Here is a 62,500-nt window from a genome sequence, read left to right as displayed (position 1 = left end):
AGATTCCTTAGTTCGGACCGACGAAGTAATGTCACTCGACTATTATCAACCTGACTGCAATCTTTTTCTGTCGGTAAGGATTGCACCAGAGCACCTTCTACTTCTAATAGGCCATGAACTATAGATAGAGAAGAATCATTCTGAGCGAGTACATAAGAAGCGATCCACTTTTTTTCATCGGTTCCAGGGGAAGACCAAAGATCTTGCGCGGCAGGTCCGCCAGAAAAACTCAAAAGAGAAAGAAGTCTCGTTAATCTCTTCATGCTCGTTCCAAGTTCGAAGTACCTTTTGGCCAAAGAAAAACCCGCTTCCTGACACGATTGCCTCTTTATCTTTATATAGATAGATTCTATGGGGTTATTACTTAGTAAGTCTATTTTGTACAAGAGCCCCTCCTATCTGATAGAAAAGGGTCCCATGATCCCGAGCCGATCTTACCTTGGCTCGCAAACCCCAAGTTTGTCTATGAAGAGCTAATCTAATTGTATTTTTTTCTAGAATGGATTTCTTATGTGGAATACTAATGGATAGGGCTTCGTTGCTAAGTGCTACAAGATCTAGTGCACTGGAACTCGTGGTTATGGACCCGAATCCTTTAGTATGGAACATTGTCTTTTCCAAGTAAAAACCCCTAGTATATGAAAGAATGAAAAGGTGCTTTCGTTCTTGTGGAATAAGAAGCCCTCGTACCTTAATGAAAGGAAAATCGTAATTTTTCGTTAGGTATTTGACCAAATAGGATCGTCCAGTTCCTACAGAACCTATCACTAAAATACCCGATAGGGCTAAGCGGAACGAAAAGGGTTTTCCATGAGATGGTAAATGAAAACGATTAGTCCCACACGAGGTTTGGGAATAAGTGATTGTCTGATAATGAGCAAGGAATATACGTCTTTCTGCTAAAGAGGATCTATTAAACTCATAATTCATTAGATCCTTGTTATCAATGCCAACTAGGTATCATAAGTAAATGGATCCCGGTTGTTCAATCCTTTGATAACCAAGGTCATTCTTTGCTAAAGAGAAATGATCACTATGAGTCAGACTCAATAGAATTGGATCCATTCCAAATAGCGAGAATTAGGATTCTTGATCCCTCTCAATCTCTCTTTCAATTCGAGGATCCAGAGAGGTGTTTTCATAGTCATCTCCGAATATTTGCCATCTCGGAATATTTTCGATTTCATTTTTCTATGATATGTCTTTCTATATGAAAATTGGTTATTTACGATGTACGATGATCCCTGTTAAGCATCCATGGCTGAATGGTTAAAGCGCCCAACTCATAATTGGTAAATTTGCGGGTTCAATTCCTGCTGGATGCACACGAACGGGAACATTCCATAAGTCTATTGGAACTGGCTCTCTATCCATGGAATCTCATCCATCATCCATACATAACGAATTGGTATGGTATATTCATACCATAACATAAGAACAATAAGAACTCGAATTCTTATCGATACTGGAACTCAGAGCATAGGAGGAAAGTCGATTTATGGATGGAATCAAATACGCAGTATTTACAGAAAAAAGTCTTCGTTTATTGGGAAAGAATCAATATACTTTTAATGTCGAATCGGGATTCACTAAGACAGAAATAAAGCATTGGGTCGAACTCTTCTTTGGTGTTAAGGTGGTAGCTGTGAATAGCCATCGACTACCTGGAAAAGGTAGAAGAATAGGACCTATTCTGGGCCATACAATGCATTACAGACGTATGATCATTACCCTTCAACCGGGTTATTCTATTCCACTTCTAGATAGAGAAAAAAACTAAAGGAGAATACTTAATAATACGGCGAAACATTTATACAAAACACCTATCCCGAGCACACGCAAGGGAACCGTAGACAGGCAAGTGAAATCCAATCCACGAAATAATTTGATCCATGGACGGCACCGTTGTGGTAAAGGTCGTAATTCCAGAGGAATCATTACCGCAAGGCATAGAGGGGGAGGTCATAAGCGCCTATACCGTAAAATAGATTTTCGACGGAATCAAAAAGACATATCTGGTAGAATCGTAACCATAGAATACGACCCTAATCGAAATGCATACATTTGTCTCATACACTATGGGGATGGTGAGAAGAGATATATTTTACATCCCAGAGGGGCTATAATTGGAGATACTATTGTTTCTGGTACAAAAGTTCCTATATCAATGGGAAATGCCCTACCTTTGAGTGCGGTTTGAACTATTGATTTACGTAATTGGAAGTAACCAATTAGGTTTACGACGAAACCTAGAAATCGATCACTGATCCAATTTGACTACCTCTACGGGATAGACCTCAACAGAAAACTGTTGAGTAACGGCAGCAAGTGATTGAGTTCAGTAGTTCCTCATAGAAAATTATTGGCTCTAGAGATATGGTAATATGGAGAAGACAAAATTGTTTGAAGCACGCACAGAACCGGAAGCGCCCCTTGTTTCAAAGAGAGGAGGACGGGTTATTCACATTTAATTTGATGGTCAGAGGCAAATTGAAAGCTAAGCAGTGGTAATTAAGACCCCCGGGGGAAAATAGGGATGTCTCCTACGTTACCCATAATATGTGGAAGTATCGACGTAATTTCATAGAGTCATTCGATCTGAATGCTACATGAAGAACATAAGCCAGATGACGGAACGCAGAGACCTAGGATGTAGAAGATCATAACATGAGCGATTCGGCAGATTTGGATTCCTTTCCTATATATCCACTCATGTGGTACTTCATCATATGATTCATATAAGATCCATCTGTCTAGAGATCGTCATATACATCTAGAAAGCCGTATGCTTTGGAAGAAGCTTGTACAGTTTGGGAAGGGGTTTTTTGAGAGAAAAGAAGAATCTACTTCAACCGATATGCCCTTAGGCACGGCCATGCATAACATAGAAATCACACGTGGAAGGGGTGGGCAATTAGCTAGAGCAGCAGGTGCTGTAGCGAAACTCATTGCAAAAGAGGGTAAATCGGCCACTTTAAGATTACCATCTGGGGAGGTCCGTTTAGTATCCCAAAACTGCTTAGCAACAGTCGGACAAGTGGGTAATGTTGGGGTGAACCAAAAAAGTTTGGGTAGAGCCGGATCTAAGTGTTGGCTAGGTAAACGCCCCGTAGTAAGAGGGGTAGTTATGAACCCTGTGGACCACCCCCATGGGGGCGGTGAAGGGAAAGCTCCCATTGGTAGAAAAAAACCCACAACCCCTTGGGGTTATCCTGCGCTTGGAAGAAGAACTAGGAAAAGGAAAAAATATAGCGATAGTTTTATTCTTCGTCGCCGTAAGTAAATACGTAACTAGGAATATGGAAAATTGCATTTTTGGAATTTGCAATAATGCGATGGGCGAACGACGGGAATTGAACCCGCGCATGGTGGATTCACAATCCACTGCCTTGATCCACTTGGCTACATCCGCCCCTTATCCAGCTAAAGGATTTTTTTCTTTTTTCCATTGATCATTATTCTATTTATTCTGACCTCCGTACTTCGATCGAGATATTGGACATAGAATGCCACTCTTTAAAAAGGAAAAAAGGAGTAATCAGCTGTGACACGAAAAAAAACGAATCCTTTTGTAGCTCATCATTTATTGGCAAAGATAGAAAAGGTCAATATGAAGGAGGAGAAAGAAACAATAGTAACGTGGTCCCGGGCATCTAGCATTCTACCCACAATGGTTGGCCATACAATCGCGATTCATAATGGAAAGGAACATATACCTATTTACATAACAAATCCTATGGTAGGTCGCAAATTGGGGGAATTCGTGCCTACTCGGCATTTCACGAGTTATGAAAATGCAAGAAAGGATACTAAATCTCGTCGTTAACTGAATTCTGAATAGAAAGATTAAGAAGAAAAAAAGATTCAAAATAAAGACAGAAATACCCAATATCTTGCTAGAACAAGATATTGGGTATTTCTGTCTTCAAAAATTCTTATATGTTAGCAGAAAAACCTTATCCATTAATAGATGGAACTTCAACAGCAGCTAAGTCTAGAGGGAAGTTGTGAGCATTACGTTCGTGCATTACTTCCATACCAAGGTTAGCACGGTTGATGATATCAGCCCAAGTATTAATAACGCGACCTTGACTATCAACTACAGATTGGTTGAAATTGAAACCATTTAGGTTGAAAGCCATAGTACTAATACCTAAAGCAGTGAACCAGATTCCTACTACAGGCCAAGCAGCCAAGAAGAAGTGTAAAGAACGAGAGTTGTTGAAACTAGCATATTGGAAGATTAATCGGCCAAAATAACCATGAGCAGCCACAATATTATAAGTTTCTTCCTCTTGACCAAATTTGTAACCCTCATTAGCGGATTCATTTTCAGTAGTTTCCCTGATCAAACTAGAGGTTACCAAGGAACCATGCATAGCACTGAATAGGGAACCGCCGAATACACCAGCTACACCTAACATGTGGAATGGATGCATAAGGATGTTGTGCTCTGCCTGGAATACAATCATAAAGTTGAAAGTACCAGAGATTCCTAAAGGCATACCATCAGAAAAGCTTCCTTGACCAATAGGGTAAATCAAGAAAACAGCAGTAGCAGCTGCAACAGGAGCTGAATATGCAACAGCAATCCAAGGACGCATACCCAGACGGAAACTAAGTTCCCACTCACGACCCATATAACAAGCTACACCAAGTAAGAAGTGTAGAACAATTAGCTCATAAGGACCACCATTGTATAACCACTCATCAACAGATGCAGCTTCCCAAATTGGGTAAAAGTGCAATCCGATCGCCGCAGAAGTAGGGATAATAGCACCAGAGATAATATTGTTTCCATAAAGTAAAGAACCAGAAACAGGCTCACGAATACCATCAATATCTACTGGAGGGGCAGCGATGAAGGCGATAATAAATACAGAAGTTGCGGTCAATAAGGTAGGGATCATCAAAACACCGAACCATCCGATGTAAAGACGATTTTCAGTGCTAGTTATCCAGTTGCAGAAGCGACCCCACAGGCTTGTACTTTCGCGTCTCTCTAAAATTGCAGTCATGGTAAGATCTTGGTTTATTCAAATTGCAAGGACTCCCAAGCACACGTATTAACTAGAATATAGATAATAGAAGGCTTGTTATTTAACAGTATAACATAGACTATATACCAATGTCAACCAAGTCAGCCCAAAGATTAGCTATCCATATAACTAAATTAACCAAACCAATAATTTTGTATTTGTAAATGAAGTGAGTCAAAGTGAAAAACTTTGATGGGTCTTTTCTATATGGGTTGCCCGGGACTCGAACCCGGAACTAGTCGGATGGAGTAGATAATTCTTCCTTGTTACAATAGAGAAAAATCCCTCCCCAAATCGTGCTTGCATTTTTCATTGCACACGACTTTCCCTATGTAGAAATAGCCAATTTCTATTCCAAAGAGGAAGTTCTACTAATTTTTTTAATTAGTAAGTTGATTCACCTACTCTTTATTATAATAAAAAGAACATTTCAGAATGAAAAATAGAAAAGTTTTTTCTTGATCATTTATCAACCCTTTCCTGTTTCTTAATTTCGTCTAATGATTAATTAAGAGGGTTGACCAGGTCATTGATACGTATAATATCCAAATACCAAATACGCTCAGTGTGTGATCCACAGAAAGAAAAAAGAGTTGTTTTGGTGAACATCAAAGAAAAAACTTGCTCTTCTTCCATAAAAAATTCTTCTAAAAATGCCGAACCCAATCGTTGCATAAAAGTTCGTACCGTGCTTTTATGTTTACGAGCTAAAGTTCTAGCACATGAAAGTCGAAGTATATACTTTAGTCGATACAAAGTCCGTTTTTTCGAAGATCCACTATGATAATGAAAAAGATTTCTACATATCCGACCAAATCGATCAAGAATATCCCAATCTGATAAATCTGTCCAAATGGGTTTACTAATAGGATGCCCCGATCCAGTACAAAATTGAGCTTTTGATAAGTATCCTATGAGGAGAGTAGCGGGGACTATGGTATCGAATTTTTTCATTCGAGTATCTATTAGAAATGAATTCTCCAGCATTTGATTCCTTACTAACAAAGAACTTTTTTGTACACTTGAAAGGTACCCCATAAAATCGAAGCAAGAGTTTGCTAATTGGTTTATATGGATTCTTCGCGGCTGAGTCCAAAAACAGAAATAATATTGCCAGAAATTGATAAGGTAGCATTTCCATTTCTTCTTCAAAAAAAAAGTGCCTTTTGATGCAAGAATTGCCTTTCCTTGATATCGAACATAATGCATAAGAGGATCCATAAAGAACCATAGGGTTTTCCGAGAAAAACCAGGGTACATTATCCCAAAATGTTCCATCTTCCTAGAAAAGTGGATTCGTTCCAGAAAAGTTCCAGAAGATGCTAATGGTAAGCAAGAAGATTGTTTACGAAGAAACAACAAAAAAAATTCATATTCTGATACATAAGAGTTATATAGGAATTGAAATAGTCTTTTATTTTCTTTTTGAAAAAAAAAAATGGATTTCATTGAAGTAATAAAACTATTCCAATTCGAATAATAGTTGAGAAAGAATCGCAATAAATGCAAAGATGGAACATCTTGGATACGGTATTGAAGGAGTTGAACCAGGATTTCCAAATGGATAGGATAGGGTATTTCTATATGTGATAGATAATCCAAATGCAAAAATTTGTCTTCTAAAAAGGGAAATATTGAATGAATAGAGCGTAAATTCTGAAACTTTGGTATTTCTTTTTCTTTCAGACAAAAAAATTCCCGTAGCGAGAATGGGATTTCCACAACGATCGCAAACCCTTCAGATAGAATCTGAGAATAAAACTCAGAATAAAAATAATTTTTGTAATCCAATAATCGATCTTGGTTAGGATGATTAACCGAGTTATCCAAAAAATTCTGCTGATACATTCGAATAATTAAACGTTTCACAAGTAGTGAACTAAATTTCTTGTTATTACAACTAACAACTATTTCCACAGGTTCAGAACCATTTAATCCATAATGGTGGGCAAATGCATAAATATATTCCTGAAAGAGAAGTGGGTAGACAAAGTATTGTTGACGAGATTTATGTTTTTCTGAATACCCTTCGAATTTTTCCATTTGTATTTCTACTTGAATCAGAGAGAAGAAGCATTTCTCGGTTTATCGAATGATGATACATAGTGCAATATGGTCAGAACAGGGTGTTGCATTTTTAATACAAACCCTGGAAAGAAAGGGAGTCTAATCCACAGATCTTTTTCTGCTCCTTTTCTACCCAATTAGTTTATGTTTGTTCTAATTAAAAAAAAAGAACAGAACAAGTTTTTTATTTTTGCAGGCCAATCGCTCTTTTGACTTTGGAATACAGCCTCTTTATCAATATACTGCTTCTTTTACACATTCAATCCATAACATCCCTTATTCAATCCATAATCAAGAATAATTAGGATTTCTAAAAAAAAAAAGAAAAAATAAAGGGTCCACTCATAGGAAAACCCAACCTTTCCCCGCATCCGGCACTAATCTATTTTTAACGTCTAATTAGAGCGGGGAATCATTCCAATTAGGAAGTTCAGCTCGTTGCTTTTTATTTTACCAGAATTGGAGCCAGGCTCTATCCATTTATTCATTAGACCCAGAAAATCGTAATTTTGGATTCCATTCAAAAAAGATTGATTTTATTACGACATGCTATTTTTTCCATTCATTACCTTTGAGGATCAGTCGTGGTCTTCTAGACTCTACCAAGAGTCTGGACGAATTTGTTGTTTCATCCAAATGTGTAAAAGATCATAGTCGCACTTAAAAGCCGAGTACTCTACCATTGAGTTAGCAACCCAGATAAAAAAAGGATCCTTAGATACGATCGAAATCCAAAAATCAATGGAATTACACCGCGCGCTTCTGTCAAAACATTGAACTAGCAAGACATCAAAAGATTTTTTTTATCGACCATGAAAAACACTCAAATGCCAAAACGAACAGGTCCGGTGAAATTCCACTAAAGTAAAGTTAAAAAAAGAGCGACCCTAATCACGATGGCCAAATTCTCCTTATTTTTAGCGATTTTTATTAACAAAAAATATATATTATAAAAAATATATATTATATTGTATGAGAATACATGCAAGAGGAACACCCTTATCATTTGAGCGAAGTGTAGGCGGAAAAATTGAATATGGAGTGAGGATAAAGAGACCCATCTATCTACAAATTCTATTTGTTCAATAGACCTTTGTCAATGGAAATACAATGGTAAGAAAACAAATTAGATAGAAAAAGTAAATAAAATAGGGGCTTATGTTGGATTGGCACGATATAATATAAATCCAAATAGGATTAAAAAAGAGGTAAATTGTGTCTAAATAATTAGACAACTAGGAATACTAATAATCTTCTCCTATCCTATTTTTTGATTCATTTAGTTCTTCAATTAACTCAAAGTTCTTTCTTTTTCTTTAAAGAATTCTGCCTTCCTTAAAATATCATAAACAGTTCTTGTTGGTTGAGCACCCTTTTCAAGGAAATAGAGAATAGCTGGAACATTTAAACAAGTTTGATTCTTTATCGGATCATAAAAACCTACTTTTTGAAGATCTCTTCCTTCTCTTCGAGATCGAACATCAATTGCAACGATTCGATAGACAGCTTATTGGGATAGATGTAGATAAACAACGCCCCCCCCTAGAAACGTATATGAGGTTTTCTCCTCATACGGCTCGAGAAAATGATTCGAATTTCTGTCGATAATAATAGAAATTAGACTATGACGTGCATTAATTTCCTTACAGAAAAAACAAATTTCATTTATACTCATGACTCAAGTGGGCTAATTTTGCCTGACAAACTTCGAAGGCAAAATCCTTCCAAAATTTTTGAGTCGTCTTTAAACTCTTTTCTTTGTCTCATTTCGAACGAATTGACTTTTATTCCTTATTCTAATCCAACTCTGTTGTTGAGACAATTGAAAATTGTGTTTACTTGTTCTGGAATCCTTTATCTTTGATTTGTGAAATCCTTGGGTTTAGACATTACTTCGGGAATTCCTATTTTTTTCTTTCAAAAGAGTAGCAACATACCCTTTTTTCTTATTTCCTTCGATAAAGCATTTATCTCTTCTATAGAAATCTAATAAGAGGGATTGATTCTGATATACTTTTATTGGACTTTCTTCTTATTTTAACCTTTCGATTTATTTCTATATTAAGGATAGACTGACAAAGTTGGCCTAATTTATTAGTTTTCACTAACCCTAGATTCTTTCCCTTGATAAAAAAAATTCTGTCCTCTCGAGCTCCATCGTGTACTATGTTACTTAAACCCAGCGCAAATTTGGTTCGGAACGAATAGAACAGGCTATGTCGAGCCAAGAGCATTTTCATTACTATGGAAAATGATGGATAGCAAAATCCACAATCGATCATGTCCTTCAAGTCGCACGTTGCTTTCTACCACATCGTTTTAAACGAAGTTTTACCATAACAAACATTCCTCTTTTCATTGCAAAGTGGTATAGAGAATTGATCCAATATGGATGGAATCATGAATAGTCATTGGTTTAGTTTTTTTATACTAATTAAAACTTGCTATCTATGGAGCAATATGGATAAAAGAAAGTAAGTATTTATCCGGGAAGCCTCCGCCAAGATCCAATTTATTTAAACCCATATTAAAATTCTATCATATGAATGAAACATAGTTTGAAAAAGACGACTAAACAAGTTTGCTTAAAACTTATTTATTCTTAAATTTCCACCCTCAACGGATGGCTCGAGATGATCAATCTTGAAGTGAGAAAAGAAGGATTGACTCTTCCTCAATAAATAAACTATCAACCTCCAAAAAAGTTTAATTAATTTAATTACTAGAATTAGAATTCTAGTAGTAATATATTTTTTCAGTACCAAAAACAATTAACTATAATAACTAAATAAACTATTCCAATGAAAAGATTGAAAGTTTTTGGTAGTTATAGAATTCTCGTACTTCTTCAACTCGAATACCAAAAGGAAGAAAAAAATATGACTAAGTGATTTTATAGTAGAGGCATATCCTGAATGTGCTTGATAGATCCCATTTTTTCATGAAAATAAAGATAGTCAATTTGACTGGACTTAAGACTTTATTATGTTTTCTGAGAAAGAATAAGATATCATTATTCTCTTTAATAAACTTTTGTCTCGTACGGAATACTATATGATTTCACCGTTTGTTTCATCAGAAACAATCTGGGACGGAAGGATTCGAACCTCCGAGTAACGGGACCAAAACCCGCTGCCTTACCACTTGGCCACGCCCCATTTCGGGTTTTATGCGACACTAATAAACACTAGTATGTTTATTTGTTATTCGTCAATACCATTTCAATTACATAAAAAAGGAGGGATATTCTCTTGCTAGTATTCTACACATGCGGATAATATAGAATCAAAAAAATGCATTGATCATTACATGGAATTCTATTAAGATATTATATGAAAGTCGAATTTATTCCACTCTCATTTGAGAGTGCGAATACAAGGAGGTATTTTGTGTTTGGGAAAGTCCGAAGAAAAAAGATTTTGAATCTGCCTTTTCCTTCTTTCCCTTAAAAAAATAACTCAAGAAAAATCCAATTATTTACTCTACAAGAATGAAATGCTTGTTATGCCTAATATACTTAGTTTAACCTGTATCTGTTTTAATTCTGTTCTTTATCCTACTAGTTTTTTCTTTGCCAAATTACCCGAAGCTTATGCTATTTTCAATCCAATCGTGGATATTATGCCTGTTATACCTCTATTCTTTTTTCTATTAGCCTTTGTTTGGCAAGCTGCTGTAAGTTTTCGATGAAATCTTTAGTACTCTGTATGCCAAATTGAATGATGTGTTCATTCCAAAAAATTTTAAAATGGGTAAAAGCCGAGAAGTTTTATATTTTTATATTATGAACCTTCGATTCTAAAATTTAAATTCTTCTACATTGAATGGGTAGCTACAGCAATAAATTTGGATCAGCCTTTCTACTCCCCTGCACCTAGGTTGAGCAGGTACCTAAAGGTACCTACACAATACCTAACCACCTAACCCTATTTTTGCTATTGATAAGAGTGCTTATTATAAAAGAATTCTTGCAATTTTTTTCAAGAATTCTTTTTTGCATTTTTAGGTATAAAAAAAAACCATCCTAGTGGATCCGTGTGGTAAGGAAAAACTGGTAATCTATTCCTTAAAAAAAAATCTTGGAGATTATGTAATGCTTACTCTCAAACTTTTTGTTTATACAGTAGTGATATTCTTTGTTTCACTCTTTATCTTTGGATTCTTATCTAATGACCCAGGACGGAATCCTGGACGCGAGGAGTAAAAATTCAGTTTTTTTTTTTCTTATTGGATTTGTTTCGTACATTTATCTATGAGAAAATCCGGGGGTCAGAATTCTTTCCAATTCGAAAGTCCCAAATGATCCAAGGGAGCGGAAAGAGAGGGATTCGAACCCTCGGTACAAAAAAATTGTACAACGGATTAGCAATCCGCCGCTTTAGTCCACTCAGCCATCTCTCCACGTTCCAAAGCGAAAGGTTTCCGTGATATGATATAGGCAAGAAATAAGAAATAACGGTTGCAAAAAACCCCTTTTTTTTCTTTCAAAAGTCTATAAAAATTATATTGCCAATTCCATTTTAATTATATTCTTTTTTCTTAATGTTAATAAAAAAAGAAGAAAATTCTTGTTTTTTCTTTCTAAAAATCGATATTGGCCGAGAGACAATCAAATAGATTTTCTCTTTAGCGGGCATTTCCATATAGGACTTGTTATAATTATAATAAAACAAGCAGGTTATATAAAAAAAACGCTTTTTTTGTCGATTATTTATCAAGAAAGCAAAAAGGGTTCTTATCAAATCCACCATAAAATTGGAAAGAAGCATAAAGTAAGTAGACCTGACTCCTTTAATGATGCCTCTATCCGCTATTCTGATATATAAATTCGATGTAGATGAAATTGTATAAGCGAATTTTTTTTATTTCCTTAGACTTAGACCGCGCAAGACAAGAATTTTTCGCTATTTACGATTTCATATTCTTGTTACTAGATGTTCTATAGGAATAAGAAGAAATCGCAACTCCTTTGCGCTACACATAAAATTGGATTTCGAAGGTCCATTTTTTTTTTTCAGAATCCTCTATTATTTTAGTTCTTCCACCCATGCAATAGAGAGGGAATGGGAAAAGAAGGGTTACTTTTATTTGCATTTTTCCCTTAAAAGATAGACTTTGAAATAGGAGTCTTGGAATAATGCTGAATTCAAAGGTTTATTTCTTTCTATAGTATAAGAAAAACAATTTATTTCTATTTCTATAGTATAAGAAAAACAAATAAATAGTATAAGAAAAACAAATCGAATCAAATTCATGGATTTACCACGACCTCGGTTGTGACTGTGACTCCATAGATAAAAATGGGAAATTTCTCTCTTCGAGACCATTGAAAAAGGGCATTGAACGAGAAAGAAATCGTCCACAGATAATAAAACTATCATATGCCTTGGAAAGTGATATGAGGTGCTCGGAAATGGTTGAAGTAATTGAATAGGAGGATCACTATGACTATAGCCCTTGGTAGAATTCCTAAAGAAGAAAATGATCTATTTGATACTATGGATGACTGGTTACGAAGGGACCGTTTCGTTTTTGTAGGATGGTCTGGCCTATTGCTCTTTCCTTGTGCTTATTTCGCTTTAGGGGTTGGTTTACAGGGACAACTTTTGTAACTTCTTGGTATACCCATGGATTGGCTAGTTCCTATTTGGAAGGTTGTAATTTCTTAACCGCAGCAGTTTCTACCCCTGCCAATAGTTTAGCACACTCTTTGTTGCTACTATGGGGGCCCGAAGCACAAGGAGATTTTACTCGTTGGTGTCAATTAGGCGGTCTATGGACTTTTGTAGCTCTCCACGGGGCTTTTGCACTAATAGGTTTCATGTTACGCCAATTTGAACTTGCTCGGTCTGTTCAATTGCGGCCTTATAATGCAATCTCATTCTCTGGTCCAATTGCTGTTTTTGTTTCTGTATTCCTTATTTATCCACTGGGGCAATCTGGTTGGTTCTTTGCGCCGAGTTTTGGCGTAGCAGCGATATTTCGATTCATCCTTTTCTTCCAAGGATTTCATAATTGGACGTTGAACCCATTTCATATGATGGGAGTTGCCGGAGTATTAGGTGCGGCTCTGCTATGCGCTATTCATGGAGCGACCGTAGAAAACACTCTATTTGAGGACGGTGATGGTGCAAATACCTTCCGTGCTTTTAACCCAACTCAAGCTGAAGAAACTTATTCAATGGTCACTGCTAACCGCTTTTGGTCCCAAATCTTTGGTGTTGCTTTTTCCAATAAACGTTGGTTACATTTCTTTATGCTATTTGTACCCGTCACCGGTTTATGGATGAGTGCTATTGGCGTAGTTGGCTTGGCTCTGAACTTACGTGCCTATGACTTTGTTTCCCAGGAAATCCGTGCAGCGGAAGATCCTGAATTTGAGACTTTCTACACCAAAAATATTCTTTTAAACGAGGGTATTCGTGCGTGGATGGCAGCTCAGGATCAGCCTCATGAAAATCTTATATTCCCTGAGGAGGTTCTACCACGTGGAAACGCTCTTTAATGGAACTTTCGTTTTAGCTGGTCGTGACCAAGAAACCACCGGCTTTGCTTGGTGGGCTGGGAATGCCAGACTTATCAATTTGTCCGGTAAACTGCTTGGAGCTCATGTAGCTCATGCCGGATTAATCGTATTCTGGGCCGGAGCAATGAACCTATTTGAAGTGGCCCATTTCGTACCAGAAAAGCCCATGTATGAACAAGGGTTGATTTTACTTCCACACTTAGCTACTCTAGGTTGGGGAGTAGGGCCAGGGGGGGAAGTTCTAGATACTTTTCCGTACTTTGTATCTGGCGTACTTCACCTAATTTCCTCCGCAGTCTTAGGCTTCGGTGGCATTTATCACGCGCTTCTGGGACCCGAGACTCTTGAGGAATCTTTTCCATTCTTTGGTTATGTCTGGAAAGATAGAAATAAAATGACTACAATTTTGGGTATTCACTTAATTTTGTTAGGTCTAGGTGCTTTTCTTCTAGTACTCAAGGCTCTTTATTTTGGCGGTGTATATGATACCTGGGCCCCTGGGGGGGGAGATGTAAGAAAAATTACCAATTTGACCCTTAGTCCCAGTGTTATATTTGGTTATTTACTAAAATCTCCTTTTGGTGGAGAAGGGTGGATTGTTAGTGTAGATGATTTAGAAGATATAATTGGTGGGCATGTATGGTTGGGTTTTATTTGTGTATTTGGCGGAATTTGGCATATTTTAACCAAACCCTTCGCATGGGCTCGCCGTGCATTTGTATGGTCTGGAGAAGCTTACTTGTCTTATAGTTTAGCTGCTTTATCTGTCTTTGGTTTTATCGCTTGTTGTTTTGTATGGTTCAATAATACAGCTTATCCGAGTGAGTTTTATGGACCCACCGGGCCAGAAGCTTCTCAAGCTCAAGCATTTACTTTTCTAGTTAGAGACCAGCGTCTTGGAGCTAATGTGGGATCCGCTCAAGGACCCACAGGTTTAGGTAAATATCTAATGCGTTCCCCAACTGGGGAGGTTATCTTTGGAGGGGAAACTATGCGTTTTTGGGACCTTCGTGCTCCATGGTTAGAACCTCTAAGGGGCCCCAACGGTTTGGACTTGAGTAGGTTGAAAAAAGACATACAACCTTGGCAAGAACGACGCTCAGCAGAATATATGACCCACGCTCCTTTAGGCTCTTTAAATTCCGTGGGTGGCGTAGCTACCGAGATCAATGCAGTTAATTATGTCTCTCCTAGAAGTTGGTTATCAACTTCTCATTTTGTTCTAGGATTCTTCTTTTTTGTGGGCCATTTATGGCATGCAGGAAGAGCCCGAGCTGCTGCAGCAGGTTTTGAAAAGGGAATCGATCGTGATTTGGAACCTGTTCTTTACATGAACCCTCTTAACTAAGATTTTCTTATTTATACCTGTTCTACTTTTTTTCTGTTCTGGCTCGGTTATTCCATCTAGCCGAGCCATTCATTCCTTTTTATGAAAGAAAGATAAGGGACAGAAAAAAAAAATAAATAAAAATGAAAGAAACAAACGTATTCAATAAGCAAAAGGAGAGAGAGGGATTCGAACCCTCGATAGTTCCTAGAACTATACCGGTTTTCAAGACCGGAGCTATCAACCACTCAGCCATCTCTCCACAGCCTAATCCTTATTTTACTCCTACAAATAGAACATAGCCATATAAAAAATAAAAAGATTTATTAGCCTCTAGAAAGATATCAGATACAAGTTCCTTTTCGATATATCTCTGTATACTGTATACACGGATACAGGATCCGCTATACCCGCTTGTGAAATAAAGAGTAAATAATCTCTTCTCACCCCCATATCCAAATAAAAAAGCGGTTTAAGTAATAAATTTGAATTAAAGAGAAGAATCAATGGATTCATGATTAAACCCCTCCTACTTCTTGTATTTTTTTACAATTTTGGTTTAAGTGAGGGATCAAATATGTAGTCAACTTTATTTGATGGTAGCTTGGAGGATTAGAAATATGACTATTGCTTTCCAATTAGCTGTTTTTGCATTAATTGCGACTTCCTCAGTCTTAGTAATTAGTGTACCCCTTGTATTTGCTTCTCCTGATGGTTGGTCAAATAATAAAAATGTTGTATTTTCCGGTACATCATTATGGATTGGACTAGTCTTTCTCGTAGCTATTCTGAATTCTCTCATTTCTTAAATGAAATTTGGTTAATATTTATTAACCCCATAAAAAAGAAATAATAAAGGCCATTTCTTCTAAAAAATTAGAATAGTGAGACGTATTAAAACGCAATTTGCGTTCCGAATTGCTAGCTCTTCTCTTTCAGTATTATGAAATTCCATTCCCATTAGAATATTCATTGACAGATAATAAAAAAAGGAAAACTCTAATATAATAGAAAATGAAATGAAACGGTCGACCCAGACATAGAAGGTCGACCCAGGCGGATATACGCTATAAAATATATACCGTAGCGAGCGTAGTTCAATGGTAAAATATCTCCTTGCCAAGGAGAAGATACGGGTTCGATTCCCGCCGCTCGCCCGCTTAATTTATCAAAGTACTATGATAAAAAGTTTAGTCTAGTTAACTGTTTAACTACTTATATTAAATTAAGTATTAATTAGGTGTTAGTCTAGTGCCGTATCCCTTACTATCTTACCCTTCCTTTGCATCCCACTCAAAAAAAGAGGGCGCTCCAGAGGCAGAAATAGAACTCGCCAACAGAGCTCCAAAAATTGGGTATTAACTGAGACAAACAACGGGCAAACTTTTTTTAAAGGGAAGGGAGAGGTAGACTGTCCCTTTCGTTTCATTTTTATTTTCTGCAGGGTAGGGAGAGGCCTTGCGCCTTCTTTTTTTGAAGGCAAGTGACTTCGCAAACTGCTCAATTTTGCCCTCTAGGGCCGGGAACTAATGAATAAAAAAGGGTTGGATACGCCCCTCTACCATACATATCTAGAGAAATAGAATAGTCCTTTTATACAGACTGCTAAGTGCGGAGACGGGAATCGAACCCGTGACCTCAAGGTTATGAGCCTCGTGAGCTACCAAACTGCTCTACTCCGCTCTGGAGTACCAGAAACTGGTGGACAAAAAAGGCTTGAATACAAGCCTCTAACATGTCTAGACAAATAGAATACTCCTTTTATACAGAATGGAGCGGGTAGCGGGAATCGAACCCGCATCGTTAGCTTGGAAGGCTAGGGGTTATAGTCGACGTTGGTTGATTATTTTTAACGTCTCTAATTCAAAACCGAACATGAAATTTTGATTTCATTCGGCTCCTTTATGGATATTCTCACCACTTAACATCTATGTCAGCTTTTCTATTTGAATGGAACCAAAGCTCTCCGCTTTCTAGATGATCCTTATAGAGTAGGAGATAGAAATTCTATCTAAATTCATCTAATCTACTTACTTCGTTCCCTAATTTCATTCAAGAGATCCTGAGGAAAAGAATTGGGTTTCCACCGAGCTGAAACAATATGCGGATGGTTCTAGTAAACCAAAACTATCGTTTTTTAGCTATTTGGCTTCCTTATTCCTTATTTTAAGAAGATTTAGTTACGATTGGAAATCAACTTTTTTGTATCTTCATCCATAGATCCTTTACTCATATTTTCAAAATTGGAATACTTAATCCAATGCAAAATTATGCTTCGCGACTCTGTACTCATAATCCTATTTTTATTTTGGATGCAATTTAAATTAGTCTTTGGATACAAATCGCCAGAATGTATATTCTTCCTCAATATGCTATTGAGAGGAAAAGGATTTAATCCTTTATAAGAACTAAAGTTTTCATCGGAATATAAAAATAAAAAACTTAAGGATGCCTTAAGTATATCATTTCAAATTCAGTTATTAATAGAACGAATCACACTTTTACCACTAAACTATACCCGCTACATTGTAGATTATGGTATAAATGGTACCCTTTGTCAAGGATAGCCATTTGACAAGAAGGCTAATTCCCCCTTATTGAATCAGATGGAGAAGGTTCATGACACTGAGCCGTTGGTACTTCTACTTCGATCGCTCGCCTTTACTTTAGGATTTAGATAGCCCCTCTGGTCTGTAAAAAAAATCTTTTCTTACCATGCTAATAGCGCCTGAACCAAATGTATTTATTTTGATTAGGATCCTATTCTACGGTTACGACTACAATAATAATTATTTACTTTGCAAGGACGTAAGTGTGTCAGACTGCTAAATTGTTTTATTATTCCTACAATATAAACTAGGGGATATAGGGGGTAACACTGTCCCTATAAATTCCTTTTTTCCTTTTCTTTTTTGTCCAGAATTGAACAAAAAAGAAATTATGGAAGATGTTTTCTTCCCCCATTAAGTCCGAGCCATAGAGTAAGAGTGAGATGAGTTTTCCAAATTCATCATAGACTTTCCCTATGGCTTGATAGAAGTAAGCAGCAAAGAGTCGTAACTTAAAGAAAAAAACGGACAGGGCCGACAGATTTACCTGATGTAAAGAAGATCCTAAAAGTCTCTGATTAGTCGACTCTCTCCATTTAACACTTTCCTCTCTCTCCTTTTTTCCACTGACTCAATTCTAGTTTATTAGATTCTTGTTTAAAAGAATGCAAAAAGTTCAATAGAACTAAGAACACATAAAAAATAGCATAGAGGATCAAGGCCATTACCAAAAGTTCCTCCCAAGGATCCTATATCCTATTGGGTATCTGTTCCCCGCCTTTTCCCGCTAGGATCGGAAATCTTATATTTTCCATATCCATATACCGTTGAATCCTTGGGGTTCCAGAATCCGCCTATTTTACTAGTCTTCGGAAACGGAAAACCCTGAACCAAGAAGAGTTGGATATGTTATGTAGGGTATGTTTTTTTTTATTAATTTTATTTTGAGCTCTCAAGATATCGATATATACATATACAATCTCTACATAATGTCTCTCTCTCTATCTCTATATATTATATATATAATATGTACATTATGCAGTAGACCCATAATGGGAAATCCAAGTGGCTAATTTTTGAATTAAATAAAAAGCCCTTTTAACTCAGTGGTAGAGTAATGCCATGGTAAGGCATAAGTCATCGGTTCAAATCCGATAAAGGGCTTTTTAAATTAGTGGTAGAGTAATCTCGTGCTAAGACGTAAGTCGTTGGTTCGAATCTGATAGAGTACTTTTCTACTAAATTGATTCACTTTTTTTCTTTGTTTTTGAAACTTTCTCTATATTTTTAGAGAATTTTATGACTTAGTGCGGGATGGATGCATTTTTGGTATGAACACTAAATGAAGCACGGAGAATTAATCTATAACGATCAACTAAAAAAAATCCTAGATGAAAACATAACAGAAAAGTTGGAAAAACTCTTTGCTTTGGATCTATTTATACTTTTCGAGTATATTGACAATTCCAAAAAACTGCTCATACTATGATTATAGTATAATCACGAGCGGTTGTATATGGCCCTATCGTCTAGTGATGCCCCTATCGTCTAGTGGTTCAGGACATCTCTCTTTCAAGGAGGCAGCGGGGATTCGACTTCCCCTGGGGGTAGGGAGTATTATGAAAGGAGGTTAATCATAGATTAGCAAAAACCCTAGAATAAATTCTTCCTGGGTCGATGCCCGAGTGGTTAATGGGGACGGACTGTAAATTCGTTGACAATGTCTACGCTGGTTCAAATCCAGCTCGGCCCAAACCAAAAATCTAGGGCTTCGTGAGTATGAACTAAATCCTTTTGTTTTTCTTCCATAAAATAAAATGTCTGATCTATAGAAATAAAAGATAAAGAAAAAAGGGAAATTTTTTTTTCTAATCCATATCTCTCTCATTCCTTTCTTACAAACAAAAGAGTTTTTCTTATTGAAGGCTGGATTATTATCCATTTTTAGTGATAAAAAATCACGACATACTAGTTATGTCACTCTCACTATACCCACGTATAATATAATATGTGGGTATGTAGTATATGATTCGTCTATTTCTTAGAGTACGAAAGACGAATCGAATCTTCTTATGGTTCTATTTAAGAATGGGTATGCCATACACCCCGCGGGGATTGTAGTTCAATTGGTCAGAGCACCGCCCTGTCAAGGCGGAAGCTGCGGGTTCGAGCCCCGTCAGTCCCGAACTAGGGTTCAATGAATGGAGAAATTGATATTTCCTTTTTCCATGAAAAAAAGGGGCAGGGAGCAAGATCAAATACCCACAGGGCACCCTTACTTCACTTTTTTATTTTGCATCTCTCATTAAAGAGGGAGGGAGGGCATATAGGAATTTTTTTTTCACTACTCCCAATCGATAAAGAAAGACACACATACGATATGTGGATTAGTAGAATTTAGGATATTATATTACTCTATCTTTCTTTATGATGATACCATCCTCATCTTAATTTCCTATTCCACTCTTATGGAATAGAGTACCGGTATTTTACCGGAATCCATACATAAATCGTATTCCCTTTTTATTTCAGACCTCTTTTCCCCATCTCACTTCTACTGCTTATTTGGATGTCTATGTGACCCATAGAAAGTGAAAGTTGGTCATATAATACATACATAATTGTATGTATAACTATAAGAAAAAGGAAGGGAAATTGTATAAGATTAAGAAAGTATAAGATTAAGAAAGCTCGTGGGTTAGAGATATAGAAAAGAAAAAGTAGAAAAGGATTAAAAAAGAGGGAATTCCTAATCCAATCAAAAAACCCATTTTGGTCTTAGTGTGGATAGAGGATCTTCCTATGTTATACTATATAACTCTCATCCGTGAAATATAACTCTCATCCATGAATTGATTTGATAGATCCGATATTCATAATATTGAATTGATTCAGTATTATCAGAATGCAAGCCCTACCCTTGAATTTACAAGATACCCCTTTTTCCTCTCCATGGGATTACATCCCGAGTTATTGTGAAAATAAAAAATAAAGAGGTTATGGAAGTCAATATTCTCGCATTTATTGCTACTGCACTGTTCATTCTAGTTCCTACTTCTTTTTTACTTATTATTTATGTAAAAACAGTCAGCCAAAATAATTAATTGGAATTCCAATTAATCATTGAAGAAATTAAAAAGGGATTAAATAAAAAAAATCCAAGTCTTAAATGAAAGGATCTGGTTGGAATCTTAAAGTGTGGTAGAAAGAACTACATATAGTTTTTTCTACGACACTTTAGATTCTTTCTATTATATTATCTTTGAATCTACATAGAATAGATTAGTAGATTGAAATAGTTAAGTAGTCTAATTCAATTTCTTTTTTCATTGCATCCACTTAATTTCAATCAGGTCAAAATAAAAAAATCTAAGACAATTCTTGACCAAAGAATCCATGGAAGGAAAGAAAAATAATATGAAGAATAGACTATAGTAAAAAGTAAAAGGAAATGGAAAATGTGTGATATGCCGTGAATAGTTCCGTGGAAGAAAGTCTAATTTTCTTATGTATAGAACTTTTTTTAACCATTCGTCATTTCTAGTAGAAATTCTGAATTGGTATAATGGCTCTTTCTTACATTACAACTTACAATACAAGAGTTTCTTACAGGAGTGAAACAAAACTAAAGAAAAAGATTAAAGAATAACGTTTGACAAAATGATTAATGCAAAATGATCCATTAAAGAAAAGAATTGATACAACAATTTGATTACTTAATCAATTAGTAGTATCCCTAGAGTCCACTCCTTCCCCATACTACTAGTGAAAGAGAAAATGTAAAGACTACCATTAAAGCAGCCCAAGCGAGACTTACTATATCCATCTAAATTATGTCTCCTATTTCTATGAAGGGATTATTCTACTATTGATCAATAATCATAGTGGAATCAAGGGTACAGAGTCAAAAAGGGATTCCGCCCTAAGGCCATGGATCAATCAGTTCAAGGAATTTACTCCTAACAAATTCTTATAGGAATTCTGGTAGAATTAGAGAGCATTAAAAATACGAGATACTATAGCCCTTTTTTCCTTAAAAAAGAAAGAGTACGGGAATGATGTCCTGAATAGAAGAAGCGGGAATAGGAAGATTTTTTATTCCTTTTGTTACTCTTTTTTTTTTTTTTAAGCAAAGGACGCCCGAATATACCATAAAATTATCGATAGATAAATATTTATTGGATACCTACCTTACCTAATGTTTATTTTTGACCTAAACCCTGCAGCCTTGCTTTGTATCATTCTATGAAAGAATGAAGAGATTTTATCCATAATACAACTCCTAAATTGATTTTTGATCGACCTATTTAATCTGATTCTCGTTAGAATTAAGTAGTCCTTACTTTAGTGTATGTAGGTAACATAAGATGTACGATAAAAAAATGTATAATAATTAGTAAGTCTTGATATTCTTTCGTGGAGTCCCTTCTTGAATCTTAGATTGAAAAAAAAAAAGAATGCCCCTTAGGGACCTTTCTTTGGATACCAAGATTTCTGACATCTTATCCTCGTATTTTAAAATTATCAAATCGAATCTCAATTAAGAACCAATTCAAATTCATATAATAAAAGAATAAGGAAACACTACCTCACCCCTATTGATAACCATTTTGGCCACTACCGTCAAAACAAACCCTAACCCTAGTTTGAGGATAGAACTATGGTATGGTTTCTCTAAACCCAGTATCGGCAGGCCCAGTTACTCTCTTGCCCGAACTTATGCGAAGTAAAAATTTATCGAATTCGATCAGCACTATAAAAAAAACCTAAGTATTTTATTGATCAGGCGGCACCCAGATTTGAACTGGGGATAAAGGATTTGCAGTCCCCTGCCTTACCGCTTGGCCATGCCGCCAAAAAATCCGATCAAAAATCTAGAAAACAGCAAGTATTCATCCACGTTTTCTTACGAAAAGCCCCTTTTATTTTGAATATAATTCTACTTACTTTTTTCCAATCTTTTTCAAAAAATCTATTCCTGCTTTTTTTGATCCAGTTTCTATTATTCTCCTCGATAGATTCTATCTTAAAACATACATTGTTAACACAATAAAACTTCCCATTTCTTTCTATTGAGATGAAAAAGAAGAAAAAGTGGATTTCTATTCACAGGCTGCAAAATTCAGAATAAATTGGAACCGTTAACTAGAATTCTCTTTTTTTTATTGCAGTAGTGAACTACTCTTAAATCGGTATTATCTCCCCCCCCTTGCAATGGCATAATAAAATATTATGGCTTTATGCTTAATCCGTGTATAGGTAAACTTTAGGTCCGAACAGCATTATTATCCAAAGATCCCCTTTATGTACATATCTCTATGGGGAATCATGCTTTAATTTTTCAAAGTATTAAATTAAATATCTTGAATAAAAAAAGGAAATTTGCTCTGATATAGAGTATAACCTGACTATCTTGGCGTACCCAAGTGAAATTACGATAAAAGAAAAGCATGGATATGGGGAGAGGTGGATAACTAGATTGGCATGTACTTAAAAAAGGGACTTACTTTATTTTAGAATTCCACAATGAAATACTGAATTTTCTAGCAATTATACTACTCCGATCCGAAATAAAAAAGAACCCTCAAATTATTTTGAGAAATTAAAGTAAGCACGCTATTCTAAATCGAAGTAAAGTCAAACTTTCTAGTATATTATATTACGGCTTTATTACATTCATAGAAAGGAGATAAAATGAGAAATCTTTGCCATCCAATCTGATTAGAATATCATAACATAAAGTATAAGTGGCAGAATTTTTTTTGTAGGAATGTTTTATCAATTCATTTTCATTTCATTTGTACCCCTGGCAAACTCGAACTTTCGTCCAAATGGTCTCTATTCATATGTATGAAATACATATATGAAATACGTATGTGGAGTTCCCTAGAATTTCATGTGATTCAGTAAACAGAATATAGATTCCATGATTGCTAGATCGATCCATAGGGATTGATGAAGAGTGAGCTGATAATGGAATTTTTCTTTGATAAACAGGAAACTTAAGATTAAGATGCTCCGGAATGGAAACGAGGGAATGTCCACAATACCCGGATTTAGTCAGATCCAATTCGAGGGATTTTGTAGGTTCATTAATCAAGCCTTGGCAGAAGAACTTGACAAGTTTCCAACAATTAAAGATCCAGATCACGAAATTGCATTTCAATTATTTGCGAAAGGATATCAACTGCTAGAACCCTCGATAAAAGAAAGAGATGCTGTGTATGAATCACTCACCTATTCTTCCGAATTATATGTATCTGCGAGATTAATTTTTGGTTTCGATGTGCAAAAGCAAACCATTTCTATCGGAAACATTCCTATAATGAATTCCTTAGGAACCTTTATTATAAATGGAATATACCGAATTGTGATCAATCAAATATTGCTAAGTCCTGGTATTTACTACCGCTCGGAATTAGATCATAAGGGAATTTCTATCTACACTGGCACTATAATATCAGATTGGGGGGGGAGATCGGAATTAGCAATTGATAAAAAAGAAAGGATATGGGCTCGCGTGAGTAGAAAACAAAAGATATCTATTCTAGTTCTATCATCAGCTATGGGTTCGAATCTAAGAGAAATTCTGGATAATGTTTCCTACCCTGAAATTTTCTTGTCTTTCCCGAATGCTAAAGAGAAGAAGAGGATTGAGTCAAAAGAAAAAGCTATTTTGGAGTTTTATCAACAATTTGCTTGTGTAGGTGGGGACCTGGTATTTTCGGAGTCCTTATGCGAGGAATTACAAAAGAAATTTTTTCAACAAAAATGTGAATTAGGAAGGATTGGTCGACGAAATATGAATCGGAGACTTAATCTTGATATTCCTCAGAACAATACATTCTTGTTACCACGAGATGTATTGGCCGCTACGGATCATTTGATTGGAATGAAATTTGGAACGGGTATACTTGACGATGACGATATGAATCACTTGAAAAATAAACGTATTCGTTCGGTTGCGGATCTGTTACAAGATCAATTCGGATTGGCTCTTGGTCGTTTACAACATGCAGTTCAAAAAACTATTCGTAGAGTATTCATACGTCAATCGAAACCGACTCCCCAAACTTTGGTAACTCCAACTTCAACTTCAATTTTATTAATAACTACTTATGAGACCTTTTTTGGCACATACCCGTTATCTCAAGTTTTTGATCAAACGAATCCATTGACACAAACTGTTCATGGGCGAAAAGTGAGTTGTTTAGGTCCTGGAGGGTTGACGGGGAGAACCGCAAGTTTTCGGAGCCGAGATATTCATCCGAGTCACTATGGGCGTATTTGTCCAATTGACACGTCTGAAGGAATCAATGTTGGACTTACTGGATCCTTAACAATTCATGCGAGAATTGATCACTTGTGGGGATCCATAGAGAGTCCGTTTTATGAAATATCTGCTGAGAAAGCAAAAGAAAAAAAAGAGAGACAGGTGGTTTATCTATCACCAAATAGAGATGAATATTATATGATAGCAGCAGGAAATTCTTTGTCCTTGAATCAAGGTATTCAGGAAGAACAGGTTGTTCCGGCTAGATACCGTCAAGAATTCTTGACTATTGCATGGGAACAGATTCATGTTAGAAGTATTTTTCCTTTCCAATATTTTTCTATTGGGGGTTCTCTCATTCCTTTTATTGAGCACAATGATGCGAATCGGGCTTTAATGAGTTCTAATATGCAGCGCCAAGCAGTTCCGCTTTCTCGGTCCGAGAAATGCATTGTTGGAACTGGATTGGAACGCCAAACAGCTCTAGATTCGAGGGTTTCCATTATAGCCGAACGCGAGGGAAAGATCATTTCTACTGATAGTCATAAGATACTTTTATCAAGTAGTGGGAAGACTATAAGTATTCCTTTAGTTAACCACCGTCGCTCTAACAAAAATACTTGTATGCACCAAAAACCCCGGGTTCCACGGGGTAAATCCATTAAAAAAGGACAAATTTTAGCAGAAGGAGCTGCTACAATTGGGGGCGAACTTGCTTTAGGAAAAAACGTATTAGTAGCTTATATGCCATGGGAAGGTTACAATTTTGAAGACGCAGTACTAATTAGCGAACGTTTGGTATATGAAGATATTTATACCTCTTTTCACATCCGGAAATATGAAATTCAGACGGATACGACAAGCCAGGGCTCCGCTGAAAAAATCACTAAAGAAATACCACATCTAGAAGAACATTTACTCCGCAATTTGGACAGAAATGGAGTTGTTAGGTTGGGATCCTGGGTAGAAACTGGTGATATTTTAGTAGGTAAATTAACGCCTCAGATAGCGAGCGAATCATCTTATATCGCGGAAGCTGGATTATTACGGGCCATATTTGGCCTTGAGGTTTCCACTTCAAAAGAAACTTCTCTGAAATTACCTATAGGTGGAAGAGGGCGCGTTATCGATGTGAAATGGATCCAAAGGGACCCGCTCGACATAATGGTTCGTGTATATATTTTACAGAAACGTGAAATCAAAGTTGGGGATAAAGTAGCCGGAAGACATGGGAATAAAGGGATCATTTCCAAAATTTTGCCTAGGCAAGATATGCCCTATTTGCAAGATGGAACACCCGTTGATATGGTCTTCAATCCCTTAGGAGTACCCTCCCGAATGAATGTGGGACAAATATTTGAAAGCTCGCTCGGATTAGCGGGGGATCTGCTAAAGAAACATTATAGAATAGCACCCTTTGATGAGAGATATGAGCAAGAGGCTTCAAGAAAACTTGTGTTTTCAGAATTATATGAAGCCAGTAAAGAAACAAAAAATCCATGGGTATTTGAACCCGAGTACCCGGGAAAAAGCAGAATATTTGATGGAAGAACAGGCGACCCCTTTGAGCAACCTGTTCTAATAGGGAAGTCCTATATCTTAAAATTAATTCATCAAGTTGATGAGAAAATTCATGGGCGTTCTACTGGGCCCTACTCACTTGTTACACAACAACCGGTTAGAGGAAGAGCCAAGCAAGGGGGACAACGAGTAGGAGAAATGGAAGTTTGGGCTTTAGAAGGATTTGGTGTTGCTCATATTTTACAAGAGATACTTACTTATAAATCTGACCATCTTATAGCTCGCCAAGAAATACTTAATGCTACGATCTGGGGAAAAAGAATACCTAATCATGAGGATCCTCCAGAATCTTTTCGAGTGCTCGTTCGAGAACTACGATCTTTGGCTCTAGAACTGAATCATTTCCTTGTATCTGAAAAGAACTTCCAGGTTAATAGGGAGGAAGTTTGATCGGAATAAATATAAATTCTTTTCTTATTTCTATTTTATGATTGACCAATATAAACATCAACAACTTCAAATTGGACTCGTTTCCCCTCAACAAATAAAGGCTTGGGCTAACAAAAACCTACCTAATGGAGAAGTCGTTGGCGAAGTCACAAGGCCCTCTACTTTTCATTATAAAACCGATAAACCAGAAAAAGATGGATTGTTTTGCGAAAGAATCTTTGGACCCATAAAAAGCGGGATTTGCGCTTGTGGCAATTCTCGAGCGAGCGGAGCTGAAAACGAAGACGAAAGATTTTGCCAAAAATGCGGGGTCGAATTTGTGGATTCTCGGATACGAAGATATCAAATGGGATACATCAAACTCGCATGTCCCGTGACTCATGTGTGGTATTTGAAAGGTCTTCCTAGTTATATCGCGAATCTTTTAGATAAACCTCTTAAGAAGTTGGAGGGCCTAGTATACGGCGATTTCTCTTTTGCTAGGCCCAGCACTAAAAAACCCACTTTTTTACGATTACGAGGTTTATTCGAAGAGGAAATTGCATCCTGTAACCACAGCATTTCTCCCTTTTTTTCTACCCCAGGCTTTGCAACATTTCGAAATCGGGAAATTGCGACAGGAGCAGGTGCTATTAGAGAACAATTAGCAGATTTGGATTTGCGAATTATTATAGAGAATTCTTTGGTCGAATGGAAGGAATTAGAAGACGAGGGGTATAGTGGAGATGAGTGGGAAGATAGAAAAAGACGAATAAGAAAAGTTTTTTTGATTAGACGCATGCAATTGGCGAAACATTTTATTCAAACAAATGTAGAACCAGAATGGATGGTTTTGTGCTTATTACCGGTTCTTCCTCCCGAATTGAGACCTATTGTTTATAGGTCTGGAGATAAAGTAGTGACTTCAGACATTAATGAACTTTATAAGAGAGTTATCCGTCGGAACAACAATCTTGCCTATCTATTAAAAAGAAGTGAATTAGCGCCAGCAGATTTAGTAATGTGCCAGGAAAAATTGGTACAAGAAGCCGTGGATACACTTCTTGATAGTGGGTCCCGCGGGCAACCGACGAGGGATGGTCACAATAAAGTATACAAATCACTTTCAGATGTAATTGAAGGTAAAGAGGGAAGGTTTCGCGAGACTCTGCTTGGGAAACGGGTCGATTACTCGGGGCGTTCTGTCATTGTTGTGGGTCCTTCGCTTTCATTACATCAATGTGGATTACCTCTAGAGATAGCAATAAAGCTTTTTCAGCTATTTGTAATTCGCGATTTAATCACGAAACGCGCCACTTCTAATGTAAGGATTGCTAAAAGGAAAATTTGGGAAAAAGAACCCATTGTATGGGAAATACTTCAAGAAGTTATGCGGGGACATCCTGTACTGTTAAATAGAGCACCTACCCTGCATAGATTAGGCATACAGGCCTTTCAACCCACTTTAGTAGAGGGGCGTACTATTTCTTTACACCCATTAGTGTGTAAGGGTTTCAATGCGGACTTTGATGGAGATCAAATGGCTGTTCATCTACCTTTATCCTTGGAAGCTCAGGCAGAAGCCCGTTTACTTATGTTTTCTCATATGAATCTCTTATCTCCCGCTATTGGGGATCCTATTTGCGTACCAACCCAAGACATGCTTATCGGGCTTTATGTATTAACGATTGGAAAGCGTCGAGGTATTTGTGCAAATAGATATAATAGTTGCAGAAACTACCCAAATCTAAAAGTAAATTACAATAATAATAATAATTTTAAATATAGGAAAGATAAAGAACCCCATTTTTCTAGTTCTTATGATGCACTGGGAGCTTATAGACAAAAACTAATCAGTTTAGATAGTCCCTTGTGGCTACGATGGAACCTGGATCAACGCGTCATTGGGTCAAGAGAAGTTCCGATTGAAGTTCAATATGAATCTTTGGGGACTTATCATGAGATTTATGCCCACTATCTAATAATGGGAAATAGAAAAAAAGAAATTCGTTCGATATACATTCGAACCACTCTTGGTCATATTTCTTTTTATAGAGAAATAGAGGAAGCCATACAAGGATTTAGTCAGGCCTATTCATACACTACCTAAACAAGAAAGTTAGATTCGGCGATGCCCCTCCCCTTTCGGGGGGCATTCCGATTTCCCTAGTATCATCATTATTTGCCACGCGAATCCAGATTGAGATTGAGGCAATTAAGTTAATTAAATTTTCGAATCACTGACTCAGGCCCATTGTCGAATCCTACTCAGCAATTGTCGAATCCTACTCAGCCGAAAAGGGGGTACTTATGTATGGCGGAACGGGCCAATCTGGTCTTTCATAATAAAGAGATAGACGGAACTGGTATGAAACGACTTATTAGCAGATTAATAGATCATTTTGGAATGGGATATACATCCCATATACTGGATCAACTAAAGACTCTGGGCTTCCATCAAGCCACTACTACATCGATTTCGTTAGGAATCGAGGATCTTTTAACAATACCCTCTAAGGGATGGTTAGTCCAAGACGCGGAACAACAGAGTTTTCTTTTGGAGAAACACTATTATTATGGGGCTGTACACGCGGTAGAAAAATTACGCCAATCTGTTGAGATATGGTATGCGACAAGTGAATATTTGAAACAAGAAATGAATTCAAATTTTCGGATAACGGATCCTTCTAATCCAGTCTATCTAATGTCTTTTTCAGGAGCCAGAGGAAATGCATCTCAAGTACACCAATTAGTAGGTATGAGAGGATTAATGTCGGACCCTCAAGGACAAATGATTGATTTACCTATTCAAAGCAATTTACGCGAGGGACTTTCTTTGACAGAATATATAATTTCCTGCTATGGAGCCCGCAAAGGGGTTGTAGATACTGCTGTGCGAACAGCAGATGCTGGATATCTTACACGTAGACTTGTTGAAGTAGTTCAACATATTATTGTGCGTAGAAGAGATTGTGGTACTATCCGAGGTATTTCTGTAAGTCCTCAAAATGGGATGACGGAAAAACTTTTTGTCCAAACACTAATTGGTCGTGTATTAGCAGACGATATATATATCGGTTCACGATGCATTGCCGCGCGAAATCAAGATATTGGAATTGGATTAGTCAATCGATTCATAACTGCCTTTCGAGCACAACCATTTCGAGCACAACCAATATATATTAGAACCCCCTTTACTTGCCGAAGCACTTCTTGGATCTGTCAATTATGCTATGGCCGGAGTCCTACTCATAGTGATCTGGTCGAATTGGGAGAAGCCGTAGGTATTATTGCAGGTCAATCAATTGGGGAGCCAGGGACTCAACTAACATTAAGAACTTTTCATACTGGCGGAGTATTCACAGGGGGTACTGCCGACCTTGTACGATCCCCTTCGAATGGAAAAATAAAATTCAATGAGAATTTGGTTCACCCCACACGTACCCGTCATGGGCAGCCTGCTTTTCTATGTTATATAGACTTGCATGTAACTATTCAGAGTCAAGATATTCTATATAGTGTGAATATTCCCTCAAAAAGCTTGATTCTAGTGCAAAATGATCAATATGTAAAATCCGAACAAGTAATTGCGGAGATTCGTGCCGGAACGTCCACTTTACATTTTAAAGAAAGGGTACAAAAGCATATTTATTCTGAATCAGACGGCGAAATGCACTGGAGTACTGATGTTTACCATGCGCCCGAATATCAATATGGTAATCTTCGCCGATTACCAAAAACAAGCCATTTATGGATATTGTCAGTAAGTATGTGCAGATCCAGTATAGCGTCTTTTTCACTCCACAAGGATCAAGATCAAATGAATACTTATGGTAAAAAAGATAGGGAAATTCTTGATTATTCAACGTCGGATCGAATCATGTCCAATGGCCATTGGAATTTTATCTATCCTTCTATTTTTCAAGATAATTCAGATTTGTTGGCGAAAAAGCGAAGAAATAGGTTCGTCATTCCATTACAATATCATCAAGAACAAGAGAAAGAACTAATATCCTGTTTTGGGATTTCGATTGAAATCCCCCTTATGGGTGTTTTACGTAGAAATACTATTTTTGCTTATTTTGACGATCCCCGATACAGAAAAGATAAAAAGGGTTCAGGAATTGTTAAATTTAGATATAGGACCCTAGAAGAAGAATATAGGACTCGAGCGGAAGACTCAGAAGAGGAATATGAGACCCTAGAAGACGAATACAGGACCCGAGAGGACGAATATGAATATGAAACCCTAGAAGAATCTAAATATGGAATCCTAGAAGACGAATACGAATATGAAACCCTAGAAGACGAATATGGGAGCCCAGAAAACGAATATGGGAACCCAGAGAACGAATATAGGACTTTAGAGAAAGACTCAGAAGAGGAATATGGGAGCCCAGAGAGCAAATATAGGACCCAAGAGGACGAATATGGAACTCTAGAGGAAGACTCAGAAGACGAATATGGCAGCCCCGGGGAAAGCGCAGAGGAAAAATATGGTACTTTAGAGGAAGACTCAGAAGAAGATTCAGAGGACGAATACGAGAGCCCAGAGGAAGATTCCATCTTAAAAAAAGAGGGTTTGATTGAGCATCGAGGAACAAAAGAATTTAGTCTAAAATACCAAAAAGAAGTAGATCGGTTTTTTTTCATTCTTCAAGAACTTCATATCTTGCCGAGATCTTCATCCCTAAAGATACTTGACAATAGTATTATTGGAGTGAATACACAACTCACAAAAAATACAAGAAGTCGACTAGGCGGACTGGTCCGAGTGAAGAGAAAAAAAAGCCATACGGAACTCAAAATATTTTCCGGAGATATTCATTTTCCTGAAGAGGCGGATAAGATATTAGGTGGCTGTTTGATACCGCCAGAAAGACAAAAAAAAGATTCTAAGGAATCAAAAAAAAGGAAAAATTGGGTCTATGTTCAACGGAAAAAAATTCTCAAGAGCAAGGAAAAGTATTTTGTTTCCGTTCGCCCTACAGTGGCATATGAAATGGACGAAGGAAGAAATTTAGCAACACTTTTCCCGCAGGATCTCTTGCAAGAAGAAAATAATCTCCAAATTCGACTTGTCAATTTTATTTCTCATGAAAATAGCAAGTTAACTCAAAGAATTTATCACACAAATAGTCAATTTGTTAGAACTTGCTTAGTAGTGAATTGGGAACAAGAAGAAAAAGAAAAGGCTGGTGCTTCCCTTGTTGAGGTAAGAGCAAATGATCTTATTCGCGATTTCCTAAGAATTGAGTTAGTCAAGTCCACTATTTCGTATACACGAAAAAGGTATGGTAGGACAAGTGCAGGACCGATTCCCCATAATAGGTTAGATCGCGCCAATATCAATTCTTTTTATTCCAAGGCGAAGATTGAATCACTTAGCCAACATCCAGAAGCTATTGGCACTTTGTTGAATCGAAATAAAGAATACCACTCTTTGATGATTTTGTCGGCATCCAACTGTTCTCGAATTGGTTTATTCAAGAATTCAAAACATCCCAATGCGATAAAAGAATGGAATCCTAGAATTCCTATTCGAGAAATTTTTGGGCCCTTAGGCGCTATTGTAGCTAGTATATCGCATTTTTCTTCATCTTACTATTTACTAACGCATAATAAAATCCTGTTAAAAAAATATTTGTTCGTTGACAATTTAAAACAAACCTTCCAAGTACTTCAAGAACTTAAATACTCTTTAATAGATGAAAATAAAAGGATTTCTAATTTCGATAGTAACATAATGTTGGATCCATTCCTTTTGAATTGTCACTTTGTCCATCATGATTCTTGGGAAGAGACATTGGCAATAATTCACCTTGGACAATTTATTTGTGAAAATGTATGTCTATTTAAATCGCACATAAAAAAATCCGGTCAAATTTTCATTGTAAATATGAATTCCTTTGTTATAAGAGCAGCTAAACCTTATTTGGCCACTACAGGAGCAACTGTTAATGGTCATTATGGAGAAATCCTTTACAAGGGAGATAGGTTAGTTACGTTTATATATGAAAAATCGAGATCTAGTGACATAACGCAAGGTCTTCCAAAAGTGGAACAAATCTTTGAAGCGCGTTCAATTGATTCATTATCCCCGAATCTCGAAAGGAGAATTGAGGATTGGAATGAGCGTATACCAAGAATTCTTGGGGTCCCTTGGGGATTCTTGATTGGAGCTGAGCTAACCATAGCCCAAAGTCGTATCTCTTTGGTTAATAAAATCCAAAAGGTTTATCGATCCCAAGGGGTACAGATCCATAATAGACATATAGAGATTATTATACGCCAAGTAACATCAAAAGTGCGGGTTTCCGAAGATGGAATGTCTAATGTTTTTTCGCCTGGGGAATTAATCGGACTATTGCGAGCGGAACGAGCAGGACGAGCTTTGGATGAATCGATCTATTATCGGGCAATCTTATTGGGAATAACAAGGGCTTCCCTGAATACCCAAAGTTTCATATCTGAAGCAAGTTTTCAAGAAACTGCTCGAGTTTTAGCAAAAGCTGCCCTACGAGGTCGCATTGATTGGTTGAAAGGCTTGAAAGAAAACGTAGTTCTGGGGGGGATTATACCTGTTGGTACCGGATTCCAAAAATTTGTGCATCGTTCCCCACAAGACAAGAACCTTTATTTCGAAATAAAAAAAAAAAATCTATTCGCGTCGGAAATGAGAGATTTTTTGTTTCTCCATACAGAATTAGTTTCTTCAGATTCTGACGTAACAAACAATTTTTATGAGACATAAGAACCCCCATAAAAATATTTTTTACTTTACTAGACTTTTGAACTTAGAACACTAACAGGTCAAATTTTAGATTTTTAAGATTTTTATTTTAATAAGTAAAACAAGTCAGTTAATTCATTAAGGTGGTTATGTTTATACCATGTATCAATGGCCAACTCTTATCTTAGTACAAGGTTCTCTCGGAACAATTATTATTTATTTCAAGCTATTTCGGATCTTTCTTAATCTTCAAAAAGAACTAAATTCCGTAATGGAATGGTAGGATTAAAAAAAAGGAAGTGTGGAAAAAATGACAAGAAGATATTGGAACATTAATTTGAAAGAGATGATAGAAGCAGGAGTTCATTTTGGTCATGGTATTAAGAAATGGAATCCTAAAATGGCCCCTTACATTTCGGCAAAGCGTAAAGGTACTCATATTATAAATCTCGCTAGAACGGCTCGTTTTTTATCAGAAGCTTGTGATTTAGTTTTTGATGCAGCAAGTCAGGGAAAAAGTTTCTTAATTGTTGGTACCAAAAAAAGAGCAACAGATTTAGTAGCATCAGCTGCAATAAGGGCTCGTTGTCATTATGTTAATAAAAAGTGGTTCAGTGGTATGTTAACGAATTGGTCGATTACGAAAACTAGACTTTCTCAATTTAGAGACTTAAGAGCAGAAGAAAAAATGGGAAAATTCCACCATCTCCCAAAAAGAGATGTGGCAATCTTGAAGAGAAAATTATCTACTTTGCAAAGGTATCTCGGCGGGATCAAATATATGACGAGATTGCCAGACATTGTGATCGTCCTTGATCAGCAAAAAGAGTATATAGCTCTTCGGGAATGTGCCATTTTGGGGATTCCTACTATTTCTTTAGTCGATACAAATTGTGACCCGGATCTCGCGAATATATCGATTCCAGCCAACGATGACACTATGACTTCAATTCGATTGATTCTTAACAAATTAGTATTTTCAATTTGTGAGGGCCGTTCTCTCTATATAAGAAATCGTTGATTAAGAATATATAGTGAATTCTTGGGCAACTGCGTAAATTTATGGAATCACTTACTTTACTATATCTTTTTTTTTGCATAGAATTTTTTTTGCATAGAAAAAAGAAGGGGAATATTGATATATATTAGAGGGTATTGATATATATTATGATCTGATGTGCTTTCTTGGTATCCTAAATATAAGATTAATACTTCAAGTTGCTGAGTTGAGAAAGAGATGGTTGAATCAAAAGAATTCCTTTTTTGAAGTTCAATTTTTATCAGAGGACAATATGAATATTATACCTTGTTCCATTAAAACACTCAAGGGGTTATACGATATATCGGGTGTAGAAGTAGGCCAACACTTCTATTGGCAAATAGGAGGTTTCCAAATTCATGCCCAAGTACTCATCACTTCTTGGGTCGTAATTACTATCTTGCTAGGTTCAGTTGTCATAGCTGTTCGGAATCCACAAACCATCCCGACCGACGGTCAGAATTTTTTTGAATATGTCCTTGAGTTTATTCGAGACTTGAGCAAAACTCAGATTGGAGAAGAATATGGTCCCTGGGTTCCCTTTATTGGAACTATGTTCCTTTTTATTTTTGTTTCGAATTGGTCGGGTGCTCTTTTACCTTGGAAAATTATAGAGTTACCCCATGGGGAATTAGCAGCGCCCACGAATGATATAAATACTACTGTTGCTTTAGCTTTACTCACGTCAGCGGCATATTTTTATGCTGGTCTTAGCAAAAAAGGATTGAGCTATTTCGAGAAATATATTAAACCAACTCCAATCCTTTTACCAATTAACATCCTAGAAGATTTCACAAAACCATTATCGCTTAGCTTTCGACTTTTCGGGAATATATTGGCGGATGAATTAGTCGTTGTTGTTCTTGTTTCTTTAGTCCCCTTAGTAATCCCTATACCGGTCATGTTTCTTGGATTATTTACAAGCGGTATTCAAGCTCTTATTTTTGCAACATTAGCCGCAGCCTATATAGGTGAATCCATGGAGGGTCATCATTGAATTGACTCTTTTTGGAAATAGTATTTTTTTTTTTTGCAGCTTAGCTCAATTCATGCATGGTTCCAGATAATCTGCTTGGTTGCAAAAAAATAGTTAGAAATGCGTATGAATATATAGCCTAGAGTTGTAGGAGAGAGAATAGAATAGACTATATTATGGAATTTTCAAAGTATATATGCATTAAGGAGGGTGGAGTCAGGCTAGATCTATACTATAATATCCTTAATGTCTATAAGTGGAGTCCTCTTTTATGCAGGTTTCCACTTTAAGCAATGATTTTAGAATCCGATTCAATAGAAAATGAGAAAATATGCAAACAAAATAGAAGAAACAAATGTATATATATAGGATATTATATTATATATTCCTAGGTTAGATTCATTATCTAATCCGATATATGGATATGGAATTCCCTTCTATGTAGTTCGGACAATTCACATTATCATTTCAATTTGATTTCAATTTGTACTTTTTAGTTACTTTACTTCTCCCCAATAGAGCTTAGAAGTAAGAATTTATTGGTTGATTGTATCCTTAACCATTTCTTTTTTTTGACACGAGGAACTACTCACCATGAATCCACTAATTGCTGCTGCTTCTGTTATTGCTGCTGGATTGGCCGTAGGGCTTGCTTCTATTGGACCTGGAGTTGGTCAAGGTACTGCTGCAGGACAAGCTGTAGAAGGTATTGCGAGACAGCCAGAAGCAGAAGGTAAAATACGAGGTACTTTATTGCTTAGTCTAGCTTTTATGGAAGCTTTAACAATTTATGGACTAGTTGTGGCACTAGCGCTTTTATTTGCGAACCCTTTTGTTTAATCTTAAAAAAAAAATTCTTTCGATTTCGATTAGATACTTTTTTCTTTTTTTAGTAAATTGGTATTTGCTTCCACAATTCCAATTATATCAATACTTTATTTAATTTACTCCTATTTATTACTCCTGGAATTATCTATTTATCGGGACAGATAATACCCCATTCTAGGAAGGGCTGAGTTGAGTATTATTAATTTAGAAGATATGCTCACCTTCTTATTTCCCGTCCTTAGTTTAGGAAAGTGGAAAGTTTTTTCCTTTTATTTTAGGAATTTTGGGAACAGAACATTTCAACAAAGGAAGTCTTTCACCGGTCAAACAAGACGTAAGACTTAATCTAAAAGAAATTACTAGATTGAATCTATTTGCATTAAAAAAACCGATCAAAAAAGGGCGAGCGAAGTAAGTGATCGAAAAACTTTGTTCTTTGTTCGTCCTATCTATAAGAGGAGAGCATATGAAAAATGTAACCCATTCTTTCGTTTTTTTAGCTCACTGGCCATCCGCTGGCAGTTTCGGGCTTAATACCGATATTTTAGCAACAAATCTAATAAATCTAACTGTAGTGGTTGGTGTTTTGATTTTTTTTGGAAAGGGAGTGTGTGCGAGTTGTCTATTTCAAGAATAGATTGGATCTATCCGGCTGCACTTTATAATATTTTTTAGTATTTTTCGGATAAATAAGAAAAGGGTGCACGATCTCGACGAATTACTTCTGAATAAATTCAGAAATCATATGGAAGAACCATAGCATTTCGCGACTCATTGGTAAATCAACTTTGATTCTCTATAAACCAAGAATGTGAGACCATTAACACGGTTAAAGCTAAACTGCTTGAAGTCCAGGCAAAAAGAGGTACTCTTTCTACAACTATATTAGTATTAGTACCAATTTAAACGGGAAATAGCTAATGTAAAATTTATCTGATATAGAACACTCATATCGATAAAATGGTTTGAACTATTTACTAGAAAAAAAAGGGGGCACCCTGCCCTTTTTTAACCAATGCCGAATCGACGACCTATGTATAAAAAAGAGAAATTTTTTGGATTTGAAGAAAAAAAAAATAAAAAAGAATTCTATTAATTTTCATTTTCCATTTATTTAGTTAGTTTTTCTTAATGAAATTGAAATTATTAACTAGAGGGCAAATAAAAATAAAGAAACAACTTTGCTGACCATGATATATTTTTATCTAGGCGGAAGAGTCCTCTTAATATTTATCTAGTCTTATATAGGTTTCGGTATATTGAAATATAAACATAAAAAAGAAGATAGAGGATAGGCTCATTACTTAAAAAAAAGATATGGAAATAGCTATAGAAAAAAAAAAAGGAGCGTGAGAGCCAAATGAATCGAAAGATTCATGTTTGGTTCGGGAAGAGATCATAAAAGTTGTAAACTTACAAAATAATCTACTTTCATTAAAAGATTTATTAGATAATCGAAAACAGAGGATCTTGAGTACTATTCGAAATTCAGAAGAATTGCGTAGAGGGACCATTGAGCAACTCGAAAAAGCTCGGATTCGATTACAGAAAGTCGAACTAGAAGCGGATGAGTATCGAATGAATGGATACTCTGAGATAGAACGAGAAAAAGCAAATTTGATTAATGCTACTTCTATTAGTTTGGAACAATTGGAAAAGTCTAAAAACGAAACCCTTTATTTTGAAAAACAAAGGGCAATGAATCAGGTCCGACAGCGGGTTTTCCAACAGGCCGTACAAGGAGCTCTAGGAACTCTGAATAGTTGTTTGAATACCGAGTTACATTTCCGTACGATTCGTGCTAATATTGGCATTCTCGGGTCCCTGGAATGGAAGAAATAATTAAATTAATTAGGCCTTGAACTTCTACTTTCGTTTAGAATTTAGGCATTATTTTTCCCCTTGCTTCCGAAAAAAGAGTCAAGAAACACTAATGGCAACCCTTCGAGTCGACGAAATTCATAAAATTCTCCGCGAACGTATTGAACAATATAATAGGAAAGTAGGGATTGAGAATATAGGTCGCGTAGTTCAAGTGGGGGATGGGATTGCTCGTATTATAGGTCTTGGTGAAATAATGTCAGGTGAATTAGTCGAATTTGCAGAAGGTACTAGGGGTATTGCTCTGAATTTGGAATCCAAAAATGTTGGGATTGTATTAATGGGCGATGGGTTGATGATACAAGAGGGAAGTTTTGTAAAAGCAACAGGAAGAATTGCTCAGATACCCGTGAGTGAGGCTTACTTGGGTCGTGTTGTAAATGCTCTGGCTAAACCTATTGATGGGAAAGGCGAAATTATAGCTTCCGAATCTCGCTTAATTGAATCTCCTGCTCCAAGTATAATTTCCAGGCGTTCCGTATACGAACCTCTTCAAACAGGGCTTATTGCTATCGATTCGATGATCCCTATAGGGCGCGGTCAGCGAGAGTTAATTATTGGGGACAGACAGACTGGCAAAACAGCAGTAGCCACAGATACAATTCTCAATCAAAAAGGGCAAGGTGTAATATGTGTTTATGTAGCTATCGGTCAAAGAGCATCCTCCGTAGCTCAAGTAGTAACTACTTTCCATGAGGAGGGGGCCATGGAATACACTATTGTAGTAGCTGAAATGGCGGATTCACCTGCTACATTACAATACCTCGCTCCTTATACGGGAGCAGCCCTGGCTGAGTATTTTATGTACCGCGAACGGCATACTTTAATAATTTATGATGATCTCTCCAAACAGGCACAAGCTTATCGCCAAATGTCCCTTCTATTAAGAAGACCTCCCGGACGTGAGGCTTATCCAGGGGATGTTTTTTATTTGCATTCACGCCTTTTAGAAAGAGCCGCTAAATTAAATTCTCTTTTAGGCGAAGGAAGTATGACCGCTTTACCAATAGTTGAGACTCAATCTGGAGACGTTTCCGCCTATATTCCTACTAATGTAATCTCCATTACAGATGGACAAATATTCTTATCTGCGGATCTATTCAATGCCGGAATTCGACCCGCTATTAATGTGGGTATTTCTGTTTCCAGAGTAGGATCCGCGGCTCAAATTAAAGCCATGAAACAAGTAGCTGGCAAATCAAAATTGGAACTAGCGCAATTCGCAGAGTTACAAGCCTTTGCACAATTCGCCTCTGCTCTCGATAAAACAAGTCAGAATCAATTGGCAAGGGGTCGACGATTAAGGGAATTGCTTAAACAATCCCAGGCAAATCCTCTCTCCAGTGGAAGAGCAGATAGCTACTATTTATACCGGAACAAGAGGATATCTTGATTCGTTAGAAATTGAACAGGTAAATAAATTTCTGGATGAGTTACGTAAACATCTAAAAGATACTAAACCTCAATTCCAAGAAATTATATCTTCTAGCAAGACATTCACCGAGCAAGCGGAAATCCTTTTGAAGGAAGCTATTCAGGAACAGCTGGAACGGTTTTCTCTTCAGTAACAAATAAATTTTGCATGTCTACTCTTGTTAGTAGAATAGGAATCGTTGAGAAAGCTTTTTCATTTGAATCATGCAAAAAAGTTTTCTTTGTTTTTAGTTTAGTATAGTTATTTAAAGAATAGATAGAAATAAGATTGCGTCCAATAGGATTTGAACCTATACCAAAGGTTTAGAAGACCTCTGTCCTATCCATTAGACAATGGACGCTTTTCTTTCATATTTTATTCTTTCTTTTATTTTTTTGCTTCTTCCGAGAAAAAACTGTTAGACCAAAACTCTTTTAGGAAATCAAAAAATCCAGATACAAATGCATGATGTATATATTATATCATGCATATATCATAAAGAAGGAGTATGGAGGCGGTAGTGGGAATCGAACCCGCAACCCCAAGGTTATGAGCCTTATGAGCTACCAAACTGCTCTATACTCTTAAACTAAAGAGGGGTAACTAGTGGATAAAAGAGGGTTGGATACGCCCCTCTACCAATATCTATACAAATAGAATAGTCCATTTATACAGAATGGTAAAGAGGGCTCCTCTATGATTATCAATTCCAGAAATCCATACAAATACGAAAGGGTATTTTATCCTTACCAACTGGATCTTGTTGCACCCGGTAACAAACATTCATAAACCATTTCTCGAAGTACGTGTCCGGATAGCCCAAAATGTCGATAGTTAGCTCTAGGTCTTCCGGTCAAAAAACAACGTCGATGAAGGCGTGTAGGTGCACTATTACGCGGTAGGGATTGCAATTTTTCTCGCATTTTCGTTTTTTCACTCAAACTCAAGGGAGAAACTTTGCTTCTTATCTTTTTTTTTAAAGATTGACGAATCAAATGATATTTCTGTTCTAATTTCTGCCGCTTCTTCTCCCTCTGAATCAAACTTTTTTTTGCCATAATGTGTCGTTGCTATTATTACCAAGTATACGGTTCTAATCCTAGATGGAAAAATAAATAGAAAAAGAAATCTAAAAAGGCAGATCCTCCCTCTCTATCAAGAGTAATGAACTAGGTGCTGATACAGTACAAAAAAACAAACTAAATTAACCAAACTTGCCTGATGTTGAGGCAATCAAGAAAGCTGCATAAGTGAATATATAACCCACGGAAAAGTGAGCTAATCCAACCAATCTTGCTTGCACAATGGAAAGAGCCACGGGCTTATCTCTCCAGCGAATTAAATTAGCTAAAGGTGTGCGTTCATGAGCCCATGCTAAAGTCTCAATTAATTCCTGCCAATACCCCCGCCAGGAAATTAAGAACATAAATCCAGTAGCCCAAACAAGATGTCCAAATAAGAACATCCACGCCCATACCGATAAACTATTCATCCCAAAAGGATTATATCCATTGATAAGTTGTGAAGAGTTTAACCATAGGTAATCTCTTAACCATCCCATCAAATAAGTGGAGGATTCATTAAATTGTGAAACGTTGCCCTGCCATAATGTGATATGTTTCCAATGCCAATAAAAAGTAACCCACCCAATGGTATTTAACATCCAGAAAACTGCCAAATAAAATGCGTCCCAAGCAGAAATATCACAAGTACCGCCGCGCCCTGGGCCGTCACAAGGAAAACTATATCCAAAATCCTTTTTATCTGGCATTAATTTGGAACCGCGTGCATCTAAAGCGCCCTTTACTAAAATCAATGTAGTTGTATGCAAACCTAGAGCAATAGCATGATGAACCAAGAAATCCCCAGGTCCTATTGTTAAGAAAAGCGAATTACTATTCTCATTAACAGCATTCAACCATCCGGGCAACCATAGGCTTCGACCCGCATTGAAAGCGGGGCCATTCGTTGAAGATAAGAGTATATCGAACCCATATGTCGTCTTGCCATGAGCAGATTGTATCCATTGGGCAAATATAGGTTCGATCAAGATTTGCTTTTCTGGAGTACCAAAAGCAAGCATGACGTCGTTATGAACATAAAGGCCCAAGGTATGGAATCCTAGAAAGAGGCTAGCCCAACTTAAATGAGATATGATAGCTTCTTTATGGTCTAACATTCTTGCCAATACATTATCCTCATTCTGTTCCGGATTGTAATCCCTAATGAAAAAAATAGCTCCATGAGCAAAAGCCCCTGTCATGATGAACCCTGCAATATATTGGTGATGAGTATATAAAGCAGCTTGAGTAGTAAAGTCTTGTGCTATGAATGCATAAGGAGGTAAAGAGTACATATGTTGAGCTACTAAGGAAGTAATAACCCCTAAAGAAGCTAGAGCAAGACCTAACTGAAAATGAATCGAATTGTTGATTGTGTCATAAAGGCCCTTATGCCCACGCCCTAATCGACCCCCCGGAGGAGTATGCGCTTCTAAAAGATCTTTAATACTGTGCCCAATTCCGAAGTTAGTTCGATACATGTGACCGGCAATGAGAAAAATAAATGCAATAGCTAAATGATGGTGAGCCATATCGGTCAGCCACAAACTTTGTGTTTGTGGATGGAATCCCCCAAGAAGAGTTAGAATGGCAGTTCCCGCTCCTTGAGCGGTACCAAATAAATGATTACTCGAATCAGGGTTTTGGGCATAAAGATTCCATTGACCCGTCAAAAGGGGTCCCAACCCCTGGGGATAGGGTAATACATCTAAGAAATTATTCCATCGAACGTACTCCCCCCTGGATGCGGGAATAGCAACATGAACTAAATGTCCTGTCCAAGCCAAAGAACTTACCCCGAAAAGTCCTGACAAATGATGATTGAGACGAGATTCCGCGTTTTTGAACCACGAAAGGCTTGGTTTCCATTTGGGTTGTAGATGTAACCAACCCGCTATTAAGGACAGCGTAGAAAGAAATAATAGAAAAAGAGCTCCAGTATAAAGATCCTCATTGGTGCGTAATCCTATTGTATACCACCACTGATAAACTCCAGAATAAGCAATATTCACTGGACCAGCAGCACCTCCTCGAGTAAAGGCTTCCACAGCGGGTTGACCAAAATGAGGATCCCAAATCGCATGAGCAATAGGTCTTACGTGTAAAGGATCCTGTATCCATGATTCAAAATTTCCTTGCCAAGCTACATGAAACAGATTTCCGGACGTCCATAGAAAGATTATTGCTAATTGCCCAAAGTGAGAAGCAAAAATGTTCTGATAAAGACGTTCTTCAGTAATATCATCATGACTTTCGAAATCATGTGCGGTAGCAATACCAAACCAAATACGACGAGTAGTGGGGTCCTGAGCTAAGCCTTGGCTAAACCTGGGAAATCTTAATTCCATAATGCCTTTCAAATCCTCCTAGCCACTATCCTACTGCAATAATTCTCGCTAAGAAGAATGCCCATGTCGTGGCAATTCCACCCAGAAGGTAATGGGTTACTCCTACAGCGCGTCCTTGTATAATGCTCAAGGCTCTAGGCTGAGTAGCAGGAGCAACTTTTAATTTGTTATGAGCCCAAACGATAGATTCAATGAGTTCTTGCCAATAACCACGGCCGCTGAATAAAAACATTAAACTGAAGGCCCAGACAAAATGAGCACCTAAGAAAAAAAGACCATATGCAGATAATGAAGAACCATAAGACTGAATGACTTGCGATGCCTGTGCCCACAAGAAATCTCGAAGCCACCCATTAATCGTAATGGAACTCTGTGCAAAGTTTCCCCCTGTAATATGAGTTACCACCCCTTGATCACTTATAGTACCCCAAACATCCGACTGCATTTTCCAACTGAAATGGAAAATGACTACCGAAATTGCATTGTACATCCAGAATAAACCTAAGAAAACATGATCCCAGGCGGATACTTGACATGTTCCCCCTCGGCCAGGCCCATCGCAAGGAAAGCGAAAACCTAGATTTGCTTTATCGGGTATCAAACGGGAACTCCGAGCAAATAAAACACCTTTCAAAAGTATTAATACAGTCACATGTATGGTAAATGCATGAATGTGATGGACTAAAAAATCTGCGGTTCCTAATGGAATAGGTAACAAAGCCACTTTGCCACCTACTGCTACTAACTCGCCGCCTCCCCACGTTAAGCTAGTACTTGTTGTTGCACCAGGAGCTGTTACGCCAGGCGCAGTAGCATGGATATTTTGTACCCATTGAGCAAAGATAGGTTGTAATTGTATGGCAGTATCCGAAAACATATCTTGTGGACGGCCTAAAGCACTCATGGTATCATTATGAATGTACAAGCCAAAACTGTGAAAACCTAGAAATATACATACCCAGTTAAGGTGGGATATGATTGCATCGCGGTGTCTAAGGACGCGATCTAATAGATCGTTGTATCGAGTAGTTGGATCATAGTCTCTTACCATAAAAATTGCTGCATGTGCAGCAGCACCGACTATTAGAAATCCGCCAATCCACATGTGGTGTGTGAACAAGGAAAGTTGTGTACCATAGTCAGTAGCTAGGTATGGATAGGGAGGCATAGAATACATATGATGAGCTACAACAATGGTTGTAGAGCCTAGCATAGCTAGGTTAAGAGATAATTGAGCATGCCATGACGTTGTTAAGATTTCATAAAGACCCTTATGGCCTTGTCCTGTAAATGGGCCCTTGTGAGCCTCCAAAATATCTTTAAGTCCATGGCCAATACCCCAATTGGTCCTATACATATGACCTGCGATTAGGAAAAGAATAGCAATAGCTAAATGATGGTGCGCAATATCGGTCAGCCAGAGACCACCGGTTACTGGATCTAGTCCTCCGCGAAAAGTCAGAAATTCTGCGTATTTGGACCAATTTAAAGTGAAAAAAGGGGTTGCTCCTTCGGCAAAACTAGGATAAAGTTGAGCCAAAAGGTCCCGATTCAAGATAAATTCATGAGGAAGTGGTATCTCTTTAGGATCCACCCCAGCGTCAAGAAATTGGTTAATTGGTAAAGATACATGAATTTGGTGCCCCGCCCAAGAAAGAGACCCAAGTCCTAATAATCCCGCTAAGTGGTGATTCAACATGGATTCTACATCTTGGAACCAGGCCAATTTGGGAGCGGCTTTGTGATAATGGAACCAACCAGCAAAAAGCATTAACGCTGCAAAAATCAATGCACCAATTGCAGTACAATAGAGTTGTAATTCACTAGTTATTCCAGATGCTCGCCAAAGCTGAAAAAAACCAGAGGTTATTTGGATTCCTCGGAAACCCCCGCCTACATCACCATTCAATATTTCTTGCCCTACTATAGGCCAAACTACCTGAGCACTGGGTCCAATGTGAGTAGGATCACTTAGCCATGCTTCATAATTGGAAAAACGGGCGCCATGAAAGTACATGCCACTCAACCAAAGAAAGATAATGGAAAGTTGCCCGAAATGAGCACTAAAGACTTTTCGAGAAATCTCCTCCAAATCACCAGTATGACTATCGAAATCGTGAGCATCAGCATGTAGGTTCCAGATCCAAGTGGTAGTATCAGGGCCCTTAGCTAGTGTTCTTGAGAAATGGCCGGGTCTGGCCCATTCCTCAAAAGATGTTTTTACAGGATCCCTATCCACAACAATTTTTACTTCTGGTTCCGGCGAACGAATAATCATTAAGTCCTCCTCTTTCCGGACAAGACATACAAAGAGACCCGCCAACTGTCTTTTTAGTGAATCTTTGAAAGATATATATTTTGAAAGATAGATTTTGAAAGATAGATTTTGAAAGATAGATATTGTGATTAGTTCTTTTCTTTACTATCTACCATCCTTCTATTTTTTTTTTAGTTATTCACTGGAGCAATTATATATTGAAGTCAATCCGAGGCAAGTGTTCGGGTCTATTATGACATAAAGATTAGGTGCCTAACGGACATTGTTTATCTTGAAAAACAAATATTTCTCGACGTAAGAAAAAAATCTTTTTTATTTTTAATTTAAGAAACTAGTGTATTTTTTTTGAGGGCATAAGCTCCTATCTATATCTACTTTCCTTGAGCATAATATAGGGTTTTTTATTTGATTCTAAATTCCAAGATAACTCATTAGAATTATTAATAAGATGGTCCTAATATATTAGCAATATTTAGATTGCCCCCTCTTTTTATTCACTTTATTACTTCTATTCTAGACCCTATCCCTATGGTTTATTCTTATGAAATATCATATAAAATAGAAGGTATAAGAAATGGATATAATGAAATTCTTGATTCGATCTTACGACCTAATTTATTTGATTAATGGATCAACAACCAAACCACCCATTTTATGAAAAAGAAGGAGCATGGTCTTATTCAAATTCAAAGCGCTTCGTAATCTTCAACCAGTTCTGTGCTTCAATATAATTTCCCGGAGTAAGCGCTATAGCTTGTTTCCAATATTCAGCAGCTTGATCAAACCAAGCTTCCGCAATTTCCGAATCACCCTGTAGAATGGCCTGTTCTCCTCGGTCGGAATAGGAAGTTCCTTCCCTTAGAACCGTACTTGAGAGTTTCCTACCTCATACGGCTCAGAAATTGCTATCTGAATTTCCCCTATCTTAACTGAATTCGATTTATCAAAAATCGATCCAATTTGTTCTTGGGTTAAGCAGAAGAAATTAATTACCTAAGTTTCAAACCCTAATTTTTATCAATAATCAGTTTGATCTTTTTTCCCACCTTCAGAAGAATGAAGCATAGATAGATATAGAGCCTTCGTTCAAATTTTCTGAGAGGTAACTATCCCGGTTTCATATATGAAATCTCTATAGAATCCTTGAAAAAGACTTTTTTCCATAAGAAAGAAAAAAGAACTTACTATCTTTGGGATCTGATACTACACCGCTGCTTAATCCCTTAGTGGATCGGCTCTATTACATAAGCGGATTCCTAAATTTTGCCCCATATCATGGGATAAGTAAGCAGTTTTTTTTAGTTGTATCGACCCAGTCGCTCACTAATTGATCTTTACGGTGCTTTCTCTATCAATTTGAGAAACTTTATCCATAGAGTAGTAGTATAGGCCATACTTTCTTCGTTTTTTGATTCTCGTGAAGTGTCCTTCCTTCCTACAGCTGATAGGGAAAAATCGTTGTTTTTACGATCCCTATGTAGAAAGCCCTTTTTTTCTAGTATTTACTAGAAAATTTGATCCTCTCTTTTTTTTTTTTCTTTCTATAGTGGAGATAGTCGCACGTAATGACAGATCACGGCCATATTATTAAAAGCTTGCGGTAAGAAGGGGTTTCGTTCTAGTGCCCGGAAATAATATTCCAAAGCCTTTGTATGCTCTCCATTGCTTGTGTGTATAAGGCCTATGTTATAGAGTATATAACTTCGATCATAGGGATCGATTTCTAGTCGCGTAGCTTCATAATAATTTTGCAAAGCTTCCGCATAATTTCCTTCGGATTGAGCCAACATCCGTTACGGTCGTTCATTCTATTCAAAAAATCTCCGTTCCAAAACCGTACATGAGGTTTTCATCTCATACGGCTCCTCCCTTCTGTACATAATAGTACTAAGCGAAATAATCTATAGAATCAAAATAGAATTAGTCCCGTCTCATTATGAACCGAAAGGGGCTGGTATTTTTCCAAGAAATCTCTAGCCAACCTTCCCACAAGAGGTTTTTCTTAACACCAATGAATTCTATTAATGCTAGAGGAAAACGATAGCTCCAATAATTTCTTTGTTCTCAACGCCTCCTATTTAGAGGAATTAGCTACTTCAACGATCTTTGATGGTTATAGGGGTATCCAAAGTACAAACCTGATGGTTGTTTGTTATCCCAACCATTCTTCCCAGCCCTGATACCGATCAGGAAAGGGGTAATTTCTAACAAAGTTTTTCTCTTGTTGATTCCTATTTCTAGGTGTAGTGCTTTTCTCCCCTATGCTGCCTACGGATACTAATAGAGTAGGATTGGCCTGTAATCCATACCATACCATATCCTGTAGGTGTAACCTTTCGCTCAATACTCAAATCTACAATTGAAGTATCTGAAGCCGCATCAATCGAGGATACACGACGGAAGGAATTGTTAGTTCGCCTCACCTTCCCGAAGCGTGGGTTTGTTTGCTTTACAAATTTGGTTCTCTCTATGCCAACCCCCCTCTCTTTTTCGTAAGACTGAGGTATAGGTAGGGCTAAAAAAAAGCAAAAAAAAGAGTCAAATCGCACCATCTCTATAATAAGTAAATGCCTTTTTTTCTCCTGAGGTTGTCGGAATTATTCGCAATAAAATATTGGCTACAATTGAGGAGGTCTTATCAATGAAATTTCCATTTCCACGGGATCTAGGCATAATTCCCAACCCATTCTATATAGAATTGTTTTCATTCCTTCACAAAATAACATAAAAACAAACACATTCGATTCTTATAATTATAAATAGATTGATCCATATGCTCTACTCTAAATCCATATGCTTTAAATGGATAAGAGAGATATGGATTTTCCGCTCAGCTCAAATTGTATCCTTTTCCTTCTGCTTGGACACGAAGAGATATGAAATATTTGACTAAGACTGGATTTCATTCCACTTTCCTATTTCTGAACAACAACTTATGTTATCAACTATTTCGTGTTTTCAAAGTTATTAATTGTCTCATACCCTATTTTTGATTTCGATAGTATGGTGTAGCGTATCTTATGCAAACGGAATTCTAAGGTTTCTTTATTTTATTATGCAATAAGAAGAATTCTTCCATTTTCTTTTTCTTTAGTTGCGGGAAAACCCAAATTAAAACTTTTATTTTATAGCGAGCGCAATTTCTAGTAAAAAATCCTGTATCCTTCCACTTAGATCAAAAGGAATTTTTCCAATAGAACTATGGAACCCCCGAGTGGTTGCGGTTGTACCTGTACTGCAGGAATAAGAAAACTCGCTATTCACTCAGTTTATTTTCCATAATAAGTTATGTAGGAGAGATGGCCGAGCGGTTCAAGGCGTAGCATTGGAACTGCTATGTAGACTTTTGTTTACCGAGGGTTCGAATCCCTCTCTTTCCGTTTTTCTTAATTCATCAACGTTAAGGATCACAATGTATCAAATCAAATAACAATTTTTTCCAGCAATAATATAATATCTTATATTATCTTATTTTGATTTAATAGAAATTAGAAATTCTCTATAGCAAATTACTGTGGTATGTAAAATACACATAGAGGAAAAAAGAAAAAAGGATCCTAATCCTAGGGTTAATCAATTTTAGCTAGTTGATGGGAAAATACAAATTAATGGTAATGGTCTTAGGGCGATTTAGTTCGGGGAAAGGGGAAGGGGAAGAAAATTCTATGAACCTTTCCTTTTTTCGTTAAGTTCAAGTCTGACGAGAGTAATATTCTACAACTAACAACTCATTTATTTTGAGACCGACCCACTTCCTATCTAGGATTTTATTTACTAGTCCTTTATATTCCAACGTGTCAATCGCCAAATGCTTTGGCAATTTCCCCGGGTCCGATGAAGCAATATAATTTTGAACCAGACCTTTTGATCTTTGGTTATCTTTCGTAGTAATAATATCTCGGGGTTTGCAACGAAAACTTGGTATATTGACTATACGACCATTAACTAAAATATGTCTATGGTTGACTAATTGGCGGGCCCCAGGAATGGTTGAAGCCATACCCAATCGAAAAAGGATATTATCCAAACGCATTTCAAGTAATTGTAGTAAACACCTGGCCTGTTGACCTTTTTGCTTTTCCAGCGATATGTACATATCTAAGTAATTGTCGTTCTGTCAGACCATAATGAAAACGCAATTTCTGTTTTTCTTGAAGACGAATACGATATTGCTCCTTTTTCCCAGAATTGAATTTTTTTTTAAGATTACTTCCGGATTTAGGTGTTTTTCTAGTGAGTCCTGGTAAAGCTCCCAGACGGCGTATTTTTTTTAAACGAGGTCCTCGATAACGGGACATGAAGACTCCTTTTTTTATTTTATTGAAATTTCATTTTACACAATTAATTTCATTGTATTTACATTACAGAATACATCGAAATTAAAACTGAATTAAACTACAGGATAAACAGAGTAAAATCAACTAAAGTACCCCAAAAAATGGAATTTCATCAAAATCTTTTTTTTTTGTATATATATTATTTATTTTATTGTTTTGTATCTAGCAAAATTGTAAGGTAAAAAACATAAAAGATCCTGGATTCTCCATTTAATTCGGAAAAAAAGAGATTCTTGTTCGTAGAACATCGATAGAGAAAAAAAAGCCGACTATCGGATTTGAACCGATGACCCTCGCATTACAAATGCGATGCTCTAACCTCTGAGCTAAGTGGGCTTACATAACGGAAATAGTGTAACAAATAGAAATAGGTATAGTATAGGAAATCCGTAAAATCTCAGATATTAGTTATTAATCTTAGCTATTAACTAGTTCTAAATTTGAAGTTATACTTATAAAAATAAAAAAATACTAAAACTTCTTAAAGATAAAGTTAGCTTGATATGCTTAACTATAGGATATTAAAAAATAAAATTATAGAATTTATTGGTATTTTCATTCGATCATTATAGACTTTATTATTTGTTAATAATTTGAGGATTAATATTTCACTAAGGGGAACATAGAGTCAGAGTAAATAAAATTGCTAATTCTGATTAGAAAAAAAGAATAAATATCAAGCGTTATAGTATAATTTTGAATACTATAAAAAAGTAAGACGGGAGGTGGGGGAGATAAAAACTTTTGGATATATTGATTCGGATTGAATTGCAAATACATCAAGGATAGAATCAATTCAATTCTGAATTGCAATAAGCAAGCGAGGTCTCTCAAATAGAGTCGAACTGAACTGCTAGACTACGTTGAGTGATGAACTCAATGATTCAAAAAAAAAACTAAGAGATGGATGAAATTACACAAGGAATCCTGGTCTCAAAGAAGAGGGAAATGGGGATATGGCGAAATCGGTAGACGCTACGGACTTGATTGTATTGAGCCTTGGTATGGAAACCTGCTAAGTGGTAACTTCCAAATTCAGAGAAACCCTGGAATTAAAAAAGGGCAATCCTGAGCCAAATCCGTGTTTTGAGAAAACAAGGGGTTCTCGAACTAGAATACAAAGGAAAAGGATAGGTGCAGAGACTCAATGGAAGCTGTTCTAACGAATCGAGTTAATTACGTTGTGTTGTTAGTGGAATTCCTTCTAGTTCTAAATTAGAGAAAGAGGGGTTTTATACCTTATACATTTAATAAACACGTATAGATACTGACATAGCAAACGATTAATCACAGAACTCATATTATATTCTAATTATAATATAGGTTCTTTATCTTTTTTAAAAATGAAATTAGAAATGATAATGATTATGAAATAAAAAACTCATATCATAATTTTTTTTTTTCATTATTGTGAATCCACTCCAATCGAATATTGAATAATCAAATTCTTCAATTAAAATTCAAAGTTTTCGAGATCTTTAAAAAAGTGGATTAATCGGACGAGGACAAAGAGAGAGTCCCATTCTACATGTCAATACTGACAACAATGAAATTTCTAGTAAAAGGAAAATCCGTCGACTTTATAAGTTGTGAGGGTTCAAGTCCCTCTATCCCCAAATCCTCTTTTATTCCCTAACTATACTATATTATTATTATTTATCCTCTTTTTTTTTTTCTTTTTATCAATGCACTTTTTTTTCTTTTTATCAATGCAATGGGTTTAAGATTCATTAGCTTTCTCATTCTACTCTTTCACAAAGGAATGCGAAGAGAACTCAATGGATCTTATCCTATTCATTGAATAGATTTCTTTTTTATTAGAGTATCGGCAAGAAATCTTGGTTATTCACTCTATTTTTAAGTTTTATTTAAGTAAACCATGCACAATGCATAGGACTACCCCCCCCATTTTCAAATTTAAAATTTGAAATACTTTAATTAATTTTTAGTCCTTTTAATTGACATAGATACAAATACTCTACTAGGATGATGCACAAGAAAAGGTCAGGATAGCTCAGTTGGTAGAGCAGAGGACTGAAAATCCTCGTGTCACCAGTTCAAATCTGGTTCCTGGCAGAGAAAAAAAAAAAAAAGATCCACCGAATAGGTATTGATCCAAATACCTCGAGATGGATTGTGATACATATTCATTAATAATATTTATTCATCTAAGTGGATAAATCTATAATATAAATATAGAGGCACTTCTTTTTCTTTTTAAAGAAGTTTTAAAATATATCTTTTCTTTATGATAAAGAAGGGGGTGAGATTCCCCTTTATTTTTTTGCGTTTCTTAATTTTGTATTCCGCTATTCCGACGAATATTTTTTTAGTCTTGCTTATCTTTATCTTATCTTATTTTCCTAGTTGTGCTAAGTAATGTGCGCGGTACAAAGTTCCTGGTAGAGAACTTCTTTGAGTCATCCTATTTTTCTGTTCATATGAAGGAAATTAATATGCGATTTTCAAAATAGGGGAATCCAAATGAAACCCTTTTTTTGCTCAGTCTATCTGGAATGCTTTTGTATAATTAGGAATTAATTATAAATAGGTATTCCGTTTCATCTAGGAAAAGAACCTAAAAATATTCCTTGACTTGAATAAAATCTGGAGTTGTGTTGTATAAGTGAGCATGAATTTCTTATCATTCAATGAGCATCTTGTATTTCATAAAAATTGGGGGTTATATAATCCTTACGTAAGGGCCAGCCTATCCAACTTTCAGGCATTAGGATACGTTTAAGGCGCGGATGATTATCATAAGAGATTCCCACCATATCATAAGATTCGCGTTCTTGAAAATCGGCACTTCTCCAAATCCAGAAGACAGACGGAATTCTAGGATTATCCTTTTGGGCAAAGACTTTTATGCAGACTTCTTCTGGATTATCTATACCATATTGTATTCTCGTAAGATGATACACGCTAGCTAAAGATCCACCGGGTGCTACATCATAAGCACATTGGGAGCGTAAATAATTGTAACCATATACATATAAAATGACAGCAATGGAATCCCAATCCCCTGCTTTTATTTGTAAAGTCTCTATTCCTCGGTGATCAAAGCCCAAAGATCTATGAACCACCTCATGTTTGACTAGCCAATTAGATAACCAACCCTGCTGCATTGTCTTCATCTCTCCCTCTTTGTATAAATATTTCACATTTCGGATGCAAGTTTGAAAGATTGCCCTGCTTTTTATTTTTCTACACAAAAGAGCCCCTCTCCTAATTCACTAATTTGTAGGAAGGTACTGAACTTTTGGATTTGAAAAAAGTTTCAGAAGATATATCTAATGTAGATGGTGATTGATAGAGCAATTCTTGCTCATAAGTTCCTGTATGAGTACTGCGCCTAACATAAAGCTTGTGACTGGTAGTAAAACATCTATTTTTATTTTGAGATAGAGTTTGATCCTCAACTATTTCTCGCGATATCTTCTTACGAAGTTTTGTTAGGGCATCTATAACTGCCTCCGGTTTAGGTGGGCAGCCCGGCAAGTAGACATCCACAGGAATTAACTTATCAACTCCCCGAACAGTACTATAGGAATCCGTACTGAACATTCCCCCTGTAATAGTACAGGCTCCCATAGCAATGACGTATTTTGGTTCAGGCATTTGCTCGTATAATCTCACTAAAGAGGGAGCCATTTTCATTGTTACCGTACCGGCTGTTAAAATTAGGTCTGCTTGCCTAGGACTTGATCTTGGTACCAATCCATAACGATCAAAGTCGAATCGTGAGCCTATTAATGAAGCAAATTCAATGAAACAACAACTGGTACCGTATAGAAGGGGCCATAAACTGGAGAGTCTTGACCAATTCGAAAGATCATTTGGTGTAGTTGAAATAACAGAATTGGAACTTGTTTGGTCAAGTAAGGGAAACTCAATCAAATTCATAACTGTCTCAATAGAATCTTTTCCTTCTTTTTTTTTGTCTAAATATTCAGTTAAGACCATTCCAAGGCTCCTTTTCGCCATGCATAAACTAAACCAACAACTAAGATAAGCACGAAAATCAAAGCTTCGATAAAAACGGATACACCCAATACGTCGAAACTCATTGCCCAAGGGTATAGAAAGACGGTTTCCACATCAAAAACAACAAAAACGAGCGCAAACATATAATAGCGTATTCGGAATTGTACCCAAGCCCCTCCCATGGGTTCTATACCCGATTCATAACTAGAAAGCTTCTCTGGTCCTTCACTAACCGGGGCTAAAAGTCCTGAAATCGAAAATGCCAAAATAGGAATAAGGCTTGCTATTATTAGAAATGTCCAAAAAATATCATATTCGTGAAGCAGAAACATAATGTACTCCCATTAATGTGGAATAGGCGGAACTTAAATTAGTCAATTCAATTCAGCATTGTCAATTTATCCAGAACTTCTCTCTTTTCCTCGGTGAAACAAGAATCTTTTTTGTTCAAACAAAAGCGCTTAGTTTAAGTTTAGCCTTTGTTTCCTCTGTGCTGCATCTTCTTTAAAGATTCATCCAATGGAATCCCAACTCCCTTTCTTTTGGATTTCCATTCTATTTAGATATGGTGTATGTAGATCTAATTCTTATATAAAGAAAACTTTCTCGTTTCACTTTGTCTCGCTTTCTCTAGAATCTCTAGAAAAAAGAATAGCTCTATCCTTTATTTAATATTTAATAATAAAATAATAAGAGACTATTAAATAAAAATGAGAATACTACTAAATTAGAACCTAATTAAGATAGTAGGACTAATCTATGCAGTATAATTAATGAGAAGTAATACTATAAAATAAAAATAAAGAACTCTATTTCAGAACTATGAGACAGAATATTCTGTTTTCTTATTTACTCTTTACTTTATTTTTTCTATTTAAAGTTGATCAATTTACATAATGTATCTATAAACAAAGTAATAAATATACTTAAAACAAAGTAGGAATTCGCAAAATGGATAAAATCATTGCAGTTATTATAGGGAAGTCTAGAGATATCCTATTTGAAGGAGGACGGGATTCAAATCAGGGAAAGGATCCTTTCTTCTATTGATTTGATAGAAATTCGTTTTTCTTTTCCTGTCTGTATGATTTTGATTTTCGATGAATGAGCCTTTGGTAATGCTTTTATCTCTATTCTATGTCGCAGGCGCCTATCCAGTCTATAAACAAATACTAATGAGAAAATGAAAACTATACTAAACTAAAGAAAACATAGGATAGAGATCCTAAAATCTAAAAAAGGGCATATTAGGGCTATACGGATTCGAACCGTAGACCTTCTCGGTAAAACAGATCAAACGGATTATTATCGAAATGATTTGAACTGTTTCAAAGACCCAACATGCATTTTTTTGCATTGGGCTCTTTCATAAACTGATTTAAAGATCAGTTAGTCCACCATAGTTTTTCTTTACGGAAAGATAATGAGATGGCTCCCTGTGCTCTGATTGATTTTTTGTATTATGATCTATCTAGGAGCAATACCAAAGTGTTTCAAAGGAGGATTACCTTGACTTAGGTCTGCCTCCGGTCTAAATTAAATCAACCTAAGTGAAATGGAGTCTCTATCGTTCCACTGCAAGAGTTAACTATGAGACTTCATACACCTTAAAGTTCATAGAACGAAAAGAAGTTTTTTGGAGGCCCTTATCCTCATTACGCCTAGCATTTAGTGGGCTGGATATTTACCTTATCAACTAGCAAATCCATAAGGGTTCTATTTGATTAGGCACCTGAATTGGCACCTGAATCGGACTGAACCGACTGTTTGTCAGGCTACTGTTCTCCTATTCTCTCGAATCTATGAAGTAAGACATTGATTTTGCAATAAGATCGATTATGTTCATTGCATAATAAGCTCCTTTGAAAAGCATTGGCGCACGTGTAAACGAGTTGCTCTACCGAACTGAGCTATAGCCCTTATCAGAGATATCTTAACATATAGATAATTTCTTGTCAAGATGAATATTTTCTAATGCCAGAGGATACCCCTTTGATCTGTATCTGTTTAGTATTTAGTTTAGTATTTAGTATATAACAGACCAATAACAGAGCGGTATTGCTTAGAAAAGGGATTCAATATATAATCGATCGAAGTAATGGGTCTTCCTTTGTGGTGATAAATTGCCTACTTAACTCAGTGGTTAGAGTATTGCTTTCATACGGCGGGAGTCATTGGTTCAAATCCAATAGTAGGTAAGTAGGTAGAAAAATTACTAGATAGCATTGGACTTACTTCGCTTCGCTATCTAATAACTTTTTCTACCCCTCTTCCCTTTTTCTTTGTATCAACTATAAACCACTGGATTGTCTTCAATTGGATGGGGGAATCCAATTGACAGCCTCGATTCGTATCCTAGCTCGTCTGAGAGCGAGCTTCGCTTCAACCAAATCTTTCGTACCCTCAGCTTTACTCAAGTTAGCTTCGGCTATTTCAAGTGCCTTTTGAGCTTCTTCCGGATCAATATCACTACCCAGTTCCGCATCATTTCCTAAAATGATGATCTCATTATTAACTATTCTCGCAAAACCGCTCCACAGAATCGCTGTTAACCATTGGTCGTTGAGGAGGCGTATTCTCAAAGGACCCATATCTACTGCTGTGTTAATGGGGGCGTGGTTTGGTAATACGCCAATTTGGCCACTATTAGTGGATAAAATGATTTCTTTCACTTCACAATCCCAAATAATTCGCTTAGGAGTCAGTACATAAAGATTTAATTTCATTTCTTCGATTTGTTCTCCTCTTCTAAGGTTATAGCTTTCGTGCTAGCTTCATCGATGTTACCCACCAAATAAAAAGCCTGTTCAGGTAGGCCGTCTAATTCTCCGGAAAGGATTAGTTGAAATCCCCTAATAGTTTCCGCAAGAGCAACATACTTTCCTGGAGAACCAGTAAAAACTTCTGCCACAAAGAACGGTTGTGATAAGAAACGCTCAATTTTTCTTGCTCTTGCTACAGTTAAACGATCCTCTTCCGATAATTCATCCAAGCCAAGAATTGCGATAATGTCCTGAAGTTCTTTGTAACGTTGTAAAGTTTCCTTAACTCTTTGCGCAGTTTCATAATGTTCGTTGCCAACGATCCGAGGCTGTAACATAGTCGAGGTTGAATCTAAAGGATCTACTGCTGGATAAATACCCTTGGAAGCTAATCCTCTGGAAAGTACGGTAGTAGCATCCAAATGTGCAAATGTTGTGGCAGGGGCAGGGTCGGTCAAATCGTCTGCAGGTACATAAACTGCTTGAATCGAAGTTATAGATCCCTTTTTAGTAGAAGCAATTCTTTCTTGCAAAGAACCCATTTCTGTACTAAGAGTAGGTTGATAACCCACTGCGGAGGGCATTCTCCCTAATAAAGCGGATACCTCTGATCCTGCTTGAACAAAACGAAAGATATTATCGATAAATAAAAGCACGTCTTGCTTATTAACATCTCGGAAATATTCCGCCATAGTTAGGGCAGTTAAACCAACTCTCATACGAGCTCCCGGTGGTTCATTCATTTGGCCATAGACTAGAGCTACCTTTGATTCCTCAATATTTTTTTCATTAATTACTCCGGATTCCTTCATTTCCATATAAAGATCATTTCCTTCACGAGTCCGTTCCCCTACTCCACCGAATACGGATACGCCCCCATGAGCTTTAGCAATGTTATTGATTAATTCCATGATCAGTACTGTTTTACCTACTCCAGCCCCCCCAAATAGTCCTATTTTTCCTCCACGTCGATAAGGAGCTAAAAGATCGACGACCTTAATACCTGTTTCAAAGATGGATAATTTCGTATCTAACTCGATAAAGGCAGGCGCAGATCTATGAATAGGGAACGTTGCACTACTATCTACAGGACCCAAATTGTCAACAGGCTCCCCAAGAACGTTGAAAATTCGTCCGAGAGTAGCTCCACCGACCGGAACACTGAGAGGAGCTCCCGTGTCAATCACTTCCATTCCTCTCATCAACCCGTCCGTAGCACTCATAGCTACAGCTCTAACTCGATTATTTCCTAATAATTGTTGTACCTCACAAGTCACATTAATTTGCTTATCGGCAGTGTCTCTACTCTGGACTACCAAAGCGTTATAAATATAAGGTAACTTGCCTGGGGGAAAAGTGACATCCAGCACGGGTCCAATAATTTGATCGATACGACCTGTACTTTTTTCTTCAATTGTGGAAACCCCGGGAGGAGAAGTAGTAGGATTGGTTCTCATAATTATCACATAATTAAAAAAAAGGAATTTGTCGAAATTTTTCTTTTTTTATTGTTGAATAATGCCAAATCAAATCAAAAAAAATCCAAAAGTAAAAAGGAAATGAATTAGTTAATTCAATAAGAGAGAAAAGGGGACCAGGACTTGATTTCGTTGCCCAAGCGAATCCCATTCAATCGTTTACTCATGGAATGAGTCCATTGGAAAGTTCAATCAATCTTTTTTTTCATATACATTTTGCCTTTTGTGGAGGATCTGTGCCTACTCTACTTTCCTATCTAGGACTTCGATATACAAAATATATACTACTGTGAAGCATAGATTGCTGTCAACAAAGAATTTTATTAGTATTTAGTTAGGTATTTGCATTCAAAATAAGAAAAGAGAACTATTAAGAACTTGTAAAATAAGGATTAGGAATTAATTTGGGTTGCGCTATATCTATCAAAGAGTATACAATAATTATGGATTTGGTAAATCAAATCCATGGTTTAATAACGAACCGTGTTAACTTACCATAACAACAACTCAATTCCTATCGAATTCCTATATTGGAATTCCTATAGGATAGAACATACACAGGGTGTACGCATTATATATGAATGAAACATATTCATTAACCTAAGCATGCCCTCAATTTTCTTTAATGAGTTGATATTATATTAATTGAATATCCTTTTTGTTTTACGAGATTTTTGCTAAAGTTTCATTTACGCCTAATTAACATCGAGTAGACCCTGTTATTGTGAGAATTCTTAATTCAAGAGTTATAGGGAGGGACTTATGTCACCACAAACAGAAACTAAAGCAGGTGTTGGATTTCAAGCTGGTGTTAAAGATTATAAATTGACTTACTACACCCCAGAGTATGAAACTAAGGATACTGATATCTTGGCAGCATTCCGAGTAAGTCCTCAGCCTGGGGTTCCGCCCGAAGAAGCAGGGGCTGCAGTAGCTGCCGAATCTTCTACTGGTACATGGACAACTGTTTGGACTGATGGACTTACCAGTCTTGATCGTTACAAAGGACGATGCTATCACATCGAGCCTGTTGCTGGGGAAGACAACCAATGGATCTGTTATGTAGCTTATCCATTAGACCTATTTGAAGAGGGTTCCGTTACTAACATGTTTACTTCCATTGTAGGTAACGTATTTGGTTTCAAAGCCCTACGTGCTCTACGTTTGGAGGATCTACGAATTCCCCCTACTTATTCAAAAACTTTCCAAGGCCCGCCTCATGGTATCCAAGTTGAAAGAGATAAGTTGAACAAGTACGGTCGTCCTTTATTGGGATGTACTATTAAACCAAAATTGGGATTATCCGCAAAAAATTATGGTAGAGCGTGTTATGAGTGTCTACGTGGTGGACTTGATTTTACCAAAGATGATGAAAACGTAAACTCACAACCATTTATGCGCTGGAGAGACCGTTTTGTCTTTTGTGCCGAAGCTATTTATAAATCACAGGCCGAAACCGGTGAAATCAAGGGGCATTACTTGAATGCGACTGCGGGTACATGTGAAGAAATGATTAAGAGAGCTGTATTTGCAAGAGAATTAGGGGTTCCTATTGTAATGCATGACTACTTAACTGGGGGATTCACCGCAAATACTACTTTGGCTCATTATTGCCGCGACAATGGCCTACTTCTTCACATTCACCGTGCAATGCATGCAGTTATTGATAGACAGAAAAATCATGGTATGCATTTCCGTGTATTAGCTAAAGCATTGCGTATGTCTGGGGGAGATCATATCCACTCCGGTACAGTAGTAGGTAAGTTAGAAGGGGAACGCGAAATGACTTTAGGTTTTGTTGATTTATTGCGCGATGATTTTATTGAAAAAGATCGTGCTCGCGGTATCTTTTTCACTCAGGACTGGGTATCCATGCCAGGTGTTATACCGGTAGCTTCAGGTGGTATTCATGTTTGGCATATGCCAGCTCTGACCGAAATCTTTGGGGACGATTCTGTATTACAATTTGGTGGAGGAACTTTAGGACATCCTTGGGGAAATGCACCTGGTGCAGCAGCTAATCGAGTGGCTTTAGAAGCCTGTGTACAAGCTCGTAACGAAGGGCGCGATCTTGCTCGCGAAGGTAATGAAATTATCCGAGCAGCTTGCAAATGGAGTCCTGAACTAGCCGCAGCTTGTGAAGTATGGAAGGCGATCAAATTCGAGTTCGAGCCGGTAGATACTATTGATTAACTAGATAAAACTAAAGATAAAGAAGGTATAAATAAAAAAGAAACGAAATAAAAAGAGAAAAAAATCAGTTATGAAATGCAGTAATTCTTCTTTATTCTTCTAATTGATTGCAATTAAACTCGGCTCAATCTTTTTTAGAAAAAAAAGATTGAGCCGAATAAAAATAGATCATGATATGATCATGAGACTTGACAAATTGAGATTCGTCTATTCTATATATCTAGAATATATATATTAAGGTATAATACAATAAAGAAATACAAATAAAATAATAAAATAATAAAATATAGTATTATCATATGATAATGATAATGGAATCAAATACGCAGTATTTACAGAAAAAAGTCTTCGTTTATTGGGAAAGAATCAATATACTTTTAATGTCGAATCGGGATTCACTAAGACAGAAATAAAGCATTGGGTCGAACTCTTCTTTGGTGTTAAGGTGGTAGCTGTGAATAGCCATCGACTACCTGGAAAAGGTAGAAGAATAGGACCTATTCTGGGCCATACAATGCATTACAGACGTATGATCATTACCCTTCAACCGGGTTATTCTATTCCACTTCTAGATAGAGAAAAAAACTAAAGGAGAATGAATGAAAAAAGACATAGTTTGGAAGTTAGACCTTTTTATAGGACTCTCTTTCAATTTCAAAAAAGAGGACGTTTGAAACTTTTAACAGGCGTAATCGTGAGTCAACAAGTGACTCGAACTGTGTGTAAAAAAAGAAGCATTTTTTTTTTTTCAAAATGCTAGAACTAGATAAGGAAGTTTTCTATAACCTTGAGAAAAAGGATAAAAAGGTAGTTTTTTTTTAGTTTATGACTCCGATCAAGAGCGAGAAATCCTTGATTTGGGATTGGACATAGAACCTGGACCCATCGTAGAGACGTTTAGTTCAAAAGAAAGGATCGTATCCTGATGGTAAGAATTATACTTTCGTGGAAATACAGCGCTATAGACTTCAATGCGGTAGAGTAGACGTTTTGTTTCTAATTTTTCTGGACCAAACCTCCGCTCCGACCCAACGATACAATGAATTTTTTCTGTTCATATTCATAAATAAAAAAGATTCGGAATCGCAATGCTACTATATGCGTCCAGAGGAGTATTTGGAATAATATTCTTCTATAATCCATTATTGCGGGGGGTCTTACTAACAGGGCTTCGCTGCACGGGACAGGTCTTCGTCGAAAAGCTAACTCCACCCGGCATTTTCATACCCTTTCTTTGGGTGGTATATCGCCTTTTAAAGTCTAAGAGGGTAGTAGGGGATCTATAGTAGGTAAGATAATTTGCCCTTTGATTTTGATTGAATATACTATTTTTCCGCCTTTACCACGCATTATTGTATGCGCTTCTAGAGAAGTATGTATGCAGGAAGTAAATTCTAACCGCTTTCTTTTGAATCCAATTTCAAATTAGATTAGAAAGATAGAAAGGCCATGAGGATGGGAAAATCAAAATAAAATCTTTTTAATTAGTTCTCCTTTTTTGGAATTTTCTTATTATCCTTTCATTTTTTTTACAGAATATTTTTCAAACTAAAAATAAAAAATACAATACAATAGTCAATATTCCTTATAATAGATATACTTAATTATATCATAAGAATCTTAAGATATTTTTCGACTAGATAGAAATAGTAAATTTGAATTGAGACACCTATTCCATGACGGATTTAAACTTACCTTCTATTTTCGTGCCTTTAGTAGGCTTAGTATTTCCGGCAATTGCAATGACTTCTTTATTTCTTTATGTGCAAAAAAATAAGATTGTCTAGTATTTTTTAGTGTAAGTAATATAATATGGTAGGGTATGTGGCTTTTTCTACACACACTTTCTACACACAAATGAAAAACGGTTATGGATGCGGATATAGGCTACGAGCATAAATGCATGAATATGCAGAGCCAGGTATAGCGAGTTTTATTTTATTTATTTTAATTGAATCAACGAATATTTTTTGAATAGAAAGTCAATGTATCTAACCTATTATTTCACAGGAGTACTAGTTGCTGAAGGCGATTTCAGAATCAAAAAAAGTAAAGTCAAAATTATTTAGCTTATTCTCTCAATTTCAATCGACCGCTGCTGGATTTAGTATATCTAATATGAATTGGCGATCAGAACACATATGGGTAGAACTTCTAAAAGGTTCTCGAAAAAGGGGTAATTTTTTCTGGGCCTGTATTCTTTTTCTAGGTTCACTAGGATTCTTATCGGTTGGGATTTCCAGTTATCTTGGTAAGAATATTATATCTATACTTCCATCTCAAGAAATTCTTTTTTTTCCGCAGGGGGTCGTGATGTCTTTCTACGGAATCGCAGGCCTATTCATTAGCTCCTACTTGTGGTGTACTATTTTGTGGAATGTAGGTAGTGGTTATGACCGATTCGATAGAAAAGAGGGAATAGTGTGCATTTTTCGTTGGGGATTCCCTGGAATA

General features: G+C 36.7%; 11 non-coding genes across 11 annotated transcripts; 6 read left to right on the top strand and 5 right to left on the bottom strand.

The window, feature by feature from the left end:
- Positions 1-11,419: 11,419 nt before the first annotated feature.
- On the bottom strand, positions 11,420-11,507 carry TRNAS-GCU (transfer RNA serine (anticodon GCU)). Its single transcript has one exon. It is a non-coding gene; the product is annotated as a tRNA-Ser (tRNA).
- A 3,626-nt stretch (positions 11,508-15,133) lies between these two features.
- Positions 15,134-15,221, bottom strand: TRNAS-UGA (transfer RNA serine (anticodon UGA)). The gene has a single exon. It is a non-coding gene; the product is annotated as a tRNA-Ser (tRNA).
- Positions 15,222-16,045: 824 nt separating this feature from the next.
- Positions 16,046-16,116, top strand: TRNAG-GCC (transfer RNA glycine (anticodon GCC)). Its single transcript has one exon. It is a non-coding gene; the product is annotated as a tRNA-Gly (tRNA).
- Positions 16,117-18,600: 2,484 nt separating this feature from the next.
- On the top strand, positions 18,601-18,672 carry TRNAT-GGU (transfer RNA threonine (anticodon GGU)). The gene has a single exon. It is a non-coding gene; the product is annotated as a tRNA-Thr (tRNA).
- Positions 18,673-19,179: 507 nt separating this feature from the next.
- TRNAY-GUA (transfer RNA tyrosine (anticodon GUA)) lies at positions 19,180-19,261 on the top strand. The gene has a single exon. It is a non-coding gene; the product is annotated as a tRNA-Tyr (tRNA).
- A 358-nt stretch (positions 19,262-19,619) lies between these two features.
- TRNAD-GUC (transfer RNA aspartic acid (anticodon GUC)) lies at positions 19,620-19,693 on the top strand. The gene has a single exon. It is a non-coding gene; the product is annotated as a tRNA-Asp (tRNA).
- Positions 19,694-22,292: 2,599 nt separating this feature from the next.
- TRNAC-GCA (transfer RNA cysteine (anticodon GCA)) lies at positions 22,293-22,363 on the bottom strand. The gene has a single exon. It is a non-coding gene; the product is annotated as a tRNA-Cys (tRNA).
- Positions 22,364-39,891: 17,528 nt separating this feature from the next.
- On the bottom strand, positions 39,892-39,963 carry TRNAR-UCU (transfer RNA arginine (anticodon UCU)). The gene has a single exon. It is a non-coding gene; the product is annotated as a tRNA-Arg (tRNA).
- Positions 39,964-48,582: 8,619 nt separating this feature from the next.
- On the top strand, positions 48,583-48,669 carry TRNAS-GGA (transfer RNA serine (anticodon GGA)). The gene has a single exon. It is a non-coding gene; the product is annotated as a tRNA-Ser (tRNA).
- A 1,220-nt stretch (positions 48,670-49,889) lies between these two features.
- Positions 49,890-49,962, bottom strand: TRNAT-UGU (transfer RNA threonine (anticodon UGU)). Its single transcript has one exon. It is a non-coding gene; the product is annotated as a tRNA-Thr (tRNA).
- Positions 49,963-51,629: 1,667 nt separating this feature from the next.
- TRNAF-GAA (transfer RNA phenylalanine (anticodon GAA)) lies at positions 51,630-51,702 on the top strand. The gene has a single exon. It is a non-coding gene; the product is annotated as a tRNA-Phe (tRNA).
- The last annotated feature ends 10,798 nt before the right edge of the window (positions 51,703-62,500 follow it).

Source organism: Triticum urartu, unplaced genomic scaffold (assembly GCF_056163025.1).
Source record: "Triticum urartu cultivar PI428250 unplaced genomic scaffold, HENAU_Tu73 scaffold2, whole genome shotgun sequence".
NCBI lineage: Eukaryota > Viridiplantae > Streptophyta > Magnoliopsida > Poales > Poaceae > Triticum > Triticum urartu.
The sequence above is the reverse complement of the archived record's forward strand: the minus strand, read 5'-3'. Positions and strand labels throughout refer to the sequence as shown.